Raw genomic sequence first — 70,354 nt, 5'->3', positions numbered from 1 at the left:
TGTGTGTGTGTGTGTGTGTGTGTGTGTGTGTGTGGAGGGTGTACGGGGGGTTGCTCTAGAACATGTCTTTTATCTTCTCTCCCATGGGTGCCACAGCGATGGCAGAGTAGGGGCAGCGGTGGCTCATGGGAACCAAATTTCTCTCTGTATCCCCTATCTGATGTTGAAACACCATGGGGGGGTGGGGGGTGGAGGGTGTGTGTGTGTGTGTGGGGGGGGGGGGGGGGGGGCAACATGCACCTCATTTCCTCATACATGGGCCCAGAAGTGGCTTCTCACAGAGCCGTACAAACTCGCTGATTAGACGATGAGTGAACGGTCATTTATAAGCACTGCGAGGAGATGAGAGGAGAGCAGAGGAGACTGAGGAGAGGAGAGGTGAGGGGAGGAGAGAACAGGAGAGGTGAGGGGAGGAGAGAACAGGAGAGGAGAGGTGGGGGGAGGAGAGGAGGGGAGAGAACAGGAGAGGACATGAGAGGAGAAGAGAAGTGTGGAGAGGAGACTGAGGAGAGGAGAGGAGAGGAAGGAGGGGTGAGGGGAGGTGGACAGGAGAGGAGAGGTGAGGAGAGAACAAGAGAGGTGAGGAGAGGAGAGGAGAGGAAGGAGAGGTGAGGAGAGGAGAGGAAGGAGAGGTGAGGAGAGAACAAGAGAGGTGAGGAGAGGAGAGGAGAGGAAGGAGAGGTGAGGAGAGAACAAGAGAGGTGAGGAGAGGAGAGGAGAGGAAGGAGAGGTGAGGAGAGAACAAGAGAGGTGAGGAGAGGAGAGGAGAGGAAGGAGAGGTGAGGAGAGAACAAGAGAGGTGAGGAGAGGAGAGGAGAGGAGAGGAGAGGAGAGGAGAGGAGAGGAGAGGAGAGGAGAGGAGAGGAGAGGAGAGGAGAGGAGAGGAGAGGAGAGGAAGGAGAGGTGAGGTGAGGAGAGGTGAAGAGACTGAGGAGAGGAGAGCAGAGGAGACTGAGGAGAGGTGAAGGGAGGTGCGGGAGGTGTGGGAGGCAGCAGGAAGGGAAGATTATTTAAGTGGAAAGGCGCATGTCATGTTAGGGCACCGGGGGGCAGTGTCACTGATAACCTTCTCCAACTCCCATTATAGAGACACAGGGCTGGGGATAATCAAATTACATGGTATCACAGGGCGGGGATGCACGGAAACGGTACTGTACTGTATACGTGCTTCCGGAAAAGCGCGCTCCACTCTACTCACCGTTGCTGTAGAGCAGCTGCAGCTTGTAGTGCGTGCCGTTGTTGGTCTTTTCTCCTGTCTGCTCCTTGGAAGTAAAGGATGGAGAGGCAGACAGAGGCAGGACAGGCAGTTAAGCACATGGGGGCATGGTTAAGTACGGCCGGGCATCCCCGAGCAGAGTTAAGCACATGGCAGCCTCTCCTAATCCTGCAGCTCACCCTGCGCTGCGAGCAGCGTGGAGATCAGAGGGTTGTTGGCTCAAACCCCACATGGGCCAGCGCCTTGTGCTCATAAGCCCGGCGCTTAACCTCGAGTCGGTTGCTCTTTGTAGAGGTCGAACTATCATGTCTGATAAGAAATCCTAAAGCCTTGAGATCAAAATGCAGTGGTCCTCTCTGCAACCAGGTTTAGAATATATGCATGCATGGTTATTATGTGTGTGTGTTTGAAAGTGTGCGCGCACGTGCACATCTGTGTGTGTGTGTGTGTGGGGGGGGGGGTTTCAGTGAGTGGAAAGTCCTGTACTGTGAGAGTGAGCAGCAGTCGACCTTGACAGAGAAACTTCCTTTCCTCCATCCCTCCTTCCCCCAGGCTCTCCACCACCCTCTCCCTCTCTCTCTCTCTCTCTCTCTCATCCCCCCTTTTCCTTCTCTTTCTCTACCTCCACTGGCCTTTCTAAGTGGTCTCAAAGGAATGCTCTCTGGTCCAATAACCCAGGAGGCCGGCATCACAGAGACACGAGCGAGAGAAGGAGCGAGGAAGAGAAGAGAGCGTTGGGGGGTGCAGAGAAACCGGGGATGAGGAGATAGTCGGAAGGAGAGAAAGAAGAAGCGGGTGGAATTAAGAGAGATATGAAGATAAGCAGGAGAGCAGCAGAGAGATCAAAACTTCATATCGAGCGCGGGATCGAGGCTCGGCGTGGAGATAGAGAGAGAGAGGCCCCGGCGTGGAGATAGAGAGAGAGAGGCCCCGGCGTGGAGAGCGAAAGTGTGACTTGTAAATAGACACAAGAGGAACATTTATTTGGCCACACCACAGCTCCACCTCTGCATAATAACAAAACAAAAGCAGATGCCAGGGTAACCATGCGGAAAATGAACTTCTCTGCAGCCATCATATCACTCGGCGCTGCCCCGTGTGGCACAAGGGGATCACACGCTGACAGCTTTCAGCCATGGCATTAGTGCCGCCGCCGCCCTCCACCCCCCCACCCCCCCCCTTCTAACATTCATAGTAAAACAATGTTTGAACTTCAGTTGACAGGACGTGTCCTCTTGTCTCTCTCAGAGGGGGAGAGCTGTTGCCAGTTTAGGAGTTTCACGCTCCCCTCTGGCTTTGACCACAAGGCAAAAATGTCCATCAACACTGGGCATAAGGCTCCCACTCCGGGCGGCATACCCTCTCAATCTCTCTCTCCCTCTCTCTCTCTCTCTCTCTCTCTCTCTCCATCGCCGTCTCGTTTTCTGAACTCCACAGTGCACCTTTCCTTATTTTGGTCTTGTCCGACCTGAGGAATTCAGCTCCCCCCTCAGCAGTATTTAGAGTATGGGGAGTGTATGGGGGGGGGGGGGAGTATAGGGGGGTGTGGGGCGTGGCGTGACAGAAAGAGACTTTGATGCTTAGTTACTGTATAACTTAACAGGAGCAAGCATCATTTGCATTTTAAAAAGTAGTGATGTCCTCCTAATGAGGCAAGCTGCTAATTAGTCATTAGATATTCTTTTTCAATCCCACATCATCAGCTCATTGAGGGTACAGCTTGTGTAAACATGTAGCCGTCAGCTGTTCGATATGCTTGGCTTTATTGGGAATGGGTAAGATCAAGTTGAGCACCTGGTTACAGGATAAGGCTATGCAATAATATATTGCTAATATATGCCACTGATAGCCTATACACCCACAGTTTTCCCCCCAGATATTCTTCTGTATTGTTATAGATCTATTGGTAGACTGAAGGAATTCCACTTATAGCATTATGCATTGGTATAGCTGTGATGATGATAGGTGACAACTCAGATAAACATACAGACAGGCACATATTCAGACACACACCTTGTCGTGCTCAACAAAGTCCACAAACGAAGTCCTCTCCACTTCGACAGGTTGTCCGTGTCTGTCATAGAGTGCCAGGACAAAGTGGAAGAAGTTGGACTTGCGGAGATTGGAAGGTGGCTGCTTCTCAAAATGGGCTCTTGACAGAGCCACTCCACTAAGGAGACAACAGGAGGAGACAATCAGCTCACATCTTCTAACCTTCATCAGAGACAGTCAAAGCTGGTCAAATGTTGCTAAATGGGAAATATGTGATCATATTTACTTCATAACTCGATTAACCTCTTGAGCATTCTTTCTTAGCATAACATACATTTTCTCAACATGTTCAGTCTAACGGGTGAAGTTACAATCAATGAAACTTGTTAAGAATAAATAAATAACTCAAAACAGCAGGCCCATTGCCAGGCCTGCAAATAAATCATGATGGTGTATGTGGAAAAAATACACACAATTAATCTAGATGAATGCATTACAATTGAGTATTTACTTTATGGAACAATAACAAATATTATTATATAATTGATAGCCGAAGATGCTATGCCAACAGAACTAAGAATCCCAAATTGCAGTCTAAACATCTATAATTTTTTGTACACAGTTTAGAGTCTGTTAAAGTAAGAAAATCTTTACTGGGTTTTGTGAATATGCAGAATGTTTTACAAATGAAGTCCATCAATATAGTTGTGGTAAACTGTGTGAAGAATTTAAGTATGAATAAACAGTATATAGGCCTTCACACTTAGAGCAAATAAAACCTTGACTCATGTCCAAAATTAATCTATAATAGAAAAATATCTCACAGTCCCATCAAGGCAGGGCAAGTTAATGTGTATAGCACATTTCATACAAATGTATGAAATGCAATTCAAACTTTAGCATACATAAAATTTATAAAGAAAATGACTAAATAAAAAGATTAAGAGAGAGAGAGAGAGAGAGAGAGAGAGAGAGAGAGAGAGAGAGAGAGAGAGAAAAGGAAAGCTGCAGCCCATGATCGATCATCAAAAATAGTTACAATAGATTTTTGTAACCTATGGACACAGAACCTCACTATTTTGTATTAATTTAGTTTAATTCAGTAGCTATTTTAGAAAATGTGGATAGGTCAAACTATTTATTTTCAGAAAACGTTGAGCAGATTATGGATTTTGCCTGACAGCCATAAATCTTGGCCTCTGAATAAATAAAGCCAAGGGGGGAAGCCTTAAATAGTAAAACAAAACACACACACAAAAATCAAGATTTTTTTTAAATTGCGTTTGTACCGTTCATTAATAAAATACTATAGGCTATCTCGATATTAAGCAAATATAAATCGTATTACTGTTGCATTAGTCTTTGTTATCAATTGCATTAAATTATCATATCCCATCTATTATTATTACAGTAATGAACACTAACGATTTTTTCTTTCTTTTTTCTTAAATTTATGACATATGGCACTTTTAGGCCCACAATCTGTAAATTCAGGGCATGATGGTACATTTGGATCTGTTTAGGTAAACAAATTAGTTCAGAATGAGATGGAGAGGGAGCATCAGGAGGAATCTGGAAAACAGACAGCCGCAAGCAGAGGAAAGACTACAATTTTAAATTCATTCTCAAATTCGATTAAAAAAGTGTGGATAGAACTGTTATTCTGAGTGAAGAATTTTAGGATTTAGGAATGTCTTTAAACCACCAAATTAGCCCTATTGAAAAATGTTTTTTATCTTGCTTTCAAAATAAATTGCATTTTAGTTTATAGGTCATCAATAATTTGTAAAAGCTTATGTCAAAATCAATCCCGGCCCTTTGTATGTTGGCCTATTGCATAACATTATTTTTCTGAACAGATGTTCCTTGTGACATGACTTTATATCGTGGTCTAATAGTTTTGTTTGTTTTCATCCTATGCCATTGTTGACAATACTCCCCTAAGTGAACACAGATTTTCTTTTCTTTTTTGAACAAATTCATCCTCTTGACTGTTTTGAGATGTTGTTCTTTCATCACATGCATTTGATGCCGTACATGAGTTTGGGATCTGTGACTTAGAAAGGTGACTCCAGCCATCGTTTGCAACAAGTAGCCTTGTTTGTGGCACTTTTCTGTAAATTTTCATTTCGTGTTCAATCGAGATAAGCTCTATTGCGTGATCTATGGAAACTAAAACCCGATTGCCTGTTGACAAGCGTGGGCTATGGGAAATAAAGTGTCTGCTCGTAGTATGAGAAGGTAATGTCATTTGGGAGACTTATGAGTTTGCAATGTATCCTACCTTTGCGCCGCTACGTTGGCATCCACCACCCCGACATTACGCACCCACGACCGGATCGGGTCCATCTCCTCTCCGAGACTTCTTTCTTTTAATCCGCTCACTTCTCGTATCAGATGCTCCTGGATCCCGAACATTTAAGCCCTATCCTAAGTCTAACCGGCTGTGTGCACTTTTTTCAACTTAATACAAAATGAGTAGAAGAGCAAGCACTTTGGCAAACAACGGAAGGTCCGCCCCAAGGCGCTGCGCTCCTCAAGAGCGCTGCGAGATAACGGAGCTTTCAGAGCTGTCAGGTGTAAACAGCAGTGCTTAAAGATGTTCTGTGGCTTCTCTAGAAATCCTTTCAGACTCTCTGTGAAGACTGAAGCGAAGATAACAGGTATATTCCCCCAATGATTGCAAGCATTGTCCAAGCGCAATATCCAGCGTTAGCTCGAGCGCAGACGATCACCTGTTCGGTGGACACAACTCCAAAACAGTCTAGCGTGTCGGTCACAAAATATAGGCCGGGGTATAGTCGGTGTGTGGTGGATGCAGTCCCAGATCAAATGGCCAAATCGGATCAAACAGTTGATCTAAGGGCCAGGAAGCTCGCAGTGAACCGCTGTCTTGAAGCATGAATGAGACCCTCTGCCGGGATGGAGTGGAGGAGGGGCCTCTAGTGCCATATGGGGGACCGATTGTTGAAATGGATGCTCTCATTGGTGTAAAGTGCATCCGTTGTTTGGACTTTTGCCAGGTTTAGCATCTCTGAGCTCAGCTCCCACAACTTTTCTCAGATAAAGTTTGGCCTGTAGTGGTCGGAAAATCAACACATTTGCAATTAGCCTATTGAAGCTACATCATTCTTCACGAAGAAATCGTGGTGCAAGATAATTGAAATGTCTTCTTTGTATAACGTTGTGCATGCATGTGCGTGGACGTGCGGGAGGGAGACTATAATTCAGTAGCCTAAATAAATCAATATAGGCTATTGGACGCTCATACAAAACATAAATTCAATATTTTATTCTCATATACGGTTCTTTAGGCTACTTTTTTCTATATTACCATGCAGAGTTTTAATTGTCTTTTATTTGCATATAGCCTAAATTTAAGTTTAGTCAAATTCTGCCTTGCTTTCCAATGCAGCCTACTAGCCATCAGTTGTCTATACAGCAAATCCAGTTTGCTCTATTCATTCAAGTCATCATCACAAGTGCGCTCTCGGCAGGCAGGCGCGCATTGAGCAGCTCGGCCGTGCTCTCTTTGAACGCAGTGATTCCGCTGAGGAGGCAGCGCATCAGTGTCAGCCTCAACAATGGTCGTCTGGTTGGTCCATCAATCTCCACCAGCAGGACAGGGCTGCGCTCTGATTGGCTTTGGGGCCGCAGCCGGAGCAGTGCCCAAAATCAGTTCACAATCAATAGGCGAGACTGTCATTTATGATCAAATGCAAACTCGCATCACTTTGAAGTCTGACACACAGAAAAATGATTCTTCTTAAACACTATAAATAAAACTGAACAAAGTAGGCTAAAATAGTTTAAAAAAAGTTATTTTAGCTACGGAACAGTTCATGCATTCTAAAAAAACAAGAGGTTTATTCACACCAGAAAGGTTCACCGTTTGAGCATATAGGGTTAAAAATGGATAGCGGACACTAACGTTAACCAGTGCCACATATTTTTAGGCTGAACCTATTTTTTGTATTTTGTAATGGCCTTCTTTGTGTTTGGATGATTTTGTCATGGCCTGCGAAACAAAAATATTCTCTATGCATTTCTTGCAGACTTTTAAATTAATTTCCGTTCCCGTTCATCTGGCGTTGAAAAGGAAAGTCCCCCCCCACCCTTTTTTTTTCTCCCAACCACGGTTTCTTGCCCCTTACCGAGGCTATTGTCTCTGTGTGGAGTTTGAGCGCCTGGACAATGAATGTAAATCTCCCCCCTTGGATCCCGCCTCAGCCCACCATCTGCCAGCGCGGGACAAAGTCAGATGTTCCCCCAATTATGAGAACAGTCCCGGGGAATCCTGCCTACGAGTCTCCGCCCTGTCGCCTTGTTCCTCACACACTTCCCCTTCTGATTGACAGCTCAACCACAAACCATGAAAAATCTATAAGCATGATGACTCACACCTTACTGGGATAACATTCCTTTACTCCCCGCAAAACCGTGCACGAGTTGCAGCAGACTTCATTGGTCCTGACTGTCCTCTTGCTAACCAGAACCATGCACAAAATAATATCAAGGCTAAAAACTTGTAAGTTGAGTGCATGTTTACAGTCTGCAGGGTATAAGTTAATTTGTAAAGAAATTGTTAGAAACACATTTTAGCTTCACATTGCAATGATTCATTATGACATGGATTCCCTGACGTTTTAAATAAAATTGCAACGAATCTTTACAAACAACTGCAATGTGCCCTGAATAAGTTTTGGGAGATTTTATCTGCTTTTTAGCGTTTTGCAGATGCAAACATAACAAATGAGATGCTCCTTTGAACTAGGATCAAACGGCCTTCGGACTACATCATCACACACATCAGAATAATTTTGGATCATTGAAAACAAAAGTTGAATATGGTCAAAGTTTTCCATTTGTTAATCTTCCTGTTTTTGATATTTTTTATGAGAGCTTGAGAAATTGCTATTTTTACTTCTTTATCAGGAAACGGCCTATTTGAGCTCTATTTGGCTTATAATGATTTTCCGGACCAAAAACGTGCACCACCCAAATTAGTAGCTATAGGCATAACTTTTAAAACCCTTAGCAGTCACAATCTTAGGCCTTTATCTTATCCACATAACATTAAAAAAAAATCTGAATAGCTATTTTAAAGAAAGTTCCGGCTATTCCAAAATCGAAAGTTAAACCACTCAGCTAGGCTATTATTAAAGAGGGGAAAGGAGCATGTTGTAGGCTATATAGTCCAATCATGGAGAACTTCTCTGTAACAGTTTAGAACAAGCAGCTAGCAAACAACTTGTCTCCACAACCACAGGTGCGTGTGGCTCTGCCGTGATTATCTGCCCCGCAAGACTAGCTAGCCTATATAAATGTGTGGCTTTTGTAAATTGGTGAAGCGGAGAGCCGGGGCGAAAATGGGGGATTAGTCAAACCACAAGCGTCTTTCTAATCAATTTAACCCGCTGAGACGGTCAGCCCGTGTATTTTGGGGGGGCGGGGCGGGGAATCAGTGACTGCTAAACCAAACAATAGGGTATCGTGTGCCACTCGTCCTCTCCAGCATTCCCCTGCTCCCATGGGACAGGCAGCGCAGCGCAGCGCCACTCTGTGTGGATGGCAATCGGTCCGCGGAGGTCATGAGGGGCCCTTGAGGGGGGGCCGGGAGACGCAGCAGCTGGTTCCCGTCCCCTCTCTCTCCACTGTGCAGAAAACAACAGAGCTAATGCGACCCACCACGTCTCCTATCGATCGCCAATATATTGCGCTCATTTATTTGTTTAGCCTACTTATTTAAGTAGGATGCAGCACTGCAGCAGGTCCCCTGGGGAGTATCGGCATCCTCAATTAAAGTGGAGTAGCCTTTAGTCTTTTATTTCTTATTACCAAACCATCAACAGATAAACTTTTTCACAGACATTTGGTTGACTCTATGCCTGTTGAGGTTTTGAGGGTTCAGACAACAGCATGTCCTTGGCTATACAGAAACAGAAATATGGTAATCCTATGCTAATAGTCTACATTAGAAGAATAACAGTAGACCTAGCCTAATAGGGTATTACAGAAAATCTTGAAATATCATGCAGCTAGACTAAGTAAAAAAAAAATACACAGAACATCCTATAGGTCTATATGGGGAGGGGGATTACTAACTCACTACTGGGATAGGCTATATCAGCAACCAGCTTTATTGAAAATGTGTAAGATAGTTCAGCAGGTGCCAAACTTCACTTTCATGCAGCTAGGCCTATTGGAAATTCTGATTATTAAGACCAGCATTTTCAAATGGACCTAATCACAATAGGTTATTTAGCACTCTGTGTGTGCAGATTCAAGATGTTTATTGATGTCTGTAGGCCTAGTTATAATCTTATTATAGCTTTGGCTTAATAAGATTATGATGACACCAATCCGTGAGCTCAGCAGTTGAATCTCCTTCCCCATAACCACTTGAGGAGCGAGCTAGAGTCCATATTTTGCATCTCAACAACTCTGCTAGAACTCCTCATTACTGGGAGGATGAGGGCACATTTGCCCAACTGGAAAATGCTTTGTCACCTCTCCAAGTTTGAGAGGATGCCTCACTCCAAGAGCCAAGCAGTTTGAGAGCTTCATTCATATGAATTCAACCCCCCCACATAATAACTCATGTGGCATCCTGGCTGAGCAGCAGCAGGGATATAGTGGGGGGTGAATGCACCTAAAACTCAGTTCTCAGTTTCATGTGCGGAACACTTTACCCACTTTTTCAGGCTAACATACATCCTTATGACGGAAATTCTGAGCATTGTAAATTGTAAAAAACTGTTGTAGCCTATAGGTTATATGAGGATAGCACAAATGAATGCTTTTCTGAAAACGATTACTTTTTCTTTACATTTGTGGTTGTTTATGATGATCACCGACTGGATGTCATGGTTTTCAAGCCTTTTGATTGACCACATCACTGTTGAGGTGGCAAGTCCTGCCTCCCATTCCCATAGGAGCAGGCCAGCTAACTGATACAGAGTGGAGAGCAGAGATAGACGCTTCTTCAGATGCATTTGAGCCTCTTTATATAACTTGCTAATGATGTGTTTTCTGCCAGCAATGCTGAGTTTCCTTTAGAGATACGCTGCAAATATCAGCTTGACTTAATTTGATACTTGGCTTTTACTGAAATCATCACAATGTCAGGGTACATGCATGCACTTGATTACATTAGATATTCAGGATATTGTGTAATAACACAAGTATAATTAATCGGGCCATTCATGAGTAGCAGCACTAAGTCCTGAAGAGCACTGCAGGTCTTGCCTGCTGTCCTAAAACAAATTGTATGGCAGCGCCATCTGCTGGTCTGTAGTTTACTAGGAAAGACTATTATTGCTATTGCCGCCAGAGGACAACATTTTATTATCTTCTCAAGTATTGTTCTGTACCATCATAGTCATTTTCTGACTATTGTGATTGATTATTAAACATTTGTCATAATTATTCCAATTGAAACAAGCTACATCATAAAAAAAAGTCAACTGACTCAAAGGTTGATATGCACAAGACTCAATTTACTGGTCAAACAAATTTGCATTCCAAGCAAATTCTTTGAAATATAACTCTAATTTTGCTTATTTGGATATTACCATAGTTCATCATTCATTTTCCTGCCAAAGGCTGTACAAGTGTTTGAAAGAAAAGGTAAAGGATTCGAGAGAAAACAATTCACAGATCAATAAGGAACTTCATTCATCAGGTGATAGCTACTTATTACTATCACCTCACTTTGCAGTGTTTAATAGAAGAAAGAAAAGGCAAAATCAACTTTGCCCCTTCTCTTCCCTCCAGTGTAAATATCAGTGCAGTAGAAACATTACTTCATTTGATCCAACAAAGCTAGCAAACTGTCCAAATCAAATTCAGTGGATTTGTGTCAAAGATGTGAGGATGTCATATGGGTCAGCAGCAGTGTTAAGAATTGTCACCTGTAGTGAAAATTAGATGCCCAGACATGTAACTGTCTTTGGTCAAGCCGTTGCCACCATGGTTAGCAAACAGCGAGACCGTGTCACCCTTGTGGAGCTGGAGATAGGTGCCCCCAGTGGCTGTGATGAAGCCGTTCTGGTGGGTGGTGTAGGAGTGCAACACCACTTCTCCGTTACGCCGCAGGTCTAAACTGCCCGCGTTCTGGTAGATGGTACAGTGAAATGTAAACTCATAGAGGCCTGGCACTGTACAGGTGAACACACCCGTTCTGATGTTATAGCTGTCCTGTCCATTGTAGATGACCTCACGGAAGCGGATGGCTTCGCCTGCCTTGGGGAAGTTATTACCCAATCGCACAGCAAAAGCAACTGCCGGGGTGTTGCCAGGAGGTCCCGCGGGCCCGGGTAGGCCACGTTCCCCTCTGGGTCCTGAAAAAAGACATGGTTATTTGTAATTACACCAACTTACATACAGTATCTCATTGTGAGATTTTGAAATATTACTTTCAGTATTAGTAGTATTACCGTATCTATTAGTATATCATTCCTATGTTTGTGGGGAATAGCAAAGAGAGAATAGGTTTTACCCGGTGGTCCTGGGGATCCTGATCGTGGTGGTGCATCAGCGCCTCCATTTTCTAGAGAAAGTGACTGGGAAAAATCAGCATCTCAAAAATATTTGCATTGATTGCCTTCAGCAAAATAGGACAGTTAGGTTTTTAGGATTAAGGGCATCCACTCACGATCGATCCATGGGCTGAGGTCAAAGGCAGGGATGTCAGTGCAGTTGGTGTAACCAGACCCTCGGGGGCGGTACTGGAAGGGTTGCTTGGGGACTTCAGTGATACCAGTGTTGTCACAAATTATACGTGCAAGGGATGTGTCCCGTAGGGACTCCCTCTGGTCATCAGTGAAGACCCCAGAGTTCTCCCACCAGAGTCTGAAATGGACAGTTGATTAACATGTGTACATCTGTAATCCATGTCTGTCAAAGATGTATCTTCAGGCAGGCCTCCTCTCTGCTTACCTGTCTCCCTGGCGGATCCTCTTGAACTGATTGGAAATAAGACAGGCGAACAAGGGCCCCACACGGCCTCCGGGCACAAAGGGCTCAGCCACTCCTGCCAGCCACACATCGATGTTGTCCACCCGGCCATAGAGTTCCCACAGGTTCCTGGCCAGCTCAGTGTTGTTCAGCACCCTAGCCAGCTGTTTCTCAGTTTTGGGTTGTGAGAGCCCACAGAACTTACGCCATTTGTTGTAGCCTACACAGGAGAACATAGTGTGAAATTATTGCACGTGTGAAGATATTGTATATGTTTGAAATCTGTAAAGTGTGGTATCCTCAAATATACAGGCTAACTAAAAGATAGACTGAATATAGACTAATCCAAAGGTAGAAGGGAGACACGCACATCCCAGCCTAGTAGGGCAGGTGCAAAACTTACAGTGATGAATGCAAAGAAAATTGTAAAAAGTTCGCACACTGCAAAGGGCTCCAGTTAGTTTTTTATTGTAACACCGTGTGGTGTTGGTACCACACGGTGTTGCAATAAAAAACTAACTGGAGCCCTTTGCAGTGTGCAAACTTTTTACAATTTTCTTTGAATATAGACTAATACATATTTTTCGAAGTGGGAGGCGGGCCTCCCCAGGGGGGCTCTAAACAGTTTCAGGGAAGGCTCAGTGAATGGAAGTGAAAAAATATTACATTAGTTATCAAAAGGAGATCACATAGAATAGCCTAAATGTTGTGATTTGGTTAAAGAGATAGTTCAGAGATACAGTAATATTGGGGAATTTCACTGTTTTGCCCACTTTCCAAGGGTCAGAAACAAATAAATGCCTTCAGACCTTTTTTATAGTGTGAGGCTATTTTGTCTAAATTGTTGAGATCAAATAATTGTTGGGATTAAATAACAATCGGTAACGCTTTAGAATACAGCCCGCAAATAACCGTGTAACTACAGGGTAACAAGATCTGTACTTATAGGGTAATTACGGGGTACCACACCTGTACTTACAGTGTAACTACGGGGTACAAGAAGTGAATTTAGCCTGTAACTACAGGGTAACAAGATATGTACTTATAGGGTAATTACAGGGTACCACACCTGTACTTACAGTGTAACTACGGGGGGTACAAGAAGTGCATTTAGCCTGTAACTACAGGGTAACAAGATCTGTACTTATAGGGTAATTACAGGGTACCACACTTTTGAAAACCCCTGGACTAATATACTATATAAAGACTAAAACTGGGGCATACCAGGGAGTCCATGGTCTCGGCCTCTCTGCAAGTTGAGAGCGCCCAGATCCAAGGCCAGGTGTTTGGAGAATTCAAACAGCCTATCCCTCAGCCCATCAACCATCATGTGGTCCTGTGTGTTCAGCTTGGCCTGGCGACCCACCAGCCCCCTCAGGATTGGGTCCACACCACCTGAGGTGCACAAACACAAAAAACATGTATTTCTTTTAAATATAATTCAGGTCAATTTAATTAATCCTCCAGTAAGGCGAATGGAAAAAATGTAAAGATCTGGACCATACCTTCAAAGACGACCCTCCATGGTGCAAAGAAGGCTTTGTGCAGCAGTGGGCTGGGGAAGTTGGAGTGCTCCTGGTAGTCCTCTTTGAGACGGAAAATGAAAGGCTGAACCATCAGGTGAGCGAACCGGTAGGCGGCGGTGGCGAACACATTGGCGATGCTGGGGTCCACATCCTCATCATAGCCCGGGTAGGTGGACAACTGCTTGCGAATGAAGTCTGGGCCTACAATGTGGAGCAGGTAGTCTCTGAAAGTGATGACCTGAAAGAGGAAAGGAATGAGTGACAGCTGTGTGAACTGCACAGAGTCTCGCATTTGTGGACATGCCACTTCATCACTTCAACCGTGAATGTGAGCTCTGTGTTAAGTGTGCCGTGCATGCCGTCTCTAACCTGGAAGTATCCTCCCAAGATCTTTCGCGCCTCCTGATACAGCCTTTCTCCAGTCCAGTAGGGATTGAGCTTGGCCAGGGCGCGAGCCAGACGGTTGTGCTCACGCATCATCAGTGTGTGGATGGAGGTCAGGGCAATGTTCTCGTTGGAACGCTCATCACCTGCGAGACAGCGACAGTCGGCCGCGCTTAATAATTGTGATTCATGGATGCGTAAGTTGTGGTATGGCAACCACAGTGTGTCATCGAATGTCTTGTTAAAGATATCTGATCTCACTGAGACTAAGTTAGTTAAGTAAAGGTTGATTAAAATAAAATCAAAAAATGTTGTCAGTCAGCACCACATGGTGTTTAGAATGAGCTTAATATGTTTTCAGTGATTTTACATCGGCTAGTTTGCTTCCACTCACCAGCCAGGAAGCAGGGCACCTCCTGGGCATTGGCATCATTGGTAATGCGGGCTCGGCTGGCGCACATGTTGACAGCCATAGTGCCGAAGGGCAGGAGCTCACGGCCGTTGTCAGTGAACTCGGTGTTGACCCTCAACAGGCCCTTGTCACTGGCGAGGTTGCGGAGGCTCTGAGCTTTAGCGTCGTCGGCGCCGTAAACCTGGCCTACATCGATGTAAGCTGTAATACCGTTCATCTGCTGACGCACAGTTGGGGCACCAAAGATGTGGCCTGTTCTGCCAGAGCCACAACCTGCTGCAGAGCGGAAGAAGGGGATGCACTCCGTTGAGTTATTGCCAAAGCGGGGATCTGCCTTAGGCATCTGTATTGAGAAGACAAGCAATAGTTAGCATTCGGTGTGTGTGTGTGTGGGCGAGCATTGTGCGCATTTATGCATTTGTTTACTTGTGCAATGCTATGACACAGACCGTGATGGGGAAACAGGGCTCTGAGCGCTCACAGGTCTGGTCACAGTCGATGCCATTGCTGAATGAGCGGATGACAGGAGAGTGAGGGGTGAAGGTCAGGTCATGGTCAGTCCATTGACCAAAGATAGTCACCAGGTGGGTATAGAGTTCATCACTCTCTACATCGGCATTGGCGGTCCTCAGAATACGGTTGGACACTTCCCTTACCTAGGGAGAGGCATGCAGACAGTGAGCACCTTGGTGAGAATGCTATACAACAACCACTATCTAGCCACCAAAACACTGTTTGTTCCCTTATGGAGAAACTAAATTATTTACTGCAGATGCTCTGACTAAATGATTCTTTTTGGTTTGATTTATCTGTGTATCTATCCCCCACCCCACCAATGTCTTCTTAGAGGAAGTCTTCATGTAAGACTCTCAAGTTTCTTATCTTTCCTACTCTCAATTCTACTATCTGTTTTATTGTAATGGAGCAGCCAATAAAGTATTTTGATGTAAAGTACCAGGGGAAGAATATGCCTGTTGATTTTCTTATCACGGTCCCAGCCTTTGGGCAGAGAGATCTCATCCTGGTACTCAGCAGGTAGCCACCGGGTGAAGGGTGTGTTTGAGGCCCCTTGGCGGGTGATTTTCCTATGCGGGAGAAACACAACATTGATGATATTCTCTCTTGACAATCATTCGGTGATACTAAAAGTTGACAGTGTCAGTAGTAGTACTGAGCTTTGATGACAGTGATAGATATTTGATTATCAATATTTTTCAAAAGGAAAGGGGGAAGTCCACTCCCATTTTTAGTATCTTTATTTAAGCAGTGGGAAAGTAGAGAGGGATATAGAGTAGGTTAGACACAGGAGGGCAGGGTGATTTGATTCTAGAATTTCTAGGCCAGTGACACATGTGGCTTCAGAAGCAAGAAACTTAAAGGAGAACTTCACCAAAAAACAATGCTGCTTTATTCTGCACATGATCTCACAAACATCTGAAAACTGTAAACAGTTTTGCAGTCATTCATTTAGTCTGGCATTTATTGAGAGATCAAGTTCTGGACCAGTGATGTAATCAATATACATGAATGACGGTCAAGTTTTCCAAAGTTTAAGGACTCAACTGTCTGTGGAGACATTTAGCAGTACCCCCCGCCCCCACCCCACCCCTTCCCCCGGTTCATTCATGCTAAAATCGCTGTTTTCCAGCTGCATCACCTGTTGTTGCAGACGCTGGTTGCAGTGCGAAATGTGTTTAGATTGGGAGTTGTTCCACATGCAGGGAGGCGTTCTCTGGCAGAGCAGCCTGTCAGATCAGCAAGGACTTTCAGGTCCTCCTCGGACATGAGATCTGATTAACAGAGGCAAAGAATCAACATCTGATCTGAAATGTAAATGCCAGTATCGAGAAATGGGAATAACCGAAGGACACACCTGTGGCATTGATGGAGCGCTTTTGAATGCGGTGACTGCCGAGAGATCTCTTCTGGATCAGTTTCATGGCCTGCTCCATGTAGTCAGCAGCACGCACCGATAGGCGGGTTTGCCCTGCAGGTTGCTTCATCAGCCGTAGGACATCTGCAGGCGTGGCTGCACGCCTCTGCACACGGGCAATGCTCCTGGGTTGAGTAAAGAGGAAAAAGAGATTTGATCCGCGACAGGCCGGTGGCACAATAGTGGCAACCTTTTTGGAATGGTTTTGAAGATTGAAAGACAACATGCATGCAAAGAACGCATATCTGCAGTAGACAGCTGCAGATTTGACACCCGATAGTTAGTTGAAGATCAACATTGGACTAGCCAAGTGCTACCATATATCTATTCTCTTTCACCACCAGTTCAACAGGTTTGTACACTCACACTCTTCTGGAGTAGTCGTAGTCCATGTCCACTTTAGCCTTGGCTTGACTCACAGCATTTTCTAAGAAACTCCTCCTGGTCAAGCTCAGTTCTGAAGGCAAAACAAAAAGTATTTCAGTCAATCCGTTCTCTGCTGCTAGTAGTTGTATGTTATGTTATGTTTTGTTATACTGTGTATATGAAAAACACGCACGCACGCACGCACCGCGCGTGCGCGCGCACGCACGCACACACACACACACACACACACACACAGACACACACACACACACACACACACACACACACACACACACACACACACACACACACACACACACACACACACACACACACACTCTCTGCTGCTAAGCAATCCTGTTCAATTGCAACCACATATTTTGTGAATTAATTGGAATACTCCTGTTTGGTCAATACATTAGTGAAATGGTGAAATGTGCATTGTTATCTTATTTAAAATATAAACTCATAAGCATATCTGTGATCGGCACACTATTGCATTGTATTTGGGAATGCTGAAATATCCAGTTGTTTTTTGGGAAATGTCTTGGAATGTTTGGGTAATTGGCTTGGAGTAGTATTACCAGTGTCGCCAAGGCTGTGTCTTAGCAGAAAAAAGAACACAAATAAATGGAATATCAAATGCAAACTTTTAATTATGGTGGCAACCACTACTGCCGCCAGAGTCATACTTAGATATTGGAAATTACCAAAAATGCCGGAGTTACGTGAATGGGCCAATACAATGACAAAAACAGCTTCATACGAGTTAATGCTCGATAAGATGAATAGTGCGAGGAAGGAGGCACTACCACGACCTTGGGTTGATTTTTGGAACTATGACAAACTCATAATATGTCCTGGGATTCCCTTCTTATCAATTTGTTTATTTATTAAGTTATTTTCAAGGTCTTTTTCTTTTCCTTTCCTAGATGTATGCCATTTGAAATGATCTGCAATGTACATCACATGGAAATGTATAACTGCACTCCCATGTACCGTACAGGTTGACACAATAAAAATTAGAATTACAAAAAAAGCATCTCTGTGATCTGATCTATTTAACGCTAATAGAAAATATAATAATAATAATCATCATCATCATAATAAACAACCACAACAACAACAACACATTAAATCTAAAATGATTCCTAGCAATAAAAAAATATAGATGATACAACTAGGACTCACCAGCATTCACCTGGCTCTGCAAGCACAGGTACAGGACGGCAGATAGCAGGCACAGAAAACCATTCATATCTGAAAAACACAAACATTGTGTCCTGTCACACATAAACACACTGGGGGGGGACATAAGAAATTCTAGTTGCCTAATTGTAAGAGAATTGGGTTGAACACATTTAGTTTGTTGTACTTTTTCAAGATAAGCAAATATTTCTGAAAATAAATAAAAAGTACTACGAAACAAACATAAAACACTCATCTTGAAACAAAGAAATATTAAAAAAATATATATGGAAAGATTAAATTTAGGCAAGAAACATTGAAGCAGAGCCTACCTGCAATGTCCTGGGGATGTCCAGGATCAAATCCGCACTGCTCTTCAGTGGCAGTCAAAGTTGAATGAATCCTGCAATGCTTTGGTCAATTTATAGCATGCTGACATGGTCAGGAGACTCCCCGCTGTGACGCCACAAGGAAAACATCTCTGCTACTCAGACTAATGAGACAATGAATGTATTTCCTTCTTCCTAGTTCCTCCTCCTACATCTCTCCTCCTCCTCATCTTCCTCATCCCTCTCTATATCATCCCTGTTGAGCAGGTTCCAAAGTCGTGAAAATGTCGTGCAACTGGAAACTCCCATGCATTTGAACAAAAATGTTGATAAAAAAAAAGTTGTCTTTCTTCTCCCAGTGCATTTTCTGCTGTGTAAGATCTCTCATATATGATTGACCCCACCCAACACACTCACAGATACACACACAGATATGCACACTCTCTCTCTGTCCATGTCGTTGTCTCTCTACATCTCTCTCAAACGCACATGCGCGCACACACGCACACACACACACACACACACACACACACACACACACACACACACACACACACACACACACACACACACACACACACACACACACACACACACACACACACACACACACACACACACACACACACACACCTTAAGTTTGACTGTAGCCTGCTCGTGGAGCAACTGTATGTTTTGAGGCTAGACAGAATACCTGCATGGTAGTTTCTATACTGAACAGACGCTTATTGACCAATAAAATGGTCATTATCACCTTTACCTAGCAGTAGGTTATGTTATATAATTGAGTCATGTTTGGGGTTGAATGGGGGCACAGTCCTTAAATGGATTTCCTCCTCCCACACAGACAGTGACATTTTTGTCACGACAGACCCATCCCTTTCACCGTCTATATAGCAGTTATGCTCACTTGATCTTCACTTTTTAAAGCCTACTGTATCACACCAATAGCTTTTCTTACATACTTTTCTAAAATAACTGTTCCTTAACCTATGCAAAACATTGTAATTGCCTTAGATATAGTTTTTGCAAGTTCTATGAATATTGCATATTATTATAAGTATGTATTATTATAGAAATAAAACAATACGAAAATGATTAAAAACAATCCCTACAATTCAATTCAATTGTAGCAGATTTTTTAATGAGGGCAAACAAATATTTACTAATCTAATTAACAAAGCAATTAACAAAGAATATAATGCCTGGAACTTCCTGGTTTGGAAGGATTTTCCAGATTTTTTTGACTGGCAAGACAATGCTTTCAACCCCTGTGGTTTGCGTGAGAATTGAAAAAAATAAAACAACTTCCTCCAAGAACAACACACAGAAGCCTGTTGCACTCTCCTTTGTTGCCGGCGTAGGTACACTTCACACGCAATGGCTGTAGATACACTACTGTACAAATACTTACATCTTCAAAAAAATACACTCTTTATAACTACAGTATGTATTAACTAGCTTAAGTTGTTGGTGATCCATTTATGTTAACTCTTGTTGTTTTTGTTTTTAAGAGTCAGTCAATCAGACTAATTTCCATTCCCTAATCACGTTTTTGTATGCAAAATATTTTCTTAAAATTAATAGATGAGTAGAATGTCTATTTCCTTTGAATAGAGTATAAAATAACAAAAATAAAACATATAGTTTACTTATTAAGCACAGTACTTGAGTCAAAGTAGGGTACTCATGTATTTCCTACATATGTCGATTCAACAAATAATATTTCATTACTCATGGGGTTGGGAGACAATCAATGCCTAATTCTTCGCTAAATATGTTAATGCTCTTTGGGCTTAGGTGCATGCTTCCTCCTTGCCAAAAATAGCACTACATCAGAAACAATAGGTAGAGCTGACTTTTGACTTGCATTTGTTCAGGCATGTTGCCTGTCCAGTTTTGTTAGCACAACAAGAATGATTATAAATTATGTCCCGCTGTCTACATGAGGGATTAACAATGTTACAGTACTAAACAGGAATGTGACAGGATTGTTTTATTAGGAGCTTAGTCTGCAGGCACCCTTATAAAAGGCATCTGTAGGTATATGGAATATAACTTTTTTGCATGCTTCAATCTTGTGCAATGGGAGACTACAATACCTCAAACAAACAAACAAACAAAAACATCAGGTCTACCCAAGCTCTAAGACAGCTACAGCTTATTCAGAAGTCTCACTAAGAAAGTGGAACGTAGGCTATATCACACCAGTTCTCAGGTCTCTGCACCGGTTTCCAGTTTGTCAAAGAACTGACTTTAAAATACTGTTGGTCACTCAATGGTTAATGATGAAAAAGCATTTTTGACTTCCTTTTACCATCCAGACCCCCGAGGTCATCTGGAACCATTCTGCTGTGCTGACTATAGCTATATATATCCCAAGAATTACAGCTATTGAGAGTGTTTTATCTTTTCATCCTCCTGCCTGGTTCAGTCACCTAAAGTTTAAAATGTAGATTTAAGAACAAACTTTCCATGATTGTGTCAATGGCAAGCAAAGTAGTTGGTAAACCCCCAAAGCCCTTGACTCAACTTTTCACAGAAAGGACGAGGAAGAAGGCGAGGAGGATCCTGGCAGACATCTCTCATGATTTATTCCGCCAGTTTGAGCCTTTGGAGCTGCGGGAGGTGGTATAGAGTCCCTCTGGCAACTAAAAATGTATTTAAGAAATTTAAGAAAAACTTCATTCCAAGTGCCATTAGTATTTATAATTGTACAAAGTGACCGACAAGATCTAAACCACATTGACATGAACTGTTTTCAATATATATTGCAACCTCATCAATGTCTGTCTTACTAACTGCGTTACGACCTCCTATGTTGTTGTTTCTTATGTTTGATGAGCCGAAGACAATTTTCCACCCTGGTGGACAATACAGTTCTATTCTATTCTATTCTAAACATGGTGAGGCAGCACTATGCCACACATAAATTTGCAGAAGATCTCAGAAGCACCGCAACTTTATGCACTTTTAAAACAGCTTAAAAAAATTGGTCTGCACTGCCTATGCAACTTCACCTTTATTCTTTTTATGTATTTTAATTATTCATTTTATTATCTTTTCCCCTTTTTTCTTACTCAGTATTTCTTATCTAATGTCTTATTTATCTTGTGTAAAGCAATTTGAATTAGCCTACCTTTGTGAACAGAATGAAATTATCTCGCCTTGCCTTGCCATAACACATCTGTCATGAGCATTGCATTACAGTTACATTAGGCAAACATCAGGCCAAAACCACAGGTGAGTTTTGAAGCCAATACAGAATTGGTGACAGCATCAGCTCTTCTAATGTCCGCTATGGGCTGGCTCGAAAAAGACTCCAAACCCGGCCCGACTCTATGCAAGTCAATGGGACCACAAACCCTCACTAAAAATAGAAATTCTGATTTTTTTCCACAAGAGGTTATGGCCTCATGAGCTAATTTCACTTCTTTGTGTGTGTGTGTGTGTGTGTTCTTATGCCGATTAAAAACAGGTTCATTCATCGCAGATGATGAGCCAAAAGGTGGCTCTGTGGACAACATAAACTGTGGTTTATAATACAAAGTGCCAAGGCCTAATCACGCCTGTGCTCACGTCTGTTGACACAGGATGCCTTTCTGAACACACCTGCACATTTTGTTCAGTTATTTGATGTGGTTTGTTTGGCCATGGCAGTCGTGTGTCTCCTCTACTCTAAACAAGGTGCCTCGATTTGCGGTGCTCGGCTGGGCTCCAAGGTGGGCTGGGCTCCAAGCTTAGAGCAAGCTAGAGCTGCTGATAGCTTGGTAGGTAGCCAGCTAGCCTGCCTTAGCTCTAGTTAGCTAGAACTAGCTTGCTAGCCCAAAAAAGATTTTGAGTCATTTTGAGTCATCTTCTGTCAAGATACACTGCACAGATGAAACCGTCACAAGATTGTGTCCAGAATTTGAGCAAGAGAAAAAAAGAGTCCATGTGATCATAATAATAATTGATTGCATTTATATTGCAATTTTCTAAGTACTCAAAGCGCTTCACATATTGAGGGGGACTCAACTCATCCACCACCGATGTGTAGCATCCACCTGGGTGATGTACAGCAGCCAGTTTGCGCCAGAATGCTCACCACACATCAGCTATCACAGTGGAGGGTTGAGGACTGAATGCGCCAATTAGATTTCGAGGGATGATTAAGTGGAAATTATGGAAGGTTTGTGTGGGAATTTAGCCAGGGCACCGGGGTTACACCCCTGCTCTTGCGAAGAGTGCCGATGGGATCTTTATTGGCCACAGAGTCAGGACCTTGGTTTAACGTCTCATCCGAAGGACGGTGTTCACTCACAGGACAGAGTCCCTGGCTCTGCCCTGGGGCATTGGGGATGGGGATATTATTCATGAGACGATAGTAAAGAGCACCTCCTACTGGTCTTTTAACACCACTTCCAGCACCATGGTCACCCACCCAAGGAGTAACCAGAGTCAGCCCTGCTTAGCTTCCCCAGCAAGCCAGCGATGTAATGCAGGAGCCACGGCCTAAAACTATCAGAAGCCTCAAACATTCAACCACCTGGTGGGTACTCCCTGTAACTCCAGAGGGACTCCAGATTTGTTTTTGGCATACCCCGAGCCCACTTTGGGAATAGAGTCTAGGCCAACCCAGTCCATGTAGAGCTACTTATACTGCTCAATCAATTAGCATTAAGCCCTTAATTGGATGAGGTGTGTAAGAGTAGAGCTGGAACAACAACCTGCAGGCCAGGAGGAACTTTCAAGACAGGGGGAACAGGACAGGATTAGGACCCATAGCTTAAGTGAGCATCAATTTACCTGACTAGAATTTAGCAAGTTAGGTGCCTTTTTGTGATTGGCCACGCCCATTTCCACACCCCTTTTGGCTAGGGGGCATGGAAAGTTGATCACTTCTCGCTTGGCTGATGACCAAACCTTCTACAAAGTTTTGTGGTCTTGCGTGAATCAGTTTGGAAGTTAAGTACCTTTTTGTGATTGGCCATGCCCATTATTACGCCCCCTTTTGGCCAGTGGGTGTGGAATAGAATAATTTCTAAGTTGGCCCATGACCCACTTATCTCCAAAGTTTTGGGGTGTTACTAGTGAATCCGTGTTGAAGTTAAAGTCCCTGGAAACCAGAAATATTTCTTTATTATTTAGCATTTTGAGTTCATCACATCACAGGACCCTATGTTAATAAGCCACCAGCCAAATTTGAACGATGATGAACGTCGCAAAGTATATAAATTTAGGTTTGACAGGTGTGGCAAAACGCATGAGAATCGATTATTTTTTAGAGTGTATTTTCTCCCGCGGAATGTGTGGGCGTGTCCGTCTGCAGCAGGCACATTTCTCTCCTCCGAGAGAGAGAGAGAGCGCGAGAGAGAGGGGGGGAGGGAAACGGAGAAAGAGAGATCCAGTGCGTGTGTCGAACACGAGGGCTTGAGAGGGCTTGTGTGTGTGTGTGTGTGTGTGTGTGTGTGTGTGTGTGTGTGTGTGTGTTCGTTGCGGCTGTGTGTCTCTCTCTGTGCTCTCTCTCACACTAGTCCCGAGAGAGAGAGAGAGGAGAGGAGAGAGAGAGAGAGAGAGAGAGAGAGGAGAGGAGAGGAGAGGAGAGGAGAGAGAGAGAGAGAGAGAGAGAGAGAGAGAGAGAGAGAGAGCAGCATAGCGCTCGGCACAGAGTGGGAGGCAGGCTGGGGTGGATAGGCAGGCTGGGGTGGATAGGCAGGCTGGGGTGGATAGGCAGGCTGGGGTGGATAGGCAGGCTGGGCTGGATGCACCTGCCTTGGAGGAGCCGCATAGGCATGCTGCAATGGGAGTGTTTGCATCGACTGCGTAATTCTACCTGTTTCTTCATATACAGTCTGTGCATAGGCCGGCTCGGAGTGCGCTTCACTAATGGTAGTGTATTGGTCTTGGTCACCAGGCTGGATATAGTGATGGTGATAGGGGATGCCTGTGCTGGAGGAGGCATAGGGTTGACTTGCTGCTCCTTCCATGTGGCCGTAGAATTCGGTTCTGTAGTCCTGGAGGTATGGTGGTGGCCTCCTCTCTCTGCTTGGTCTCATGCCTGCTTCCGTCCCAGGCTGTAGTTCGGCCCTTGGATCCATATCCAGTCAGAGGCTCAATCCGGCTGTTCGAAGGACCATGAAAAAGAGCGCTGTCACTGGGGGCAAAGAACGGACAAAAGGAGAAGGGCAGATTGCGCGAGTGTACAAAGGTTATATAGAGCTTATGACGTCATAAGCTCATGCGTTTTAGCACCTCGCGCACTGCTGTCTTCAATGAGGAAGTACTTTGTAGAATCTTGTAGAAAAGTGTCGATTTTAAGGCTTTGGGTTGAAAGTAATGTATAATAATTTCTGAGGCACAAAATTACTAACATAAGACCTAACATAGTTAGAACGTTTTTGTGGATTTTGGTTTCCAGGGACTTTAAGCACCTTTTTGTGATTGGTCACAGCCATTGCTACGCCCCCTTTTTGCTAGTGGGCGTGGAAAGCTAATCAGTGAGGGGCACGGTGGCTCAGTGGTAGAGCTGTCGCCTCACAGTCAGAAGGTCCTGAGTTCGATTCTCGCCTGGGACACTGTGGGCGCTGTGGTTGTGTTCCCCCCCATATCTTCAGTGCCTACTGCCCAGGTGGGGTATCTCGTCGTAAGGGCCTTTCTCTCTGTGTGGAGTTTGCATGTTCTCCCCGTGCTCCCCCAGGGGGTTCCTCCGTATATAACCCCCCACTAAAAACATGCAGAAGATCAGATCGTCATCGTCATCCGACCAGTGACGACAACATCCGAAGTTGGTCCCCGGGCGCTGTACGAGAAAGCGACCACTGCTCCTGGCCTGCCCCCCGGAGGAAAGGACATGCCTGGATGGGTTAAATGCAGAGGACACTTTTCACCGGCCACCGTCAGCATGAGTGTGTTGTGGCCGCATGCATGTGTTGTGGTGTTCGTGTGACAATAAAAGACGGGCTTGTCCCGTTACGAGAGAGAGAGAGAGAGAGTTAGTCATTCACCCATGACCAACTTTTCTAGAATGTTTTGTGGTGTTACGTGAATCCTAGAAGTTAGAGGCCTTTTTGTGATTGGACACACCCACTGCCATGCCCCCTTTTGGCCAGTGGGCGTGGAAAGTTAATCAGTTCTAAGTTGGCCCATGACCTGCTTTTCTACCAACTTTCGTGCTTTTGGTTTCTGTTCATAACTTGTTGAGATAACATTCTGCCGACAGGTAAAATGCCAAAGCCATTGCAGGGAAAACACTGACATGGAAACTGACAACAACACAGACAATTTCCTACCGTGGCTTCTGAAGGCTGTAATTACATACAGAGGATGTGAGTGTAACCAAATTACTCATGTGCTACCTGCACTTCCTTCTACCTTACAAGCTGAACAACCACAGGACAGTTTTTTTAACTTATCCTATATAGGCTAATAAGAATGAGAAGTTTCTGTGTGTGAGCAGAATTTTGTTCAGCCACAGCTATGCCATTTTATGTGCGATCGGGCTGAAACTTTCAGGAAGTGTAAAGAGCCATATATTTTTATTAGGTAATTGCCCTAATTGAATGAATGAATGAATTCTTTATTCTTTATTTGGATCCTGTCAGAGTAAAATGATTGATTGACTGCGTATTGATTCGTTGTTGATCATTGTTTTCTCTGTTTAATTATGATCTAGCTGACACGCATAGCTGACATCTCAGGCACTCATTTTGAGTGTCTCTTCTGAGAAGCTGTTTGTTATGTCGAAAAGGCATTCCACCTGGAGAGGATGAGATAACATTGTGTTTTGTCTTTCCGGTACATAGAAGGTTTTGTTTTGACTTATTGTAAAGATCAGGGTCTTATTTTGTCTTCTTGTCAAACATCCGATGGAATTGTACCAGTCACCAGTCATCGGAGGGGGGCTGGAGTTGGGTATAATTGACCTGCAATGTTTATGTTCTTTGCACAAACTTTTGATGATTTGTGACGCTCTGTAGAGAGGGAAGCTGATGTTGGAATAAACAAATCCTTATTCATTTTAAAACGAGCAACTCATTTTTTGATGGATCAACAAGGCATTTCAAATGAATTGCCGCTACAATCCCCATTAGCTTCCGCTGCTGCGGTCACCTGCCTTCTTCTCCCCGTCAAAAGTGAACCAGGAAATTACATTTTTAAAGGGCTGTATAGGCTAGGCTGCTTTAGTTTTCCTCTTTTTTAGTTTTGTTTCTGTTTGACATCTGCTAGACTAGCGTTTAATGCTGATCACTTTCAGTCGTCTGGAGCCTTGATGTGCACAGACAGTTTAGGGGCCGGTGCATAACTGTGAAAAAGGGGCACCCCCTCATAATTATTTAGAAAAAATAAAGTGACATACCCAGATACCAGTGACACACTTGAAGTGCTCCCCTGCTATCAATTTACATATAAATAAAAATCTCTTTATTTTCACACAATTTGAAATCACACAATTGATCAGTGAAATACTGTAATTTATAGATTCATTATGCTATAACTTATTTGTACTGATATGTATGCTTATATTAACCCAGTGGCACTCATATTCTGGTTTATTTCAAGAAAAACATTTTGGCTAGTTGAAATTAATTGGCTCATAACTTTAAAATCTAGCAGCCATATTGGCTGGTGATAAAAAAAAAGTTGAATCTCAAACCCTGCAGGGAGAGCAGGTGGTGACATAGGAGTGAGAAAAGGAGCAAATATATGATTGTTAAGACTGAATACTGACATCACAACCGTCTAATCCTAATGCTAATTTAATATTCCTATATGAATCTGGCTTCTTGCCTTAGGGCAATTCATCTGCCCTAATTAAAAAATCAGGCTCCGTCAGGTCACCCGCACGGGTGCTCTTTACACCCCCTGAAAGTTTCAGCCCAATCGCACGTAAAACGGCACAGCCGCGGCCAGACAAAATTCTGCTCACATGCACGGACACTTCTCAAATTATAGATAGAAAGACAGACAGACAGACAGACAGACAGACAGACAGACAGACAGACAGACAGACAGACAGATAGATACAGTAGATAGATAGATAGACAGACAGATAGATACAGTAGATAGATAGAGTGAGTGAGTGAGTGAATGAGATAAATAAAAAAATACAGTACACCACAAGCATACAGTAAAAAATATTTCATCAGGATGACACAAAAAAGTAGTCAAACTTATTTCCATTGTGGTCCTTAAAAAAACAGGATACAAAATACAGTCATGCGGGTACATAGGGACCTATTCTTCCTGCTAGACTACTACATCTTGCACGGTTTTGACACTACAATAAGTGTCTCCAGGACCACATTGCCTTGATGACACACACACAAACTCACAAGGTGAAAACAACTATACCACCCCCATTGTCACAGCTGACAAGAACTGGTATGTTAGTTGATCATCCGTCATATGGAAAACCCCTTTTTTGTAACTACGAGGAAACTACGAGAAACTACGTGGGTGGTAAGCTGGAAATTCTACGGTCATGATAGTTGGGACACTGGGCGTCTGGCCGAACCTGACGTGTCTAATTTCACTAACCTCAAAGTTCATAAGGGCCACCTCTGGCTTGAAGCCAGCCGCCTTTGAATTTGAACGTGACCAATAAAGCTTTAGCAAAACTTTGAGACGAATCGCTTCATTTTCAGTTACAGGCCAGAATGTATTTAGACAGTTACCAGCTGCGACAGAGTGTGGATGGTATTGTTTTCACCTTGTGAGTCTGTGTGTCAATCAATCAATCAACTTTTATTATCAGACACAAGGTCCAAAGAAAAACACATACATGAACAGTGTGTGTGTGTGTGTGTGTGTGTGTGTGTGTGTGTGTGTGTGTTTGAAAGAGATGTAGAGAGGCATCATGGCAGAATGTGCTCCTGAAGACACCTACCACAGATGTGTTTTTCCAGGTGTTTCTATATCTATGTGTTTCTTTCTCATGAAACAAACCACACCTGGGGTCAATTTGGGGACAAGTGTGCTCGGAAACGGTCCCGCGTCCCCAGTGCCTCGCTCACAGATTTGACATGCAGCCTCTCCTCTCTCTCTCCCCAGAAGGTTTTCATAGTGCACTTCAATTGGCTGATTACATCTCTGCTCAGCTGTGGGCTTCCCCACTCTGAAGCACCTGTGGGCTCCTCCACTCTGGAGCTCTCCATGGTGCTGAACCTGTCTTGAGTCACTTTGGCAAGTAATTAGCCATTTTTGCCCATTTAGTCTGCCATATCCGGCTCCGTTAGCCCTTATTATTTTATTATAAGGTGATAAAGTGTGATATTTTATTTTATTATTTATTGACCCATGGGCACTGTCCCATCATATTTCACAAAAAGGTCTGATACACTCACCAAGCACTTTATTAGAAACACCCGCACACCTGCTTACTCATGCAAATATCCATTCAGCCAATCACGTTGCAGCGGTGCAATGTATAAGGTCAGCAGCCTCAATTCATGTTCACATGAAAAATGAGAATGGGGAAAAAGTTTGATCACATTGACTTTGACCGTGGCATGGCTGTTGGTGCGAGACAGGTTGCTTTGAGTATTTTCTGAACCTGCTGATCTCCTGGGGATTTTCACCCACAACAATCTCTAGAGTTTACACAGAATGGTGCCGGGAAAAAACAAAAAAACATCCAGCGAGCAGCAGTTCAGTGGACGGAAACGCCTTGATGAGAGTGGTCAGAGAATGGTCAGGCTGGTTGGAGCTGAGAGAAAGGCTTCAGCAACTCAGGTAATCTTTTTACAGAAAGGAAAGAGCAGAAAAGCATCTCAGAATGCAACACATCCAACCTGGAGGCGGATGTCACTTTGGTAGCCGGTTGACCGGCTACCAAAGTGACATCCGCCTGGTGAAAGCTGATACCTACCCAGTATTATGATGTTCCTAATAAAGTGCTTGGTGAGTGTAATTATCTAGCAATTTCTGGGGTCGAAACTGATGCAACTATCAGTGATAGGTGTTCAATTCTAGTTCAACTTGATCTGCTGTTCTTTGTGTGTCTCGGATAGGCAGCTAGTGTGCTGACTGTAACTTGAAACATGTTGTGGGATAAGAAGTAACATAGCAGACAGAAAGATGTAAATTCGATGCAATTATCTGTGTAGCTGCATTGTGTGGATATGTGACTGCGGCCGCGCTCCTACATTTGGCAGGACTTCACGTCTCCCTCGCCACTCCCTTCATCTCCACTGTAAATCACATTGTTTTGTATTGGAGAAGGCTCTGCTCTTGTTTATTTCAAAAAGAAAACAGCAGCTGATTCTTCTCCCAGCTTCTAATTTCATTACTTAGCACAGCTCTATCGCACATTATCACTGTAGGTACACGAGGATCATGTACACATCAAAGGAAGATAATGTATACATAGCGTTAAATGTGCTCTATTAAGATTATTCCACTATTGCTCTCAATGTAAGATGCTCCGGATAATGCTCTGGCTGTACATTGAAGTGTAATATAAAGCATTCGTTCTATTAAATTATATGAAGGAAATGTTTGTTGTGAGTATTGTAGGGTAGCTCTCTACATACACTGCAAATCAATGTCTTGAATTGAACCAGGCTGTCAGAAATCTTGTTATTAATGTTTACCGTATTACTATTAATTAGACTTGCATTTAATGTTGATTTACCTCTTGATTTTCATGTTTTTGAACCTTGGAGTGTAATATCTTTGAAAAGATTAAGCATCAGAAAACCAATCATAAGCAAAGATTGTTTTCCTTTTGAAGCCAGAAAGAAAATTGTGCAATGCTCATTTCTAACTGTTTTAGATGATGGTGATGTGATTTACAACTTCATCCATACAGCATTACGTTTTGTAACAAGTGCAGGCTCACTCACTCACCATTGCCTATTTATAAGAAGCCTTAGGCTGCTCCTCTGTATAGACGCTTTTAACTTGACAACATAAACATTCTAAATTGCCCCCTAGTGGCAAGGGCCTAGCTTACTGTACTTCCTGTTGCAGTGTTTGCTAATGCAATGACTGACAGGAAATAAGCGGTTCCGAAGCAACACCATTCCATGATAACTGTCTATACCAGAGGAGAAAATCCATGTTGCGCTATTCATTTTCAAGATATTGATAGGAAAACTACCTATATCTCCACCCCTTTATCCTATCACACCAGCAACTATAGCACTAGATGTAATCTTATAAACGTCCTCAGGGTGACTCAGAGCTTGGTAAAACGGCTTTCTCATTTTATGCACCTTGGGCTGGAATGAGCTGCAAAATACCTTTACCTTAGAAGCACTCCCTTCTTTGAATACCTTGAAGCACGTCATCAGTGATTTATACAACCTTATTATTGTATATGACGTCATCAGTGATTTATACAACCTTATTATTGTATATGACGTCATCAGTGATTTATACAACCTTATTATTGTATATGACCGCATCAGTGATTTAAGACATAATTTGTGATATGTGACAACATCATGGGGGGCCCCACTAAAGTGTGAGCCACTGTGATGGGAAGATGGGAAAGAATAATAATCTTTGCAATTATCATATCAATTTCCACCATATCGTACAGTGTCAGCTGTTGAGATGAATGACAATGCTAAATGACCACCCCTCCCCCTCTTTCTTGTGTGTTTTTTTTTTCTCTTATTTTATTTTATGTCTCATCATTGTTTCATATAAAATAAAATGACATAGAGACTTTGTGCTGACACACATCTATGTATGTATGTATGTATGTATGTATGTATGTATGTACGTACGTATGTATGTATGTACATACAATTATCTATCCTGATACCTAAATAAATATATCTATAAAAAAAGGGGGTGTGGATTCTTCTAAACGTCCTCAGGGTGCACTCAGAGCTTGGGAAAACGGCTTTCTCCTTTTATGCACCTTGGGCTGGAATGAGCTGCAAAATACCTTTACCTTAGAAGCACTCCCTTCTTCGAATACCTTGAAGGTCTTTTACGAACTGGTCTGAAGGAAAAATGTTGCTGTTTTATATAACCTTGATTTGAGATGAACTGTGTTACAGACATGGATGGCATGGCCTATATGCTTCTTTCCTTTACCTTGTGTAGCCTTTTTTTTTTTTTTTACAGATTTTCTATCCCCCATTAGTGCTAATTTCATTTATTTATCCTGGTTGCTGCTCCACCCTCTGCCGATCTGGGGAGAGCCGAAACTGGCTCCATGCTTCCTCTGAGACATGGGCAGTTAGCCTTTCTGTGTGGAGTTTGCATGTTCTCCCTGTCCTCCCCTGGGGTTTCCTCAATAGGAACCCCCCGCTAAAAAAACACCTAAAAGAAGAAGTGGGTGGACCTAGGCCCAACCAGGCCCACCCATATAGCTTATACCATAATAGCAAACTTGGCACTCATTCCATAGCTGATTACGAATTACCCCATGCCCATGTTCATTTTTAGTTTATTCTTGAGTTTATGGTGTTTCATATTTTTCACTAATTTGAAACTAAAACAACCGCACTGCAGACATCCATGTCTGTCCAGACTTTGACGTTTGAGCCAAATGTGAAGAAATTCCATCAAGGCATTACTGAGATATGGCATTACAGAGCTTGAAAATGGTGTTTGTGAGGTCACAGTGACCTTGACCTTTGACCACCAAAATGGATCAGTTCATCCTTGAGTCCAAGTGGACGTTTGAGGCAAATGTGCTGAAATTATGTCAAGGCGTTCCTGAGATATCGCCTTAATGAGCTAGAAAATGGTGTTTGTGAGGTCACAGTGACCTTGAACTTTGACCACCAAAATGTAATGAGTTCATCCTGGAGTCCAAATGGATGTTTGAGGCAAATTGGCCGAAATTCCATCAAGGCGTTCCTGAGATATTGCGTTACTGAGCTTGGAAATGGCGTTTGTGAGGTCACAGTTACCTTGACCTTTGACCACCAAAATCTAATTAGTTCATCCTTGAGTCCAAGTCGACATTTGAGCCAAATTGGAAGAAATTCCATCAAAGCGTCCCGTATGGACGAAGCGAACAGACAACCTGAAACCATAATGACTCCGGCCTGGCTATCGTCGGCGGAGGCATAATAAAATTGGTATTCAAAGTGTCACATAGACTGTCACATTTCCCAAAAACCAACACGACAACTCTGTTTCCCAGAAAGGATTCCAGTAGCCTACACGCGGAACACATGTTACAGACACATAACGTGTTCTGCGTGTTACAGACATAATTGATGCTGCCTAGATTATCGTTAACGACGCCGTAGGCTAACCCGCCGGGAGGAATGTCAGAGAGAGTGGCATGTACAAGGAAATTAAATCCACAATAGGGCCTAGTGGAAACAACTGCCATTCAACAAAACAAATTAATGCCCTCATTACGAGGAGAGACAAGACAGGAGCCGTGTTTGGGAATCGGGATGGTTCACTCATTCACTCACTCACCCCATGTAGTGTTTATCATATACTGTAGTGTATTTGGGGAATGATCAAACAAGTTTTTGTGTTTCAGTCAGCGGGGTGAGACTATGGAACAGGTGCACTGTGGAGTTAAAACAATGTCCAAACATAAAACAGTTTAAAAGTAGGTACAAAGACACAATCTTCACAAGTTATAGGGATGAGGGAGGTGTTGGGTATCACTAGGTGTTATAAGGGTACTGCTTATTTTATTTTTTAGGGTTATTTTCTTGTTGCTTTTCCGTGTGTGTGTGTGTGTGTGTGTGTGTGTGTGTGTGTGTGTGTAAATATGCGTATATAATGAGTATTGTAGTCATATATTTAGATAAATATATGAATGTGTGTGTATATTAATATGTATATATTTATACATGTTATTGTATGATGTGTATATATTATATTTATATTTTCATATTATTATAAAATCTGAAACAGAATTACTAGTAAATATTACACAGTAGTGTATAGACAGGGTTAGACCAGGAAGCTTGTTATTATTTATTATTTATGGAGAAGGGGTGGGAGTTAATAAGTTTTACTTCTTCTCACTCCTTTTCGAATATGTATATATTCTATTTTTCTTTCTTTCTGAAATGGCTTTTATTTTATTATTTTGCTTTCATATTCGAAATAAACACTTCAATCAATCAATCAAGTTTCAGACACTACCTAGTACCTCACTCTTCTTCTCCTTTGTTAAACGACAGCATTGCATTGTGGTATATGGGAGAAAATATAGGGTACATTCTCTGTTCATGAGAAATTGCAGTGAATTGTGGGTATTTTATATTATTGTGGGTATTTTATTACATCAATCACCCAGTCATTTGATGATTGAATGATTGTGGAGTCATTCACACAATGACAATCAGTCATGTATGAATGACTTCATACAAAAAACTATACTTCACACATCAATAGATGCACACTAGGTCAAAAACCTCGCATCCACAGGCGGATGAGAATCATTCATCTTGCGCTCCCAATAGGGGTGTGTGTGTGTGTGTGTGTGTGTGGGAGGGGGAGTGACTTATCTGTAACTTGCTCTCTCCTTTGTTTTGTGACATTTTTTCTCTGGTACAGTGCGATGGAACGGGGAAGTCTGATTTTTTGTTATTGGTGTTTCCTCATGTTTGCCATAACATGACACCTTAATTGCCAGGTATCACGAAATGCTTAAACATTTGAATACTTGGAAGATGTTGCCTACAACCCACTAAATTATAGCGTACCCTTCATTGAGTCGATGGTACCCTTTGCCTAGCATAATAGGTAATAAATAAAACATGGTGTGGAGGCAGGGGCTTCCCGCTGGCTCACCTGGTAGAACACGTTCAAATCCGAGTTCAAATCCGACCTGCGGTCATTTGCTGCATGTCCTCCCCTCTCTCCCTCCCTGCTTTCCTGTCGCTGTAAAGCACGTACTGACCTACTGTATATCAAATAATGGCAAAATGGCCACACACAAAAATCTAAAAAATTTAATAAAACATGCTGTGCAGGCTAGTTGTAAAAAAAAAAAAAAAAAAAACGTGTCAGTGGTGGAAAGTGTAAGAAAGTGATACTTTGCTGATATTTCAGCCTAGAAATAAAAGTACTGCAGCTCAGTTACAATGTAGGCCAACTGTTACGGACACTTATGTTAGAGTAGACAGCACCCCTTTAGCTCAGATATGATAATGTTTATTTCTATATATTTCAGGTTGTTCTTGATGGTTGAAATGCTTCCTCGCCCTGTTTGTCTCGCCTATAATATAGGCTAACCCCCATATACGCCATGATATGAATAGACCTCTGGTTATGTAGTAGGACTTTAGGATCAAGGAGATTTAATGGACTACTAGGGAATGATAGATCAGGAAGTAGGAACAGGTCTGTCAGTGGGAGGTGCTTAGGAAAGAAAAGGCCAAGCTGGAAGCTCTTTGTCTTACACCTTTGTCTTGCTTGAGGCATACATCTAGGGTAAGAGACATGCAGTGATTTTTCATCATGAAGTTCAGGTAGGAAATGTATATCTGTACTTCTCTTAGGAAAGCTAACACAGGCCTCCCCGCTAAAATACAGTTGTGGTCATTCAAAGTACTTTAGGTAAGTCATGGATTTATATGCTCAGAATCCAGGCCTGCAAATGTATTTTTCTTCTGATGTATGCCATGACATGTTAGACTGTATACTAAATACTGGTCAATAGTAACTGCAAGCCTGAGCTGTACCTGGAGGACACACATCCCCTATTATGGCTGACTGTGTTGTGTGAACTTAAATTTGGATATGAAATTGAAATTATTTTACATTGATGATGTGCTTGAGTTAATTTGTCTTTTTAATTCCAGTCAAGCGCTGATTATTATAGGTTTTTAATTGTTTGCTGATGCTGCCTGATTTTTTGTATCTTAAAACTAACACTGGTCCTCTGTCCCTCTGTGGGGTTTCTTGGTGGCAGCCAGTGAGTGCCCCAGTGATGGTTCCGAGTGACACCTGGATTTGCTGTGGAGTGGTGTGTGGTGGTAGTAGTGATTATTCCTTTACGCTCTGTCTTTGTTGCCACACTCTACTGCCCCCTCTGACTGAGTTCTCTCACTCCAGTCTCTTCTAGCAGATAATGATTTTATGACATAATAAAACTGCTTGTAACAGCACTTGAACTGTTTATTTTTGACTGCTGTGTTTATTTTTTATTTTTTGTATATCATTTATTTTTGTTATATTACCTTACTATGATCACTGACTGGGGATCATAGTTTATCCACATTTTTATTTACCACATTGCAAGTGTCATCACAAATGTTACCAGGTTAGTCTTATTTAGCCTATTACACAGACAGAACTCAATGCTCAACACCTCTTTAGATACTTTTGATAGTTTTATATTTTATCATCATCATTTTGTCGTTTTACATGTATTTATATTGCCTTATATCCTCCTGGGACCCGGCAATTAATTTCCCCCCACTGTGGACATGATTCTCTGGTCTTAATTTCAAGAACCATATATGCTGCCGAAACTTGTTGCAGTGTAACTGTGTGCAGCTACTGAGGAAGGCACTGGCCGAAACGTCTGGCTGCACTATGGTCATCATGTAAAAAGAAAAAGAAGTCAACACTTTTGCTGAGTGCGGGTCAGATTATATTTTATTGGGACATCCTGGGCTTATCATATTTGTTGGGTTGTAACCATGACGACACAACACATGCCCAGTCTCTTCAAAATGCCATGTAAACCACAACATTTTATGGGTGCAAGAGAGATAAGTGTTTTAGATCATGCAAATATGGTGTTTCTGCAGCTAAGATTGGGCTTGATTTGAGAAAAGGAGTGTATTAAGTACAGTTGAGTAAGTTTTTAGTGGTATACAATAAATGTAATCCTCATGTGACACTTTTGTCAATGTCCAGTGAATGTCCAGTCAATGTCCACAACAGGACAAGCTACATTACCCTTTTTTACATGATTTTATAACATTTTAAGCGACACCATTGACTAAACAGGAGAGAATATTGCTCAAAATTGAGGAACACTCAGAGGTTTTTTATATGCTTGGATGAAATTGTTAATATTTAATTTCTTAGGTAAGAGACCTTGCATAAGCCCATCAGGGTTTCCTGTCTCTACCTGCATAATCTTTTTTATCCACTTATTTCCTTTTGCTTGTTTTTGCTTTTACTATGTGCAAATAAATAAACTAAACATAAACTAAAGAGTTTTCAGATGATGAGGATGAAGTGGGACAGGTTAGCCTACAGTAGCCTAGAGGATGCTGCTGAGAGTTCACAGGTGGCGGCATCAGAATGATGCTGAGGATGAGGGTGTAAGAAGGAGAAGTAATGTTGTGAGCACGTCTCCTTTAAGAGAGGGGAAAAGAAGGGGGAGAAGAAGAGTGGAAGAGGAAGTAGACGTTGTTGATATTAGTCTCAGACGTGTAAGGTGTACGACTGTACCTGTTACCTGACAAGTTGATAAAGTTCCATAAAAGCTAAAAAAAAAAAAAAGGCCGGAGGAAAGAGGAGGAGGCAGGAAGCCTGCCAATGCGGTCAATGGTGGAACTGCCCTGATTTGAACCGTCCGTTCTGGCTGTTCACGGATGCCTCAAATTATGCGGTGGGGGCTGTTTTGTCACAACGGACACACAATAGGGAGCATGTCATCTCCTACGCCAGCCATGTGTTATCACAAGCGGAACGCAAGTGGTCCACTTTTGACAGGGAGCTTTATGCCATTGTGTGGGCGGTGAACCATTTCCGCCATTACCTTGCATTCCACCCCTTCAACATTGTGACTGATCATAAGCCACTGGTGGGGCTTAAACGGATGCCCTTGGATCGTGACCCTACTGGTCGGCGGGCACGCTGGGCAATGGACATTGATGTTTACGATTGGTGCATTGTGCACCGTGATGGGGCTAGACATCTGAACGCGGACGCCATGTCTAGACACCCTGAAGGAAGCCCTGTGGAGACTTCTAGCCGGAGGGCAACATGCTCAGCTCCCTCTCACTCAATGCCAGTGGACATTGGCATGCAGGCCTCTCCCTGTCTGACACACACCACTCCCCCTGCTACTATCATGGGCGATCTGGGTCACTTAGGTAGTTATCATGACAAGGTGAATCTGGTTGAACTCAATTCCTCTGCCTGGAACCTCCAGGAACGCCAGCGGCTGGACATGGACATTGCTTCAGCATCTCAGTGGGTGGAGCAAGGGAGCAGGCCCCCGAGGTGGCGGCTGCAGCACTCATCCCCCTATCTGAAAAAGTTGTGGACCCAGTATGACAGACTGGTGATGAAGGATGAACTCCTTTGTCGGAAAAGTCACCACAAGTCTCAGAAGCACCCTCTTTTCCAGGCTGTCATTCCCACGTCACTCGTTCCTCAGGTCATGCAAAAGCTTCATGGGGACCCAAGTTCAGGACACTATGCATATGAAAAGACATTGGACAAAGCAATGAGACTATGCTACTGGCCACATATGGCAAGGGACATTCTCGCCTTCTGTCAGACATGTGTCGCCTGCCAGACACGTCGGTCCCCAGTCCCACGCTATCAGGCGCCCTTGATACCTATCCAGCCAACACGTCCTTTCCAGATTGTTGCAGCCGATCTTTCGGTGCTGCCCGTGTCAAAATCGGGCCACCGCTACGTGCTGGTAGTAATGGACCTTTTCTCTCGTTTTGTGAACCTTTTCCCATTGAGGGATCAGACAGCACAGTCGGTTGCGAAGTGCATCTTTGAACAATATATCCGTCAACATGGGGCCCCAGAGTCTCTGCTGTCAGATCAGGGCAGGCAGTTCGAATCTGAGTTGGTAAAAACCCTCTGTGAGTTCCTGGGGGTGCATAAACTCAGGACAACGGCATACCACCCTCAATGTGATGGAGCTGTGGAGCGGTTCAACCGCACAATGAAAAATGAACTGGCAAAGCTGCTCTTTGAAAAAGGGAGTGAGTGGGATGAGCACCTGCATCAGGTGGAGTTGGCGTATAATACAACAACCCATGCAGTAACCGGCTTCACACCATTCTTCTTGCTACACGGCCGGGAGGCAAATCTTCCTTTGGATATTCTGCTTCAGGGCCGCCCTGCACCACCACGGCTACTCTCCCATGACTCCCCAGCACAGTATGCCGACTCAGTAAAAAAGAGGCTCTCTGAGGCTTTCCAGACAGTGGCCAAATCAAATGCTACGGCTAAACAGTCACAAAAACAGTACTATGACAGACACTTGAGATACTCCCCTTATGAGAAGGGAGACTTGGTTTGGGTTAGTGACCCTGCCCGTGACAATAAGTTGGCCCCACTGTGGATTGGCCCGTATAAGGTGGTGCGTCCATGTCGTGCTCCAGATGGGCACCCCCCTGTGACCTTTGAGGTAGTGGCCCCGTCAGACCCACGGGCCAACCCGAGAGTTCTACACTACAACCGTCTGAAACGATACTGTGCTCCTACCTCACCCTCCCAACATGAGGAGGAGCCGTCAATGCCTCTGCAAGCCCCTGCGACCACAGCCCCTGCGGTTCCACCATTGACCGCATTGGCAGGCTTCCTGCCTCCTCCTCTTCCTCCGGCCTTTTCCTCAATGGGCCAGGAGCGAGTCCCCTTAGCTCCTGATCTAAACGGTAACATGGTGCTACCAGGTTCCCCGCGTGGTTCCATAACTGGCCCAGCTCCACTTCCCCCCCCGCCATCCCTCTTGGGCTCCCCCGCCTCGGCTCCGGCTGTGCCAGGAAGTCAGGGAGCGGCCCCATTGCCTGCTCGACTGCCTCGAGTGAGGCGCCAACCGGGACATTTGGCGGACTATCTGTTGAGCTAAAAAAAAAAAAAAAAAAAAAGACGAGGAAGAATGTGAATGAAAAAAAAAAAAAAATGTTCTGCTGATTGTTTATTCAATAGCCTAGAATGTTGTTTTGACAGCTACAGCTGTTGCCCTTTATGGGTGTGGTTCTCGCTATGACTTTGGTTACTGCTATAATGTCAAGGGTTGTTCATTTTCACTGTTTTAAGAAATGAGGGCATTTCTTTGTGGGTGGGGGAGTAATGTAAGAAGGAGAAGTAATGTTGTGAGCACGTCTCCTTTAAGAGAGGGGAAAAGAAGGGGGAGAAGAAGAGTGGAAGAGGAAGTAGACGTTGTTGATATTAGTCTCAGACGTGTAAGGTGTACGACTGTACCTGTTACCTGACAAGTTGATAAAGTTCCATAAAAGCTGATCGCCTCCTGTGAACTCTGTAGAGCTGTGCAACAGAAGTGGAGTGATACAAAGCTAAGGAACAATTTAATACTATAATCAACTCCGTGATACCAGGGAAGAATCCGGTATTACAAGGGGATGCATCACACATGATGCCCCAAAATGTGGAGCCTTTTGGGGAGGGAATCCTCTTTCATTTTCACATGAACCGAGAACTAATGTCCACTACAATTAAACGTTCAATAAAAAAATGCAAAGAAGGATGGACGTCTTTCCTGTAGCTTACTATTTTTAACACGTTGAGTGCCATAGCCGAGATATCTCGTCTTACATAATCCAACGGTTGAGTGCCATAGACGAGCTATCTCGTCTTACATAAACATTTTTTTTTTTTGACGGTGGGACATCAATCAACCCCTTTTACGTCTTCTATATCAATATTGGAGGAAGAGAATGTGTATAATCTATTTTACCGACCACTAAGTGGCGACAGTTCTCTCTTTCGATTTCACACACACACACACACACACACACACACACACGCGCGCGCGCGCGCGCACACACACACACTCGAGTACCTTTGCGCATAAATAAGACCAGAATCGCAAAAGCTTCTTCAAACCTCTCAGCCGACACGAACGAGCCAGTTTTTTTACATTCCAGACTGCCCGAAAGCGGCCGCGGAGCCTCCACCCCCTCCGCAGCACAGACGGAGGGAGGAGTTTGGAGACACACACACACACTCTCTCTCTCTCTCTCTAGTCCCAAGAGAGAGAGAGAGGAGAGAGAGAGAGAGAGAGAGAGAGAGAGAGAGAGAGAGAGAGAGAGAGAGAGAGAGAGAGAGAGCACACAGAGTGGGAGACAGACACGCTGTGGGGGCAAAGAACGGACAGAGATCTCTTCCTCTCAGAGCCGCGGAGCAACGCGCGAACACACACACACACACACACACACACACACACACACACACACACACACACACACAATACAGTATACAGACTGCCCAAGGGCACCCATAATCACAGGCAGGTGACTGTTCTGCCAGTTTGATTGAATTTCACAAAACTGCGATTATCTCAGCTTCCTGTCTCAGACGCTAAAACCATGCTGTACTCAACGGCTAATATCTACATAACTACTAACTCTGCAAACTAACTCTTTTAGACAGAGAAAGCACACATTCTATTACCGTAGTTATTTTTAGATGATTGGTGTTCACGAAGTCTTAACAGAAAATAATCCTCGGCTCTTGTAAAATGAGCCAGAATCCTCAAAAAAAAACCTGGCACAACTTACCTACAGGATTGAAAAAACGGCTGGCACTCAATGTGTTAACATATTTGTTCTGACAATCGACTTGTTGTTCTAATCTGCCAAATGCGGATGCGATGACACCCGAATTCCCCCTGGGAAATCAAGTAAATTCCCTAAAGACAAGTAGTTGAGTAGAAACCAAATAACTTACATCACAAGCACTGAAGCTATAGACGGTTTTCACAGAATGATCAGTCCTCCACTTTCATGTTTTTTCCCCTTTTCTGTCCATAGCAAACACTGCAACAGGAAGTGAGCTGGGGTTCAATTTTGAATGTTTTTGTTGTCAAGCTAAAACCGTCTATATTGTTCCATTGCATCTGCCTCTTGGCTATCATGGTTCTGTGCCGTTTTCAGGGAAGGGAGAGGAGGGGTGCGTTTTTAGGCCAGAATGGTGGCCGCACTATTCAAACTTCGTCTCTTGCATTCAATACTCTTTGTAGAAAAACAGGCAAGTAGGTGCGCACGGCACCCCTCTCGCTCTCTGGGTGGGTGACAGACTAGTAGCTAGCCGTAGAGATCATAGATATATATAAAGGCTAGATAGCTTACCCGCGCTGCCGGCCAATGGAGAGCGACGTCGTCGCATGGCGGCCATCTTGCTACAGGGAGCTACTAGGAGTTATGAGCATCTGTTGTTGGGTTAGTATGGCAACATCATATGATCATAACTCCTAGGGAAATGGATGAAACTGCATGAAACTTTGTGCCTGAATCCCTCTCATGGCATAGATGCTTCGGTTTAATTTTGGTGTAATTTGGAGCCCATCAAAAAAATAGTGTTTTTAGTGTTTTTTTTTTTTTTTTTTTGTCTATCTCGGGAACGGAATATGCTTGTAATAAACCAAACCGTTTGTAAATCTGTCAAGATTTCAGCGAGTTATGAGTATTTTTGTCTGTGCAGGTCACCAGCTACCATAGAACGTACCAGAAAGGCACTGTAGCAAGATGACTGCCGTTCAACGACGCTGCTGACTCCGCCTTAAGCCATCTAGCCTTTATATATATCTATGGTAGAGATGATCTCCGTCGCTGGAAGCTTGCTGACGTACGACGTTGGGATAGGTCTGACCATGGGGGTCTGACCCACTGAGCTCTATAATATCTGACCACGTGAGACTAGTGACAGACTGACAATCAACACAACCCTTGCTTCCGGTCTGACAAAACAGTAACACTCAGCTGCGCTCTTCAACATAATATCGTGCTGCTGTGTTTTACGACACCATGGCAGTATTCGGCTTTATCCTGGTGATCTTCATGGTGTTTCTTTGTCGTGGTGGTAAGATGGTCGTCTATTTAACAGTTTATTAACACGCTGTTTACATTACTGTCACCTGATCAGTCGCCATAAATCTTGTCATCATAGGTCAGATTGTAATTTCCGCATTAAGAAACGCATTTTAATAGCATATTGTCGGGAAGGAGCTCTGTATTATGATGACCCATTCTGATTATATATTCAGTATTATTAATTTTTGGACTATGACTATCTGTCTCTAGTCTGTCTGTCTCTCTCAAATTCAAAATGCACGATGAATGTCAATGTCAACAAAACAATGTTATTATCTTTCACTGGGTGTTTTCACTCAAGGTGACTCCATGTTCATCTCATCCAAGTGGGACATCACACAGCAATCTTTGGTGAGATAATAATCTCCTGTCATGTGCATTATCACAGTTTTGTCAGAGGATGACTAGGCCATCATGCGTAGTGGATATGTGTAATGAGATTTCATCAATATCAACATACATTCTAATAGCCTACACACTACATACAAAAATGACCAAAACCTTGTTCACACCATGCATTTCTTTCTTTTTTGTCTGCATTATGTATCTTGTTGAACATAGTTCAGTAGTTCCATCTACAGTCAATGGGATTCAATAATAATAATAATTCCATGTACTTTTATTAGCCTATGTTAAAAGTTGAAACACAAATTCTGTTCGTTTCTTGTTTTTGTTTTTCACTGAAAATGTTTCTGAACATCAATGAGGCTCAATTTCCACACCCCTGAACTATTCTCTCACTTGTGGCTTCTCCTCATAGACATCAGGTACCTGTTCAAAGTGCAGCCAGATCCTTGAGCTTTTCACAGACATGATCTCCAACAAAGACTCTCAGGTGAGAATGTTGCTATAAGTGTTACGCTACATACTGTAGGTAGTTAGTAGGAAACGGTGGCACTTGTATGTAGCAGTAATATCTAAAAAGTTAAACCTGAATCGGATGCACGTAAGAAACAGTATATTTCGCAGTGTGAATAAAGATTGAAGGAGAATAATACATAAATATAATATAAATGTCCGAACACTGCAATGATTTTTTTTAATCTGAAAAATACAGGTTTCACGTGCTGACTTGCCTGTTAGTAATAATGAAATAGTCATAATGAAATAATAAAATGTGTCCTTCCATCTTTCTAGTTCCTCTTTCATTTTGATTAATTTGAACAGAATAGAAAACATTTTTATGTAACCACAGAAAATCAGACATTGCATTGATTGTTGTTCTCCTGCAGGAAATTCTATATGAAACCCTGCATGCTCTGTGCCGGCGCCTCCCTAGCGAACGGGTATCTGAGTGTGATTCCAAAGTGAAGACATATCTGCCGAAAATCCTGCAATATACAACTGGTCACCTGGTGAGAGTTTAGCCCTTTATTCACGGGTTGCTGCTTCCCTTTTGGCATATGGAAACATTATTCTTTTTGGCCTTAATCACCTTTAATGTAATATTATCTCTATCATTCCTCCTCCTTTGCAGCAGTCAGGTGAGGCCTGTATGGTCTTGGGCCTCTGTGCTGTCCAATCTGAGAAGGAAACGCTGAAACTTCCCCAGCCTGTCACTGATAAAGACTCAGCCAGCTCTGCTCTCAGCACAGGCACCAGCACACATACCAGGGTGAGAAAGAGAAACTGGAAGATAAAGGTGCTATTGATAACATTCAACATTGATAACATTCTAGATGTCCCCCCCCCCCCCCCCCCCATTGCATTCACAACACTACATGGCTGTTGCTCAGAAACAGAACCTTGTTTAGGCCTATGGCCTGTAGATTTAAGGATTTTAAAAATTTAATATAAACGACCTCAGAAATTCTACACAGAGGTAAACGGATAAACAAAATATTTGTTTTGGACCTGCCCTGCCAATTTTTTATTCCTATTTTACTGATTTTCTTCTTTTTATTTTACCGGTCATTCACATTTGTTTTGTTGCAAAAGCGATACTTTTATTCCACACCTTTCTAAAAGCTCAGTGGATGTATTATTTTTTCAGAGTTATTCATCTACATAAAAGTATTATCAATAGGACCTTTAAAATGGCTTAAAGCAGCTACGAGCAACTTTTTCGATTGTTATTAAACAGTATAAATTTAATATCAATGCATCACATCTTACCTCTAATAGTCTCCGCGGACCAACGCAGAGTAGTCTCGCTTGAACCCCGAGTGAATCGGCCAGTGTTAGTGTGTCTGTAGCCAGGGCAGATCAGGAAGTGAAATGAAACGGTTTGCAGCAGCCACTTCGGCCATAACCACAAAATAACTTCCAAAAAACCTGTTAGAATATAACGAGAGATGTTCCCGCGAGTATGCGTGGCGTTCACATTGTTTATGTTATGTTGCTAGGCAGCGCAAACGGCGGAGGAAGGCAGCTGCGTTTCACTTCCTGGTTTCACTTCCGCGTTTCACTTCCGGGTTACCCGGTCCGGTCGCTCTAGAGAGCCCCCTGTTGGCGCGAGTTTAGACAGACTATAGACTTAATAATCACCTAAGGGAGCAATCTCAGATACACACGGCTTTGGTCTCGTCGACTATTAGAGGTAAGATGTGATGCATTGATATTAAATTTATACTGTTTAATAACAATCGAAAAAGTTGCTCGTAGCTGCTTTAAGTGAATCTTATATGATCCCTTTTTATAGAAATGCTAGATGCAAAATGGCTCTCTTTATCAGCTGAATCTCTCTCTACGATCAGGTCAATCCGCAGTGCACCCTATGTCTGTTTCTCATGAGGAAACTGGAGGAGATGTTGCCTACAAATAAGACCGAGGTGACTTTTTTCTTCATACAGTATCACTTACTCTTCAGGTGGATATCCTTCCCTATGCACCACATGATTTATGTCACTCCCCCCCCCCCCCCCTCTCTCTCTCTCTCTCTGGGCTTGCAGGATGCTATAGTGAAGCTCATGGGAGAAGTCTGTAGTCTTCTGCCTGAAGAATATGAGGAGGAATGTGACAATTTAATCGACCAATACGGCAAGCAGATAATCGACTTCCTCTTATCGTCGGCTGCCCCTCACTCAATCTGTGCCATGCTGCACCTCTGCTGGTTCATGGACACATCGGCTACAGGTGAGCTGGAAGCGTACGAGGACCATATTTGGTGGATATTTGCTCATGGGTTAAACCTGCAGCTCAGCCTTCCGCACCATGAAGCTAATGCTCTGCTGATTCCCCAGAGATGCTCGTCCCATCAGACTGTGCGTCGTGCCATACGCTGGCCGTCCTGAGCCGACTCCACCTGGGTCTCAACTCCACTGAGCCTCACACCTCCTCCTTCCTCCAGTCTGTGTGCCTCCATCACCCCAGTGCCATCCCCAAGGTCTAACCAAACCCACAAATATGAGTTACCGTCCCTTCTTGCTTGTGAGGAATGTCATGAGCTGCTGGAGTTATGACATTTCTCACAAGCTTTACACCTCAACGTTGTTCTGATAAGCTGTTGTCCTTCGTGCTGATTCAAGCCCTTGTAAAATATCCAAAGGACTTCTAGCTGTGGCTACATCACTGTTGATTTAAATGTTAATACGCCAACAGAAAGAAAGACACCACTCCCAGTACTTAGGTATGTGACCATGTTTAGTATTGTTAAAGAACCACATTGCTGGGCACTGGGCTTGCCAAAAGGGCATGATTGTACATGTGCTGATGACCGGGCAACTTTCCCATTGAGAAACGGGTGCATTACAATGTCCTGTTGCCAGCTCTGGCTCATACAGTAACCTGATGAAGGCTTGACGCTGAAACGTTTATTGTGTGCCGTGCCAGGTGACTTATTCAATTTCTCAAAGGACATTTTTGAGTGCTGGCCTACTTCTTCTATAACTCATACAGTAACCTGCCTAAAATTACCATTGGTGTAGTACTGTACAAAGACTACTGTATTGTGTTGACTGCTGGAGCTAAGCCAGAGAAAAGCAACAGGTTCTTCACCTCTCCTAAAAAAAGTACTTTCTTTTTTGTTTACTTTTGATTGCCTTTAATTAGTATAATCATTACATCCTACCTATTCTAAAATCACTGTAATTGCATGGCTTATTGCCATATTTATTTACTAAGACAGAATAAGAAAAAAAAAAGACTTGACATTGAATGTGAAAAGCTCACTGATCCTCTGCTCTTTTCAGTGTGAGACATTTACCAAACTCTATGGCTCCAGGCTGCAGAAGGTTTTGGGAAACCAGATGGATGTTCCAGATGCTTGTGAAGTAAGAATAGTAGTTTCCTTTTTTCCCAGTTGCATGTATACACATTGACCTAATAACTGAATGACTAGATCTTCCAAAGTAGCACAGCACTAGTGCTACCACAAGAGGGTCTGTCTGCCTTGTGGAGCAGTAATGCTTTGAATGTCAATCATAGACTCCTTTACCATGGCTGATGAGAGTACACTGACATGGATTTGCATGTAAAGTTGCTTCATGTGGTTTGAGGGGAGATCACAAACCAGTTCACACAGTAGTAGTCTGACACCTGGTTTGTAGTCTCCTCTCAAAACACGATGTCCTTACTGTACATAGTTTACACCTGTATGAGAAGCCCAACACCAATCATGACCTCAGTGTGAAGGCTTTCATAGCCATGCTCAGATGTGTTTTTCTTTTATCAAGTTCAATTTATGATCATCTTTCTCTCATGTGTCCTCTCTAGAGAGTTGATCTGTGTGCTGCTGTGAAGAAGCAGGAGCCTCTGGGAAAGGACCGCTGTACCTTGGGGCCCAGCTACTGGTGCAAAGACAGAAAAACTGCCCGGAAGTGTGGTGTAAGTTTTGTCTTTTTTCGTCTTGTTTGATAAACAGCTCTGCTCTGTGCAGGACAGGACAAAGCCCACACTGTACAACATGTTTTTCCATGAACCTTCAACCAGCTAGTTGCAGGATGGGCTACCGGAGTTATCCCATTCTTTGAATGTTAAGGTTGATTCACAGCCATTCAACCTGATGCAGGCGTTCACCATCTGCAGTATTTCCAAACAAATCCCTGTTGTGGTCTTTCCCTTTATTTTTTAGCCTTCCATATCCAGTTACTCCTTTGGAAATATTTGAGGGTACTCATCCTTTGATTCTGGTGTATAGGTCTATGATGAGAACTGAAATCATGCCAACCAAGAGCACAAACTAAGGGATATTTTCTCACCTAGCACTCATCTGATACGCTGACCTAACCACTTGACCATCACTAGGAGAAAGTTGCTTCCGTTTCCCATCTGACATTTGTTTTCTCCATTTCCCCCCAGAATCTGGCCTTCTGTGAGAAATACATGTGGAACTAAAGAGAACCAAGCTGCAAGACTAACTGAAGCTCTGAAAAAGTGTCTGCAAAAATAACTTTACTTTTTACAGATGCATTGCACTGATTAACTTACTTTTTTACAAATGTACTGCACTGATTAACTCTTGCTTTCTACAATGTATTGCACTGATCAGCTCTAAATTTATATGGGTGTATTGAAGCATTTAAGCTGTTTTTTACTTTCCAGAGCTGCTCTCACATGCTTTTAGTCATGCCCATAAACAACATTCATCTTGAAAGTTTGCATGAAATGTGTTGTGTAAGCGCAAATAAGACTGAGGTTGCGATCCAGTCTAAAATATCAATTTCTGCAGTCTTGTGAACAGTGTTCTGTATATTAGCATAAGAACGTCAATGTGACAGAACATGGCAGAAACTCCTATCAGAGAAGCATACTGCAGCTATTAAAGATGATTGCTCAATAATGTGCTGTATAGCCCCCCTTTTTTGTTACTGTTCCCTTTTACAATCCTTGGTGTGAATAGCTACACAGCAAACTAAAACTATCATAGGTTTAACACTCAAATGCAGCATATAGAATGAAACAGATGTCTTGGTGCTACTTTATTTAGCAAATTCCAGACAGTAAAAAGATAAAAGTGGAAAAACATGGAGACATTTACACGTTTGCTTTTGTCTATAAACAAAAAGTTATGATCCTCTCATGTCAGTCTCATTCTGAATTCTGGTGTTATTTTCACCATTTTAAATGCTGAGTTCGGTCTCAGTAGATATCCACTTGCAATAGGCTGCCACCACTTTAGGTCACAATGAGGACATTCCTGGCTCTCTTACGCCACTGTGTGGTTGTTTGTGTCGTCGTCACCCTCTCGTCTTTTCCAGATCTACAACAGAAATGAACGGTTAATACACAGAATGATCCATATTCACGAATCTTCTAAACAAGTACAAATCTAGGATCCTCTGTTATGAAGTTTGACTATATAAACTTCACTATGACTTAAAATGCAATGCAATCTGGTCTCAAACATTATAAATTATAAGATTCAATCAATATGGGTGACCCACCCACCATTCAATGTTAGGGGAAATTCTAGGAATAACTTAAATTAATTTACAACAAAACATCACTGAACAATTAAATGAATAATAATGTGCAACAAATAAAAATTGATTGAAGGGTTGTAAAAATGTTTGTATGTACTGTAGCTGCAGTCAGGAGGAGGAACCCCTTCGTATATCAGCAAACCAATATATCAGTCTAACCCCCAGGCTCCAATCAGTACAACTCTACAACTAAGTTATGTATGCAGACTTAGAGATGTAATATTTTCATTTGATGGGCAGCACTTGAATTGGTGCCAAACCAGACCAGTGGAGCCAAACCAATAAACAATACGTCACTATCCAGACTCATTGTATTGACCAACGTTTAGCTTTTACAAAAGGCACAATAAGAGTATTAGAGGAGAGGAATGTGTCATTTCAGGACTGGAGTGTCAGAACTTGCCTGGATGTAGGCCTCCGACAGTGTGATCATCTGGGGGAGAATGTCCGTCACCTGCAGGTCCTGCATCTCATACCACTTCCCAGTACCCTGATCAACCACAACAACAAAAGGTTCAATACTGAGCTTCAACCAGTACCCTGATCAACCACAACAACAAAAACTTCAATACTGAGCTTCAACCAGTGCCCTGATCAACCACAACAAAAAAACTTCAATACTGAGCATCAATGCAACACATACTAACAGAATGCTTGCTTGGTCATGAAATGTTTTGTTGTTTTGTCTGGTTAATGATGCCGAGAGAAATGAGGGAAAAAAAATCTGAACTATTAAGCTGCTACATACATGATGCAAGACATGTATTCTGTACGCTCCCTCAGTGGGCTTCCCATCATGCACCACATTGGCGACCAGGTCATAAGTTGTGTGCTTCTCGGTTACTTGGGCTTCTTCTGTCAAGTACTCACGAAGGTCTACATTCCTGGGGAAGCAAATATAATGATTAAAAATAAAATATACACATTCATAATCAGAACAAAACATAAGTGCATGACACCATTGCTCATAGTTACAATATAATCAAGCTGAACAGAGACTCGTCATTATACAGTTGTATTGGTGTGATGGAATCGGATCCTCTGTAGCTCACTGATAGTGTGAAGGTTTTAAACATCTGCTAAAAATGTATGCCCCTCATGGTACTGTTGAATAAAAGCCTTCAGCCAAAACGCCATACTGTGTCTTAAGGCAAATGAATAGCACTTACGTGATAGGGAAGTTGACAATGGTGGGGTTCTTTTCCACAAAGAAGTTGTTCTTGGTGAATCTTTTGATGCAAAAGATGAGGTACGGAGGCAGTTTGGTCAATTGGAACTTTTTGAGAAAATTCTCTTTGTAGGTTTTGTATTCCTGAATGCAAACGACACAGAAAACGGTGCACGGATACAAGGTGTGCTGAAGTTATAATACGTGCGTTTTGACTAAATGTACATTGTAGTCACATTTGAATAATCTCTTCCAGTTTTAAAATGGTAAAAATGGTAAATGGCCTGCATTTATATAGCGCCTTTATCCAAAGCGCTTTACAATCAGTAGGTACATTCACCCATTCATACACTGATGGCGGCAGGCTACCACGCAGGGTGCTGGCACACCATTGGGAGCAATCCTACTTTGAAGGATTGCAGTACCTGAGCCATAACATCAAAAGCTGTGGGAACTAGACAGTGCTCACAGCTCACAGCTCTTTTTGTGGCCACAGAAATTATCAAGGCTCATTATCAGAGGCAAAAAGATGTGAGGGCTTGTGATATTTAAACTGAAAGAGCACTGAACTCTTAGATCGTTCATTTTAATGTCACTTTTTTGTCAATGACATTCAAACATTTTTTGTCTATTCTTTACTTGAAATTCACAAAGTCTACTTTTGATCTCATTGCAGGATGTAAAACAGGACGATGGACTTGTTTCGCATCTTTCTGGCTAATGATTACAACTCTAGAGGGTGCAGTCGGTACCTTCTCTGTGCTGCCGTTGAATTTAGCCAGGATCTGGAAGAGAGGGACCTGTGGGATTATAAGCTGCTCCTTCTCATCCTTGTACAGTGGAGCTGTTGGGAGGTCAAGGGTCAGGAAGAGGAAGGTGGACTCGGACATCTCCTCCTGGTACTCGTCCCTCAGGAGCAATGCCTCCTTCTCCTCTGGCGGCTGAAAATAATAAATAATAAATTAAACTGAAATAAAACTGTCACAGTCAACCACTGTTTGACAGTCTCTCAGTAGAGGCAACATCAACATCGTCTTTCCCATTTGTATTCTCCTACTGAGTTGTGCGCCATTCATTTACTTTCATTGTTTTACACACAACATCCAGTATCCACTGCTTTACCTCCAGTGCAAACTCATCTTAGGAACTGGCTTGATGACATGAAATGTTGGACGGCACAAAACTTTCTCCAGCTAAATGAGAGAAGATCTTCTTAACCTTTTTCATTGGGAGCCCAATTCCATCCAAATGATTACAAAAACCTTGTGCCAGTTAGCCACTTATCTCACAAACATGGGGCTCCTCCCGGTGTTCTCAGTATAGGGTATTCAACAAACATGGCATCAACTCTGCAACGTTAGCCAGCTCTAAACCCACTAGGATGGGTGCTGGATTAAAAAATGCCTAGCAGAGGTGAATAAGCACAAACCTTTAAGCCCACAGCGCAGTGGTGTGGCCATTCAGCTTTATAGCACCACACCCGCACCACCCACATCCCCCTAGCGACTCCTCGGATCTAGACGACTCTCTACCACCTTCCTATCCCTCCCTAGCTACGGCCCCTTTTCCCTCCCTTTGACAAGAAAGCAATTCAGTTTTTCAGCTCAGAACTCTCTCCAAAGCACTTTGGTCAACAATGGTCAACTTACTAAATCTGGGTGTGGAAGCTTCTTTGAGAAGATCCGCATGGAGCCTTGAAATACTTTGGTAAGGATTGCTATAATGGTAGAAAGACAGATGAGAACAGAGGTTAATTCTTGGTTCACGAACAGACTAGTTGGCGCAAGTAGACTCTGTAGCAAAACCACACCATTTAGTATTGCAGTTTTTCCTTCAAATCCAATTTACCATTACAGTTGAGAAAATGTTACCGATATCTATATTGCTATTACCAGAGAATCAAATGATACATTCCAATTTGACCTGATTCCCCAACTCTCATGGCAAATAAAAATCTGAATATCACATGACAAAGAGTAATGTTCTTTAATTATAATATGATCCAACAATTAGCAATAAAACCCCCTGCCTCTACTACAACTCACATGGCTTTTTCTTTGTGCCTCCAAGAGCGCCATGCAGGGCATTCAAGAACCATGACAGGAAGTCCACAGCATCCCCTGCAGAACAGACGACAATCAATCAGCAACACAGCTCATTCATTCTCCACTGGGCAGCATGTGCTAAAAGCCGGGTGCTGTGAACGCTCTATTCTTGAGAACTGACTGGCGCGCTGTGCAACACTGTATTCTGTCAACATGTACCCTGCTTGGTAATCTGGAAGTTCTTCTTGCTGCACAGCACCACAGCCTGCAACATCTCATGGGGAGACACGTGGGCCTTGAAGTTCCTCGGGTTCCACAGTTTGCGCATCAGCTCGCCGAACCTCTGCACCAGGAGGAACATGATGTCTCCCGGTGGCCGGCGGATTCCCCGGTAGTTTTCCTCTTCCAGGAAGTAGTTCCGCAGGGGTGGAACATTGGAAAGAGCCTTGGACGGTAAACAAATGGAAGATGGCAGAGAGGACAAGTTTATATTATTTAAAAAAAGTTCCAGCCTCAGTTCAGATAAAGCCCAGTGTGGCAGATAGCATTCATACCTGTAACACCACATTGGCATAGTCGTTGGCCTTGATGTTGTTGAGCCCTACAATGCCTGGCAGGTAGGTGGTGCCATCATAGGCTCGATACAGCTTTCCCTGCTTGTCCAACCCTGAGATGTGCTGCTTGGTGAATGTGGGCTTCAGCACATACTGCAGAGAAAGAAGTGTCAAGGAATTATAGACACACAAATACATACAGGTTTCAGTCTGCTCTACTAAAAAGCCAGTGCTGTACTGAAACAGAGATCAATTCTAAACCTGGTATAAGAAGTATATCTGATGTTGTCACAGTCTAAAACACCATCACTTCACTTACTGTGATGTCCTCCAGAGAAGAGTCAATGATCTCATAGTTGTCTGGCAGACAGTAAAACTTGAGTGTGTGCAGATTGAGGAACACATGATGGGTGAACTGTACGCTGTGGGTGTAAGCATGGGACTTCAGACCTCTGCCTGCAAGGGACACAAACATAACGTTACATAGGCAAAATAAGACAAACGTTAGGTAATGGATCCTTGGTGAAGGCATGAGATAATTCACCTACCCTGAAAGTATTTCCCACATATGAGACAGGCATAGACATTGATGTGGGACAGAGAGATGGAGCATAGTTTCTCAAAGTCAAAGTCCAGGACACTCCTAGAGAAAAAACAAACAAACAGAAATGAGATGCAGCTACCGAGCTTGGATGAAGACAGCACTGGCTAACGTTACCCATAACATTGGCTACACTAAGCCAACGTTACCTTACCTGTTTATTGTGTCAAGGTAAGGACAGTGACGGCTTCTGTGGTCTTCTGTGTCACGTCCTCGTCCTGTTTTGGCTGCCACTGTAACATTAACGTTAGGGGAAACGAACAGAGATAAATTACTTTTTGTGCTCCACAGAACGTTAGCCAGCATTTGGATTGATTGGGGATGGTCAATTAGCGACACGTGATGGTGCAGTTGGTTATATTAACGTATGCTTGTTAATTTCCAGTTGTCCTTATATGAGCCATAATTATGTAGTTTATGACTGGACCGCCAGGCAAACAAAATCAAATGCGCCTTTATTTCGCTACGTAGCTAACATTACAGGCTAACCACAGCTAGCTAGCATGAAGGTAAATAAACTTGCCTCCGTCTTCCTCGTCGTCATCATCCAGCTCAATGTCTCTTTCTCGCTTCAGAGAGACCATCGCAGTAGTTTAACTGCCGTATCAGCTAGCGTTAGCGAGCGAAATATCAAAAATACTGTAGAAAGAACAATTTGAGCTGAAAATCCTGGCTAAATGAATGGATCAAGCTCTTTGCATTTGCAACCCCATGTTGCTAAACTCGCGCTGGTGAACGCCGCAATAGTAAATGGTCGACTAAAACTTAACCCAGAGTTCTAGCGATCGGAAGGCGGATAAGAGCAATGGACCAAGGCTAGAGCCAGCAAGCCTTATACGCCCCAAATAATCCTTGATTGCCTATGTAATAACGTACATGGGTAGCTATACTGTTAATGTATTTAATAAAATGCACACATTATTAATAATAATGACCTTTTGTAAACCCCGGAAGCGTTTTAATTGGACCACCATTTACATGTATACAGCTTTGTGTGGGGTAACGTTACAGTGCTACGAGACTTGTTGCCGTTATTATTAACGTTTACTCATAAATAACGTTACTGTTAAGCGATCATATACAAACAATTGATTGACATGGACATTTTGGGAGACGATGAGCTGGATGATCTGAAAGATAAACGCGGGGGTCGTTTGGACATGAGCCACGGTTTCCTGCACCATATTCGGAGGAACCAGATTGCTAGGTGACCTGTCTTTACAGCTAGTGCTATCAGCTAGCATCCTAACTACTTCTTTACATTTGGGCACATATCTGTAACTTTTGTCTTTTTTATGTGAGTTGATTAGATGGGTGGGGGGGAATGCAAGGACAATTAATTGGTAGACGAGCTATTAATACGCCCACTCACTCTTGCTGCACATGCACACAGATGTCAAAACATGACAGCTCAGGCCTTGTGCTGTTGTTTGTAGTTTAAATCAGTGATTCTCAACGTTTTTCAACTCAAAGACCCCACATGTAGTCCACATTAGAGTCCACAGACCCCCATTTGATAAGATTTTGTCTCTTGGACCCAAATCTGAGAAGATGTCTTATTCTTAGAGATGCTTTTGAATTCAATGAATCTTTGTGATGTAGACTGAGAGTTAACAGCAAAACATGATCAAAATAGCCACTCTTCTACATATTCTAACTGTGTGGATTTGTATGAAATAATGGTGAAGTTTAACAATTCATCAATTTGCTGGGGACCTCCTGGACCCGCCTCAAGGACCCCTAGAGGTCCCCGACCGCACGTTGAGAAACACTGGTTTAAATAACTGGTCATGAATGTCCCCAGACTGTTTGTCTTTGTATGTTCATTATAAACACAGTCCAGACAATAAGAAGACAATTCCCTGTCTGTTTTAGAGACGACTATGATAAGGAAGTCAAGCAAGCCAAAGAGCTTCAGCAGCGGAGGCAGACTACAACCCCCAGACGCCCTCGGCGGCCTGACATCCAAGTGTACAATCCTCGACAAAGATGTAAGAGCGATGTACTGTGCCAAGTGCCATAAACATTTAGCCTATGACAGGTGACAGCTAACCCACTGAGTGTGTGTGTGTGTGTGTGTGTGTGTGTGTGTGTGTGTGTGTATGTGTGCTTGTTTCCAGATGGCTCCGAGCCAGGGGCCGGGGCAGAGACTGAGGAGTGGAACGAGTCCGGGTCCAGCACAGAGACGGAGACCCACGGGACCGAACTCTTCTGGCTGGACTACCAGGCGGACTCTGGTACCATCACCTCCTTCATCGTCCATAAGGTTACTACATTCTCTTTTGTTACTTTGCTTTGTACTTAGCCTCAACGTGTCGTGAGACTCAGTCTGCTTCTCATGCTGAGTCTCAGAGTAGGACGCCGTATGTTCACTGCATTATCACTGCAGGCTCCATTCGCAAAGTCCCTGCATTTTCATACATGTAGCAGTCACAATAAAACAGTACTTGCCTTATACACAAGGTTGTTGTCCGCAGAGTCGGGCTATTTGTGTTCTTAAATATTGCGTAGTTTCCAATTCCAAGCCGTTTTTGTCATCCCAGAGCCTGTCATTTCTGTTCCTCCGGATGTGTAATTACGGGTTTCCACCACCCATAGCCAGTAGCCACAGCAGAGAGGGCGCCGTTTCCCCGCTGGGAATCTGAAGAATGGCTATTGTCAATTAAAAAGACAGGTTGAGATAGGCTCTGGCATGACAAAACGGCTCGGAATTGGAAACTACGCAATATTTAAGAACATGAATAGCCCGACTCGACGGACAACAACCTTTGCTTTTAAGGCAAGTACTGTTTTATTGTGATTGCTGCATGTATGAAAAAAGTAGGGAATTTGCAAATGGAGCCTCCAGTGAAAATACTGCGTCTTACTCTGAGAATCAGCATGAGAAGCGAGCTGAGTCTCACATTGAGGCTGCTTTGTACTTTGCTTTGGCCTGTACTGCGTCCACATAATCTCTCCTCTCTCTGTCTCTGAAGGAGGATAATCCGGAGAAGGTTGTGGAGCGCGTGGCAGCGAAGAACATCCTGGACTCGGCCATGAGGACCGCACTAGAGGCCCGGGTTCGAAAGGAAATGGACAAACGGCGAGACAAACGCTGAATCAGGTTCTGAGAAAGGAAAATCATGGTGACAGAGGAGCTAGAAGAGAAAGGCCAGCAGAGCAATAGATCATGTGGTGCTCTACGCTCGCTCCTGATAATCATTGACGCTATTGACAGTGTTGGAGGAGTAGCGACTCACGAGGACTCGGGGATACTGTACGACGTCAGCTGAGGTCTAAGGTGCTGTGCCACGATCAAGCGCGTTGTGTTCTTACTGCTCCCTGACTAAATGGCACTTAACGGGGAACGGGCCGTCCTCCTGTTTACTACAATACACCAGACTGTTACCTCAGACCCAGAGCCACCTGTAGGGTCACATTGTTCACCTCCAAAGTGACTGGACCTATGAACTCTCATTGTCCCTCTCTTGAACGACAGAGCGGAGATATGTCAATGCTTTCTAAGTGAAAGTAAATGTCCGAAAAGAATAGGTACTCTTTCACAGAGGACAGTGTAGCCCTCCCACTCCACGGAACACACGTGTGTGTGTGTTTCCTGTGTTTACAAAGGTCTCATTTTTATAGATGGCATTTAAACCTTTTGGTAAAAGTCCTGTGAATGGAACAGCAGCCTGTTATGATTAAATTTGGTTTAATCAGGTGAATTACATTTAATGTCATTTATTATGTCACCTGTGTTTAAAGAGCTCATTGAGTTGTTGGAGACACAGCCATTATAATGCGTTTGTGTGGCAACTGTTTCATGGCGTCCTATATTCTAATTTATTTTCGGCTTTTGAGAGTTTTATTTTTTATATTGTAATATTTTTGAGTTTGTAGTCACAATATTATGGATAAAAGCAATTTATTACTTTCCAAAGGTGTCTGGGTGTGTGTGCATATGGAATTTAATAGCCATTGAATGTGTTTGTGGTTGTTTCTTAGTTTCTGTATTACTAAATTAGTTGAAAACTTGAGGGCAGCATGTCAATCATGAGAGACCAGTGGGTAATATTTAACAAGCAAGGACTCCATGATAAGATGTCGCTCCTCTTGTGGTGAGAGAGCAGGGCATCAGCTCAGACTAGAGAGATTCCCCCCGTAGGGAATTCTTCAGGAGTCAAGACGTTTGTGATGGACTCACGCGTCCACGGGTTCTTGCGCGTCCCCTTCCGTGCGGCGCGGCCTCCATCTCATTCCTCCCTCGGGCACGCCCCCTTCCTCCAGAATGCGCAGGCCTCGCTTCCGCGTCTTCGTCATAATGATCCTCAGCCTGAGACGCGCCCTGGACAGCCGCTGACAGCTGCGGAGCCGGCTGCATGCCGCCGATCCCCAGCTGAAACAGCGTGTCGTCGTCAAAATCGAATTCCTCCACTTCGTCCCAGAACTGCGCCGTTTCCTCCTGCTCAAATTCCTCATCTTGCAAACCCGACATGGACATGCTGAGAGCGATGATCAGCGCTGAGTGGACCCACAATTACAGGTGACTTAATAACGGGATAAAAGCAGCGGACGATAGGAGACTGGAAGAATAGCAGTGAAACACAGCTCCAGAGAAGACGATCAGCCTGAGATACAGCCAGCCACTGAGGTGAACAATCCAGAGGATGATGACGTGACAACCACGGCTATATACTGTATACTGCTCACGTCCTGTTCGGTGATTGGCTCAGCAGACGGAGATGTATAACATCACTGATGACATCACAGCAGCAGTTATCACATCACCGATAACATCAGCAAGTATGACATCATTGATGTTTTGACAGATGCCATGGGCTGATTGGCTATTGAGGATGGGGTGATATGATGCCATATATGGTGACGTGACTGGATCTTCATTCATGAAATTCGGTTCATTTCACTGAGTCACAGCAATTCCAGGTTAAAGAGGTGAAATGTAAAACACTCTAAATTAGCTCAACTGACTGATATCTAGTCCTACGAATAATCATGCAATGAGGCAACAGTTTTGTTTCTACTGCTTAAAAGTTCTTCTTCACCAGGTGGCAGTATGAATCTGTATTCCAACTGGAGGGACAATACCCAACCCATTTCCTTCCTGTTCTTGATTATCTTCTGTGTGTGCTGATTCAACTTTACAGTTACAATGAAGTCCACATTGATACAGAATGTTTTGAGAACATTGGCGGAAGCATGGTTTGGATTTTAGGTGCATAGTAATATCATGCATTTTTATAGATAAAGGACCATACCAGTTTGTCCCCACATACACACACATTACAACTCAGAAACTGGGAGTAATGTTGAGGTTATTGTGCTGGTGTCCCATGATGTGGATATGGAGCAGACAAGTGTTTTCCCAGGCTGAAAAGGGGAGACAGAATGTTCCAGAGGGAGTCAATTGTGAGAGATTAATTCATTGTTGTAATAAATGCATGAAAATATGCAAACTTGGTTCCTGGGCCCACATGGTCGGCCAAGTCTACTCGCTGTTATGCAAAGCCATTAAGGAGGAGCGGTATCTGTCATGCTATTGGTGGAAGAGGGACACTCCCCTCTCGATTCACGGCCCCTTTCTCAAAACTGACTTTTCATTCCTCACTCAGCATGTGACCGATATTATGAGAAGGGAGGCGAGGGGTGCTACCCACATTCCTCTGCTGCCTGCCAGAATATATCCTGTTTCCCCATTTCCCAATTGGCTGAAAATGACCCAATCATGTCTGTGCATTTTCACACGCTTACATAAGAAGCCTCTAGGGCTTGAATGCATGGTATTTAACCTTATCTAACCCATATAAACTTTGACACTTTGTGATGTGTAAGAAGATGCTAACCAATGACGGCCAGTTAAGTTTAACAGGCAGAATGGCATTTAACTCAGATATTGCATCATATATTCCTATTTATTTGAAGCCATAGTCAGCCATTTTCACATGATCATACTAAAAATGTGAAATAAAGTCTTAGGAGATAATTGTCTGGATCAACTCCTCTAACACTTCCACATCACATTCTTTATTAGACAATTTCTGCATTTACATAACAAATTAGGCTAAGTAATCTCAAAGCCAGGTGTTGCGTAAATTCTTTTCAAGTTGAGACAACACACATCCGCCTGGCAGTTCTAGGCCTACAGTAAAAACCACATCATAATTGACTTGTTTATCCAGACTTACAGTACCTTGTAGTTGAAAATGAGTCTAGCAAGCATAATCAGATGAACCTTTGTAACCTTTATCAACATGCGATATGACATTGTCTCAAAAGTTATGCAGCTGTGAATAAAATAAAACACACAAATATGATTCATACTGCCTTTCATTGTAATATAAGGTGGCTGCAAAAAACAAACAAACAAACAAACAAAAAGTTACAGAGAACAAATAAACCAATGCATATAAACCATATAAGTGCAAAAGCATAACACCAAAAACATTGTGGGCTTCTTTCCATTCAGTACTGAATCAAAGATCCTACAAGACTACCAAGCTGAAGGTTTTCACTTTCCAAATGCCTTAATATCTGAACCTAATGGCCTTCACTAATAATTCTCACAATAGAATCAGTTCAGGTTTGGCCCTTAATAATGTGTCAATATTGAAGAAGCTGAAGTGTGGTGTAATGCTGATGAAGCCAAGGTTGATTTACATGTCGCTTCCCTACAAACGTACAGTAGAGAAACCGGAACAGCCCCACATATTCCATCATTATGTCACCTAAACCTTACACTCCTTTAACCTGAAGCAAACAGCTCACCTGCTGCCATTCTCACTATGACAAGCCTCCAAACGTCATGTCTGTGCATTAGCTGTGAGGAAACGAAAGGCTGATGCTCTGATGCTGCTGGAGTCAATGAGTAGATGGTCTTGCCCATTCAAGGCTATGGAAGTGTAACTCAAGTGCATCCTCCCCACCATTCAGAGTTAAATATAGACGTTTGAGCGAGCCAGCTTGGTCGTGAAAAAATTGACAGCTGCTGGACCTGAAGAGCATAATTTATGTTGATGTTACATGAGCGTGAACGCTATTCATGGCCTGTATCTGATACACTGTAACTGCAGTGATGTACATAGTTTGTCAAATTTGCCTTGCCAGCTTTTCAAGACAAGGAGTACTTCCAGACATTATCTTAGGTCGTAAAAGCCACAGCTATTTAATCGCAGTGCCACTGGGCAGGCACTGGTGTTAACACATGAATCTAAGCTGATGGTGCTGGGAGCATATTTCTAAGAGCTAGCCCATGTGTGGTATAATAACCTATAACAATTTTGCAGTTATGAAAAATGTGATATTTTTTGGACCCTGCAAGTTCAATGAAGTCTGATCGTCTGAGGTCAAGTGTCATCTGGATATATCCACAAAGGGCAAGGGTTAGTAAGCGTGAGAGTGGGGTCCGTCCCTGCAGGGATGGATGTTGTCTGAGGTGCAGACACTTTGCCATGCACTCCAGCCATCCTCCATAGACAGGTGCTATACTTTCGTACGTTTATGAGATTCCTGATGGACGACTATGGCTCAACATAAGCACAAAGTTAATAATGGAAGAAACCACTTTAAAAAACATTACTTAGCCTCAAGCAAGTAAAGACAAAAGGACAAAAAAGGCTCAAACTCTGGTAGGCTAAATCCAAGCATTTTTAAGTCCTTGATTGAAAAAATCTCCTACACTGGCTCTACAACACTGAAACTCAGTGTACATAATGCAGGGATTGAGGGGATCACAAATTCCATTCAAAGCTGGCAAGATTTATTTTACAGTCACCCAATTATGGGGAGGCAGCTCATAGGATTACCAGATCAGCACAGAGAAGGCTCCAGAGATCTCTCGCTAAAACAAGATTTGGCTGTGAGTCTAAAATGTCTGAATTAATTTCATTCACTCTGGAATCAACATAGAACAGGTGAGCAAATTGTAGGTCAAGAGGTATCAGTATAGCACAATGTTTCATAAAAAAGAATAAAGAAAAGAAAATCATATAAAATAATAATATTGCACAGTCCTAATTAGATTACACATGCCATATTATATTTAAAAAATAAATAAGACATACTGCTCTTAAGCCAATTAAAAAGACAAATGAGCCACAATCATAAACCAAATTCATCGCAATGTTGCACAAGACACACTGGAGAATATGTAAACAAGGCAAAATATTGCACATGCCCTATGAATTTGAGGTAGACATCAGTCTCACAAAAGTGCATAATGCTCTTTGCATACTAGGACCATTCAAGAAGAAGAAGACCTCTCCCCCAAAACTAGAGAGACACCACAACCTTGTGGATCAGGCCAGTTGTTTGTTAAGAAGTGTTATAGAAGTTGGGAGGAAGGAGAGCTTGTAGTGATTACTTTTGCATCTGCTCACTCTGTAGCATCTGCCCAAAGGTAACAAATCATATTCTGAAAATAAAATGTGTGAAGGGTCCTTCAGAACTTTGTTTCTTTTTCTTCAAAGATAGACTGCAGGTACAGATGTTCTTTCTTTCTGATTATTTTCATTGCAGTTTTCACTAATTTTTCAATTCTAGATTTAACCTGGACAGTAAGAGTCTTTATGCTCTTCTCCCTTCCCTCCCCCTGTTCTCTCCCTTCCACCCCACTCTCTCCCTCTCTCTAATATAGGATTGCTCAATCCTGTTTATTGATAGTGCTTTCTGTGTAAAGCCCTCTGAGCATGCTTGTGAATTAGGGCTATACAAATAAACTTGACCTGACTTGATACAGTCACAATAAAGCTGAGAATGGGGTATAACACACTTCTGCTACTACAGATATGCCATCATATGATACTACTGTGTAGCTGGACATGGACAGATTTGCATGTTTGGACTTAAATGCTGTCGCTTCTTTTCAGGAGACCCACTTATTTGGGAAGCTTTGTAGCCTGCTGTAATCAACCACACATCTCTTCAATTCCAGAGTAAACTAAACTAACTCCCTCACTGTTGGTCTTGGGTGTTCTTGCTTCATTATGCTGCATTTATCACATTTTCTCATTGCACAATGATTTCAGTAGTACGCAGTTTGTTGAGTGTTGGACAACAATATTAGGTGGGTTTTCTGTTGGTGCTGACCATCCCTGGCACAACACTCATTTGCTGACAATGTCTGCTAGCATATCCCAATATTCTCCAAGCTGCTCCAAGTTCTGCCTATTCAATAAATGCTTCCTGATACTTTCACTTTAAATTGATGATTTGCAAGATTCTTGTTTTCCTTGATTTTGGCAGGCAGCACCCTTGCTGATAAGCCATGTTGCACTGACCAAACATACTGTAACGCTAAACACACTCAATGTTGACTTCAATTAATAAGACAAATTCCTCATATGTAATCTTGCATGTTGTGGCAATAAAAGTGATTCTGATTCTGAATTAACATTATGTCACTTCCTTTCCCAGGAAAGAAGAACCCGCTCAATGGTCTTAAATATCATAGGAGATATATAGATATATATATATATAATATAATATAATATAATATATATATATAATAATATATATATACAGTATACTGTATGTGTGTGTCATGAACTATCGGTTGAATCACTATTATGGTATCAATCAACAATAGAGAGTAGAAACTTGCCCATATGAAAGAAATGCAGATTATTACTAGCAGAGTTGTCATGATGTCATCATGTACCACTGCTTCAAAATACAAAGCCAACTTGATGCATAATCCCTCATCTATTCTAACACAAAGTAGGCTAATGTCTGCTGGCAGGGACCTGAACATTTGGCTGTGGTTTGGTTATGCTGCCAAGTGTATCATGATTGAGCAATCTTCCAAAGCTCCTTCAAATCAAGCTGTCCTGTCCCTGAGTAGTTTGTAACTCTTTGCCACTTGCTCCTACCACCATCCTCATTTGCGCCAAGACCAAAATCCTACTGCAATTGTCTTACAAATATCCCCTAAATCAGTGCTAATTGTGGTTGCTGAAGTGTTTTGAGTGATAAGACCATTGCTCTTACTGCTGTGTCTTTGGACTCTGTTATCAATGCCATGTTTACTTTCATACATTCCTGTTAGGCTAAATAGAGATAAGCTGTGACTCGTGAACCTTTTCCCAGGCGATGCTACACTGTCAAAGCATCAAGTAGCCCAAATTCCAAGTCATTTCCTAACTATGCATTATTCATTCTAGTTTTTCTAGCTTTATTATGGGTAGCCTATGTCATAATACACCATCAATGGCCACATGAACAAGGACTTCAGCCAGAATAGTAACTTGCAAACTATTTGGGGCCTCAAACTTGAATGGTTGAAACAAACACAAAATGTTCCAAAATTAAGCAAGGAAGAACAGTAATCAGAAAATTGCATATTGTCAATAAAAAAAAGTTAAACAAAACCTTAACCAAACCTTTGGAATGTATGCGCTCTGCTTCAGTACACCTAAAACTAAGGATGTACGACTAGACTAATTTCTTTCCCTCAGGCTGAAGATTCAACAAAGCGGTAAATAAGTGACTAAAGTGAGTCATATAAGAGTGTGTCAGGTGGATATGGTAAATAATGAACTGCATACAAACGACTATGATGACCCCACCCACTGTTTGCCTGTGTCTTGTCTTCCTGTCCTGCAGGTAGGCTGCAGGGCAGAGTGGGGCTCAGCAGAGGAAGTGATTGCACCTGAGCTGGGGTGTTCAAACTGGCTGTTCTCTCCCTCATTGTTGCAGGCTCAGAGGGGCAGCTTGTGAACAGGCAAGGCAGGCAACTGTTTGGGGCCCCAGTCCATTAGGGCCCCCCAAGGGCAGACAAACTTTACTCCACAGCAGTGACCACAAACCCCTATCCATTAAAGAACCAATGGAAAATTTGCAATGACATTGAAACCTCCCTAAAGGGGCTCCATGACATCCCCTGGACGATTTTGAATTATGTGAATTCACTTTCACTTCAAGTCAAGTCTGCATGATTCACGTATTCTCTTGAATTGAAAGTGAACGAAATTATCTGGAAGTCAAAACGAAAGAGAAAAAAAGAGGATGTGGGAAAAAACAAGTGGAGCAGATACTGATTAGGCAGATAACTTAATGCTGTTATTTTAGTATAGCCTATGGGGAGATACTTGAATAAATTCAGCTAGCAATGGTGTCACTTTTTTGTTATTTTTGTTAGATAACCTGGCTAAGCTAATAGTTAAGCTATGAATTACTATGAGGACAGGGCACACAATTAGTACCAGTCACCACTCACCAGCCAAATGCTGGTAAAATATAAATCTGCAAGTGGCTGGTAGGTAGATTTGATTCACTCGCTGGTGGTGCTAATCCATGCTAATCCATTGAGTGGCTGGTAACATTTGAACATTCACTAGACATTTGGCCGGTGGACAAAAAAGTTAACTTTGCACCATGCAAGTTATGAATAGGCTTATAAAATATGTCCTAGGAACTTGAGGAATGCTAATGATGTATTTTCCATTGGTGTCAGGTTATTAATAAAATGATGGTGATGAGGTTGGAGGGGCCCCCGGGGAATTTTTGCCTAGGGCCCCTACAGACTCTAGAATCGCCACTGGCTCCAGGCTGGCAACATCGCTCTTTTCACCCTCACACTTATCTCACACATGCACTGCATTACTACTGCCTACAGACCCACACACTCCATCTCTTCTATTTTGAAATAAATGTTTAACTGCCTAAACCCAGGTTGTAAGTAACACTACTAATTTAGCTAGTCCCGCAGGCCACGAGACTCCTTAACATACACAAATAGTGTAGTAGCCGTACTGTACCGCACTGTAGCTGCTACCATTACGTATGTCTAATGTTTAATTGTATGTTTAATAAGGAATATGCTATTTGCACCTGTATGTCAAATACGCCGAATTTAAAACGCCGAGTTTAATTGTATGTTTAATAAGGAATATGCTATTTGCACCTGTATGTCAAATACGCCAAATTTAAAATGTTTAAGCACGTCTAAAGTATGCACATGACATGTGCACCTATGTGCAGTGAATATGCCACTGTCTCTGACTTGTCTTATCACTATACTGCCTTATTGCTTGTTGTGTCTCTTGTTTTTTTGCACTCATATGCCCTGCTATATTTGTACTATGTTGTAAACGGAGTCCACAGCACAAGAATTTCACACGTGATACTTGTACCATGGAGTGACAATAAAAATCTTGAATCTTGAGTGTCAAGAGCACATCCATATTTTCTAGGTCTGTTTCTTGAATCATAACTAGTAAGCTGTAATAATATTAATAACTTGGATTTATATAGCGCCTTTCAAGGAACCCAAGGACGCTTTACAGTGACACATAATGACAAACAAAAACAGAACAGAGAGAAGAGAGGGAACTATAGGCCAAAGGCTTTGTTAAACAGGTGAGTTTAGATTTTTTTTTTTAAGGAGTCCAGGGATGGGGCGTTGTGGATCTCTGCAGGGAGAGTTCCAGAGGGTGGGGGCCGCCACACTGAAAGCTCTGTCCCCAAAAGGTTCACAGGCGGGTGTGGGGGATGGAGAGGAGACCGGAGTCTGAAGACCTCAGATTCCAGGACGGGGTGACGGAGGTCGGACAGGTACTGGGGGGCAAGTGCATGGAGGGATTTGTAGGTGAGGAGCAGGATTTCGTAGGTGATGTGGGACTTGACCGGGAGCCAGTGGAGATTAGATGGATGAGGGTGGGGGTGATGTGCTGCCAGGGCTTGGTGTGGGTAAGAACCCTGGCAGCAGAGTTGTGCACATACTGGAGCCTGTCCAGGGCTTTGCTGGGTACCCCAAACAGGACTCCATTGCAGTAATCCTGGCAGGAGGTAATAAACGTGTGGATGAGGGTCTCAGCTAGTCAGAAAGTGATGGCTGGAGTCTGGAGATGTTTTTGAGGTGGATTTGGTGATGGCTTTTATGTGTGAGTGAAAGGAGAGTGGAGTCAAGGATGACACCCAGGTTGCAGACACCTACTGTACTACTACTGCTGTTTACACCTACAAAGCAAATTGTTGAATGTCATTAAAAAATGTTATATACTCTCTGTAGGCGGATTATCCAAATAAAGTGTCACCGATAAGCATGTTGGTACTCATTTACCCAACCCTGGGCCTGGACTCAGAAACCAGTTGGTGAGTAATGGTTTTGAAAGCATGGCATGTTACTGAGTAAAAGCCAGCTACAGGAGTTGTGGTGGGAGGAGATTAACTGGTATGTCAGGGTGATGATCCATACGAGACAATGGTTAGGTCAACATTAGACTGTAAAACTATGGAAACCTAATTGACAGGAGCAGACCTGTGCATCTGAAAAACAGTGGTTACCTAATACCTACAAAGAATAGTTTATAGTGTATCCCTATCATTACAGGGAAGGGAATCAATACAAGGGGGACCAACAGTGAGACTCTGCATTAGGACTGTAGGACGGCACAAGTAAAATAAATATATACATTAATGCAGTGGTTCTCAAACTTTTTCACATCAAGGACCCCTAAAATGAGACAAATTAGGCCATGGACCTCCATTTGATATTTTGTCCCAGGCTCCGCCATCTGATATTATTTTAGCTTTTGTTTAGACCCTCCCAATTTCCTGGCTCTGTCTTGCAGGTGCCTGGTATTGGGGTCATTAGGCTGGCTCCTGCAGGACAGGGCCAGGGAAGTTCAGTTCTCCTTTATTTATCCCCGTGAGGAAATTCATCCTCTACTAGGAACCTTCCTAGAACTGGGAGCAGTGGGCAGCCGCAATGCAGCGCCCAGGGACCAACTCTTTTGCCAATACCTTGGTCAGGGGCACCGACAGGAGGGTGGGAGGGCCCTCAACTTTTAGATGCGTTATTTACAGAAGCGTATGAAACCAATTAACAAAATACTCATATTCTTTACATTACATCATTTGGCAGACGCTTTTATCCAAAGCGACACAATAACACATTTTTGTCAGCAATATAGCAATCAACTATGCAACACAGTCTATGACAACTACAACTTCTGAAGTAACAGTGGTACAAGTTTAGTTTAGTAGTTTTTTTTTCCTGTCATGTGTTACTTATGGTTGGAATTCTAGTGAAAACAAATTGCCTTTTTTGCTGGCGACCCCCCACTTTGAGAACCACTGCATTTTAATGAATTTAAAAATGAGTTTACACAAACCAAATTCTATAGTCAACCAGAGTTGCGGCAGAATGTAAATCGCTGCATTTGGAGTGGTTAGCATTACATGCTGATGTGAGGTTTTTTATACTATTCATTTGAGGCATTGCTGACATATGTCCAGCATTTTATGTCACAGTGAAAATCAGGATAATTAGTGAGACAGCAAACACATTTTGAAAGGAGTAGCTGTTTATTACATATTTCCCTAGACATGAAACATAATACAGTATCAGCTACTTGTTCCTCTCAAAGTTGGACGCATGTTGATAGGAGGGGAGAAAGAGGTGTGTGGGGGGGGAGAGGAAATAGAAAAGGCACTCTTACACTCACTGTAGCCAATGGGATGACGTCGGAGTGGTAAAAGGGAACAAAACCAAAACTTGAAACCGTGTCAATCACGCAGGACGGCCATGTAAACAAGGCTGGTTTCTCTGTACAACACCAACCAAACGTTGCCATCCTTCATGAAGACAGGTGACAGCCAGGAAAACTGTACCAGACATTTATGAGAATTTAAAAACTCACCCAAATATGTGGTAAAAAAATAAAAAAAAATAAAGTAAAATATGAATCATATTAGGCCAGTGACAATTCCTTGTGGAGGCACACCAAAGCTTTTCTGTAGGACACTTTGGAGCCACAAGTGAAACACTGAAAAGTAATGATCATTAAGTCAAAGAATTCAGTTAAGATTCACTAACTATGTCTGTTTAAAGCTGCCTTCTGAACCCTCAGCTTCTCTGTATCCACGCCGAGTTTCAGAGAACAAATAAATAGTGTAAAGGTTTGATTTCTATCATCACCCAAATAAGACCTGTGGCAAAGAACGCGCTCCTTTTAGATAAGGATGGGAAGCAGGTTTCTCTGTAGCTACACCTGCCCAAGTGCCCATCAATATACTGAAGGAGTTCTGGGTCTTTAGTCATTTCAAGCCATAAACAGTGAACTACGATACAGGGCTGCTTTAAAATTTAATAAATGGAAGACAATCCCAATTTTCTCTTCCAATCAAGTATAACCAACACCTCTCCAGACCAGTGACATAGCAGCTTCTGACTTTTCTGTATTACGTCAGAAAACAGCCAAGGTCTGTAGGGGCATCTGAGACTTTCTGCTCATTTGAGAGCTTGACAATAATCAATATTTGGCCTGCGCCTTTTCCTGCAATGCATAGCATTTTTTTAATTAATTTACTTTCTTTTAAAACAGCAACAACCCTCAACCCTTAATTGTGCCATTCTAGCATCCTCCACAAAGACATGGGAATAAATCTAACAAAAAGGATAAAAGAACAAGGGGTCGGGGAATAATTGTAGCAGACTGATAAAGGAGGAATGTTTTGAGAAAAGCTAGTTAGGGAGGGTTTGAGTTCTGACAACACTACATCTCTGAAATCATTGTGATTGACTATTTGGAGGACTTGCGTATTTTAGATATCCCACATATTCCTTTACTTCAATAGCACCAGTAAATTAAGAGAGGTATCGCATAATAGCCTAATATGCTACCACCACGACAATGAATAGAAGACTGCAAATATTGATGGAGTGTGGAATGCCATGATATAACTGAACCGCAGCTATGCAGGGTCTATCACAAAGGAGACGTGAGGTAACCTCAACAAGTGGGAGTACATGAAGCAGAGGTGCTAATTTCAGTTCAGTATGATTGACGTGGAGCCCATTCTATTCTTTAAACATAAAAATCTGAGCCTAAGACCTAGTATGATACTGTGATACTGCCCAACAGCAAAAAACAGGTTACAAGACAGAAAGAAGGAAGGTGGAGTGAGGAGGGGATAGTCAAGAGTTAAATGATGCCATTACTGTATGAGAAAAGTTAAGTGCATTTCACCCCTGGGACCTTGGAGGCTTCTCTGTAGTATACACCAACAAGCCTGGGGGGAAAAGCTTAACAGGTTTAGTATTTGAGTTTTTTGGGCACCTCCCATGGGAAGGAGTCTCGGCCAAAGTGGCCATAGGCCGCGGTCCTCTGATACATGGGCTTCTTCAGATCCAGCTCCCTGGAATACATAATCAACACATTTAACAGCAGTCACATCAAGTGAGCTCAGATGCAGGCATCCATACTCGCACATCCATACTCACACAGCCACAACGCTCATTCTCAGCCAAAGGGAGTGTCGAGAGCCACAAAACAAAAGACCAGTTGGACCAGCTGGTAAAGAGGGGGGGCGGGGGAACTCATGAAGCTTCGACACTTACCCTGCCCAGCAAACTCCTTGAGCAGTGTGGTGACTGCGGCTTGCAGATGGAAAGCGCACTGATCCCATTCATAAAAAGGCACTCAAGTCTATTTGAATGTGAGCTACTGTATAAGGCAGGCATTGTACACATGTAACCCTAATAAATGATCAAAACTTTTGCCCACATGTCTGTGTCTAACTTTTAGCACTAGGCTATTTACTTCTGCGGCAAGGGTCAGGGATGGGAGGAGGGGGCTTTTCAGGTAGGAAACTCAAAGCTTCAATAAACACAAGCCAAACACAAAGCACCAGGACTAGCAAAAGAAATGACATTCAAACCACTGCGAAGTTCCCCATATTGAATCACACCCGAGGGTTACATTAAGTCTAGACCCTGGCTGGGGCAATTCAAGCAAAATGGAAAGACTAAAGCACAAGAAATAGGAAGGAGCCAAGCTGTTTCACTCAGTGGCAGGCGGCTTCAGAGGATAGACATTACCTGACAATGACCCCAGGACGGAGGTCAAAGTTCTTCTTCACAATGTCAAGCAGCTCTCTCTCACTCTTATGGGAGGTCCCATAGTGGAAGATAGAAATGGAGAGGGGATGGGCAACTCCAATGGCATAGGACACCTAATACAGCACATTATGCATGTTATATCAAGCACCACCAACAAACGGAAAACTTCAGGCAGGAACCTGTTGCAGCCCCTTTCTCCAAAAGTGAAGACAGACAGGTGTTTATACTGTCCTCACCTGTACCAGCACTCTCTTGCAGAGCTCAGCCTTCACCAAGGACTTGGCCACCCAGCGGGCAGCGTAAGCGGCAGAGCGGTCCACCTTAGTGTAATCCTTCCCGGAGAAGGCCCCACCGCCATGGGCACCCCAGCCTCCATAAGTGTCCACGATGATTTTACGCCCCGTCAGGCCCGCATCTCCCTGTAACGGAAGAACATAGGTTGCAATGCAGACGTCAAGATATGTAATAAGTCAAATTTGACGCATGTTTGATGTAGCTGCATTGTATCCATGTATGCAGCCCTGTATTGCAGTCACACATTCACCTGTGGGCCGCCGATGACAAAACGTCCGCTAGGCTGCAGATGGTAGATTGTATCATCATCCAAGTAGATGCACGGCACAACATCCTTGATGACCTTCTCCTTCAGGGCATCTCTCATCTCCTCCAGACAGATGTCCTCATCATGCTGTACGGAGATGACAATAGTGTGCACACGCACTGGAAGCATGGCGCCACGGTCTTGACGGTACTGGACAGTCACCTGTACAGGACATGAAAATACGTGTTAAATAATGCA

General features: G+C 43.0%; 6 protein-coding genes across 10 annotated transcripts in view; 2 read left to right on the top strand and 4 right to left on the bottom strand.

Moving 5' to 3' along the window:
• Nucleotides 1-5,626, bottom strand: part of ebf2 (EBF transcription factor 2) — a gene marked incomplete at both ends in the record, with an annotated part of 35,055 nt that extends 29,429 nt beyond the window's left edge. For 2 of the 3 annotated variants that reach the window (XM_083645162.1, XM_083645161.1), the window contains 3 exons: nt 1,199-1,262; nt 3,230-3,386; nt 5,493-5,626. In XM_083645162.1, the coding sequence (XP_083501288.1) occupies nt 1,199-1,262; nt 3,230-3,386; nt 5,493-5,626 (355 nt within the window). The remainder of the gene's footprint in view (nt 1-1,198; nt 1,263-3,229; nt 3,387-5,492) is intronic. The other variant, XM_083645163.1, reaches the window with a different exon arrangement.
• Nucleotides 5,627-10,537: 4,911 nt separating this feature from the next.
• LOC310784116 (eosinophil peroxidase-like) lies at nt 10,538-18,419 on the bottom strand. 2 transcript variants are annotated; one of them, XM_083645095.1, is made up of 15 exons: nt 18,308-18,416; nt 17,979-18,047; nt 16,788-16,878; nt 16,362-16,546; nt 16,146-16,278; nt 15,444-15,573; nt 14,938-15,144; nt 14,471-14,831; nt 14,062-14,222; nt 13,672-13,930; nt 13,391-13,561; nt 12,149-12,386; nt 11,865-12,061; nt 11,709-11,759; nt 10,538-11,550 (listed from the first exon to the last, which is right to left on the bottom strand). In XM_083645095.1, exons 2-15 carry the CDS (start codon nt 18,043-18,045, stop codon nt 11,108-11,110), a joined length of 2,694 nt encoding a protein of 897 aa, XP_083501221.1. In that variant the 5' UTR covers nt 18,046-18,047; nt 18,308-18,416; the 3' UTR covers nt 10,538-11,107. The 2 variants fall into 2 exon arrangements, with proteins under 2 accessions (XP_083501221.1, XP_083501222.1); XM_083645096.1 differs by having other exon boundaries at nt 11,410-11,550; nt 11,709-11,772; nt 18,308-18,419.
• Nucleotides 18,420-41,714: 23,295 nt separating this feature from the next.
• On the top strand, nt 41,715-47,753 carry sftpbb (surfactant protein Bb). Its single transcript, XM_083644903.1, has 11 exons — nt 41,715-41,977; nt 42,290-42,339; nt 42,749-42,823; nt 43,221-43,343; nt 43,466-43,603; nt 44,685-44,759; nt 44,880-45,063; nt 45,171-45,313; nt 46,119-46,199; nt 46,642-46,752; nt 47,227-47,753. Exons 1-11 carry the CDS (start codon nt 41,923-41,925, stop codon nt 47,260-47,262), a joined length of 1,071 nt encoding a protein of 356 aa, XP_083501029.1. The 5' UTR covers nt 41,715-41,922; the 3' UTR covers nt 47,263-47,753.
• Nucleotides 47,754-47,833: 80 nt separating this feature from the next.
• On the bottom strand, nt 47,834-53,435 carry usp39 (ubiquitin specific peptidase 39). The gene is made up of 13 exons (XM_083644902.1): nt 53,242-53,435; nt 52,873-52,951; nt 52,666-52,760; nt 52,437-52,573; nt 52,118-52,270; nt 51,783-52,008; nt 51,564-51,638; nt 51,168-51,235; nt 50,271-50,459; nt 49,520-49,662; nt 49,099-49,234; nt 48,754-48,840; nt 47,834-48,127 (listed from the first exon to the last, which is right to left on the bottom strand). The coding sequence occupies exons 1-13, from the start codon at nt 53,300-53,302 to the stop codon at nt 48,074-48,076; spliced, it is 1,503 nt and encodes a 500-aa protein (XP_083501028.1). The 5' UTR covers nt 53,303-53,435; the 3' UTR covers nt 47,834-48,073.
• A 318-nt stretch (nt 53,436-53,753) lies between these two features.
• On the top strand, nt 53,754-56,547 carry cUnh2orf68 (chromosome Un C2orf68 homolog). Its single transcript, XM_083644067.1, has 4 exons — nt 53,754-53,925; nt 54,594-54,709; nt 54,839-54,984; nt 55,694-56,547. Exons 1-4 carry the CDS (start codon nt 53,816-53,818, stop codon nt 55,814-55,816), a joined length of 495 nt encoding a protein of 164 aa, XP_083500193.1. The 5' UTR covers nt 53,754-53,815; the 3' UTR covers nt 55,817-56,547.
• A 10,476-nt stretch (nt 56,548-67,023) lies between these two features.
• mat2ab (methionine adenosyltransferase 2Ab) overlaps nt 67,024-70,354 on the bottom strand; it is a gene marked incomplete at its 3' end in the record, with an annotated part of 5,463 nt that continues 2,132 nt past the window's right edge. The window contains exons 6-9 of one of the 2 annotated variants that reach the window (XM_083643996.1): nt 70,100-70,318; nt 69,792-69,974; nt 69,535-69,668; nt 67,024-68,852 (exon numbers count right to left, since the gene is read on the bottom strand). In XM_083643996.1, coding sequence (XP_083500122.1) covers nt 68,750-68,852; nt 69,535-69,668; nt 69,792-69,974; nt 70,100-70,318 — 639 coding nt within the window. Of the gene's footprint in view, nt 68,853-69,530; nt 69,669-69,791; nt 69,975-70,099; nt 70,319-70,354 lie in introns of those variants that run through there. The other variant, XM_083643997.1, reaches the window with a different exon arrangement.

The sequence above is a fragment of the Poromitra crassiceps genome, assembly GCF_964638095.1.
Source record: "Poromitra crassiceps genome assembly, chromosome: 10".
Classification (NCBI taxonomy): Eukaryota; Metazoa; Chordata; class Actinopteri; order Beryciformes; family Melamphaidae; genus Poromitra; species Poromitra crassiceps.
This window is presented reverse-complemented; position numbering and strand designations above follow the sequence as displayed.

What these genes read in the sequence shown, in the direction of transcription:
- LOC310784116 (XM_083645095.1), bottom strand. Translation starts at nt 18,045, where the DNA reads ATGAATGGTTTTCTGTGCCTGCTATCTGCCGTCCTGTACCTGTGCTTG. An exon ending in TACGACTACTCCAGAAGAGT is followed by an intron (nt 16,547 to 16,787) that starts GTGAGTGTACAA and finishes TACTCAACCCAG; the next exon opens with GAGCATTGCCCGTGTGCAGA. An exon ending in CCTCAGCCCATGGATCGATC is followed by an intron (nt 11,760 to 11,864) that starts GTGAGTGGATGC and finishes CACTTTCTCTAG; the next exon opens with AAAATGGAGGCGCTGATGCA.
- sftpbb (XM_083644903.1), top strand. Translation starts at nt 41,923, where the DNA reads ATGGCAGTATTCGGCTTTATCCTGGTGATCTTCATGGTGTTTCTTTGT. An exon ending in TGCCTACAAATAAGACCGAG is followed by an intron (nt 44,760 to 44,879) that starts GTGACTTTTTTC and finishes CTGGGCTTGCAG; the next exon opens with GATGCTATAGTGAAGCTCAT. An exon ending in ATGTTCCAGATGCTTGTGAA is followed by an intron (nt 46,200 to 46,641) that starts GTAAGAATAGTA and finishes TGTCCTCTCTAG; the next exon opens with AGAGTTGATCTGTGTGCTGC.
- usp39 (XM_083644902.1), bottom strand. Translation starts at nt 53,302, where the DNA reads ATGGTCTCTCTGAAGCGAGAAAGAGACATTGAGCTGGATGATGACGAC. An exon ending in TGACGACGAGGAAGACGGAG is followed by an intron (nt 52,952 to 53,241) that starts GCAAGTTTATTT and finishes TTAATGTTACAG; the next exon opens with TGGCAGCCAAAACAGGACGA. An exon ending in AGCTTCCACACCCAGATTTA is followed by an intron (nt 50,460 to 51,167) that starts GTAAGTTGACCA and finishes TATTATTTTCAG; the next exon opens with CCGCCAGAGGAGAAGGAGGC.
- cUnh2orf68 (XM_083644067.1), top strand. Translation starts at nt 53,816, where the DNA reads ATGGACATTTTGGGAGACGATGAGCTGGATGATCTGAAAGATAAACGC. An exon ending in CGGAGGAACCAGATTGCTAG is followed by an intron (nt 53,926 to 54,593) that starts GTGACCTGTCTT and finishes TGTCTGTTTTAG; the next exon opens with AGACGACTATGATAAGGAAG. An exon ending in GTACAATCCTCGACAAAGAT is followed by an intron (nt 54,710 to 54,838) that starts GTAAGAGCGATG and finishes GCTTGTTTCCAG; the next exon opens with ATGGCTCCGAGCCAGGGGCC.